The following is a 72,089-nucleotide window of genomic DNA, read 5'->3' as shown; positions in this document are numbered from 1 at the left end:
AAAAACATCACTCAGGTGATGTTTACGGACACGGAATTAATATTGTTATTTAGACAGAATGTGAAAAAGCTCACACAGCTAGGTGGCACTTGCATACCTCCCAACTGTCCCTCTTTTGACCACTCAACCCCCTGTCCCTCTTTTGTACTGGAAAGTCCCTCTTTTCTCTGCACTGAACAGCCAGAAAAAAAACAGTTTCTAACTTAATTAGCTTTTGGCAGAGAGCTCAGAACAGCTAACAGGTGCAAATAAGATACTTTGTAACAATTTTGACTCTGGTTGGTGCTGGTAGTGGTGAACTACTAGGAGGAGCAGCACACCAGTCCCTCTTTTCTCTGAACTGAACAGCCAGAAAAAAAACAGTTTCTAACTTAATTAGCTTTTGGCAGAGAGCTCAGAACAGCTAACAGGTGCAAATAAGATACTTTGTAACAATTTTGACTCTGGTTGGTGCTGGTAGTGGTGAACTACTAGGAGGAGCAGCACACCAGTCCCACTCCCCAACACAGCTAGACTAATAGCACTGGGCTCTTATAGTAGCAAAGTAAAAAAACAAAAAAGAAAATAAAAGCAGTCCTTACAAGGACTATTGGGTTACAGGCAGCAGTCAGCAGATGAGAGATCAGAAGCAGTGCCCACAGCAGCTACATACAGAGCACTGCAGTAGAAGGTAGATTACTAGCCAGCAAAGCTACCTAACCTAAAATGTCCCTCAAATCCCTGCAGAGTTCTGTCCCTACAATACAGAGCAGTATCAAGTAGATTACTAGCCAGCAAAGTTACTATCAACTGTCCCTCAAATCACTAACAGCTCTCTCCTTACACTAGCTCTTCCAAGCACACACAGGCAGAATGAAAAAACGCTGCAGGGCTTCAGTTTATGTATGGAAGGGGAGTGGTCCAGGGGGTATGGGGGTGGTCCAGGAGGGAGAGCTTCCTGATTGGCTGCCATGTATCTGCTGGTCTGGGATGAGAGGGCAAAAATAAGCGCCAGCTAAGGCGAACCCAAATTGCTCGCGTTGTTCGCGAACATTCGGCAGACGCGAACAGCCGATGTTCGCGCGAATTAGTTCGCGGGCGAACAGTCCGCGACATCCCTACTTCTTATGATGCCAGTCAGTTGTTGATGAAGGAGACAGAGTCCCCATACATAGTTCTATGGTTGCTTTCACTATGAAGCTTATGTACCTGTTCTCCATTCACGTCATGGTTGTCTGTATGATTTTGACCTGACAGTCTGACCTTCTGGGTATGGATGGCCACCTAATCAGGATGTTTATGCTACCAATTCACCAAACCTATCATTTTGGGATTTGGAAAATTATAATTCCTCTACAAAACACTGGATGTACATGAATTTTCCATATTCAGATCTGGCACAGTCTACAAGATTTCCACAAAAGTTCAGTTTAAGGGGTAAAAGGCTTTGGCACTGGCCTAGCCAAACGCCAGCAATTAATTAATCCAAATACAAAAAAACACCAATACCTTAGTATGCTGCAATAGGGGTGATCCCAATTTATTCCATGGTGCTACCAGACACTGCAGATCCAATCAAACGTTTCGGGAACACCTGTCCCTTCCTCAGTGATAGGGCAATTACGCTGCTATGCAGCTTTTATAGTATCTTGCATACAGTCTACAAGATTGCATTATTTAAGTGTATAAAGCATTCACATTGAGTCACATTGAGTTGGCTGGTGATTTGGCTGGTGATTTCTTGCTAAAAGCCCTTGACCCTTGATTTAGCTTGGAAAGCCATCTATCCCTTCAACTTGCACTTGGCCCGTCCAGATAAACTTTCCTCTGCTGATGACCCCCTTTGGCTCATGGATGGGGTATTAACATGAAAGTGAAAGGGGCTTCATGTTCCTCTGAGTCCCACTTACTTACACATGGACCAATCCTTTCAAAACATAGGCCTAAAAACAACAGATGAATGCCCTTTGACCATAAATGTCTCTCATTGAGCATTGGGCTGCTGGAGGTGTACAAAAGAGCTTTGAACAGGATATCAGGGGAGTTTTCAAGCTCTATCTGGTGGATGGAGCCTCTATGCAAGGATCATAAATGAAGGTCATATTAAGTAAATGAAATATAGGCACAAAATGTGTTTGGTGGCCTGCTCCATCTATCTAACAACTCTTAGAGGAGCAGAGGAAGCATCATCAGGTTGGTGAAACATGGTCCATCAGCCATTTTTCCAACTTGAAGTTGTATCTAGGAACACAGCTGTGTTCGAATGCCATTGGTTGGACTAGGAGTCAGCTGGTCTTTACTGTCACAACCTGGTGCTTTTGTGTCTTTCTCTGTTGCCCCAGAGGGTCATATCATTAACTATGAATGCAACACACAATTGGGACAGAGTTTCTCATGTGATACAGACAACCTATCATGGAGATAATATCATGGTGCCAACTGTCCAGAGGAGCATGGGCTTGAACCTTCCCTGTAAGATGGCTGCTGCAGGCACCAACTAGGATTAATTGCATCTTAGTTTGGATCAAGTGCAGAGAAAAAGTAAATCATTTTTGAAAATGTCGATGGCCTTTCCTTTATTTGGATCTTTCTGGATAATGGGGTTTCCAGATAACGGATCCCATAAGTTGTGAAAATATGTAAAATAAATAATGACGATTTAATTTTTTCTCCATGCATGGATTCACAGCGAAATTCAGCATTTCACCATCAGTTGATTTTTTTTCGTGAAACTGAGACGGAAATTTGCTGAAAAAAAACGAACACAGGTGTAAGAACTATTACACAATAGATTACATATGCTCAAGAAACTTGAGATGATGTGGATCCACAAGTTAGATACCATTTGGCCTCGGTGCCTTAATAGAGAATACACACCTGCCATGTTTATTTCTTAGGTAGAGGTATATGTCCCGTATTTAATATGAGACTGTGATTGTATACTAGTAAAATATTTTTTCCCCCTTCTTTTCTAAGGTTACTGATAACAGATACCCTGAGTGCCGACATCATTTCCAGGCATATCATTATGCATCTCGGGTGTGTACTGAGTGCGGTATGCGGAATGGATATGGAGTGTGCCTCAGGTGATAAAGATGATAAAGATTATACTCTTCGAATGTACTATGTATTCTTTGGGGTGTATTTTGCAAAATGAGCTGTTAATCACCTAAGATGCGCCTTTTATGTAAAGCAACAATTTTTCTCTTTTTATCAAAGATTTTTGTAATGTTCACTATTAAGAGTTTATCACAATTGGTCCTTTTTATCTCTTTTTTCAAATTTTAAACACAACTTTTTATCACTACATTTTTAAGTGTGTATAAAGTAAAGTTGAACACCAGGTGGAAGATGGACGTTTTATGGAGTTCACTGAAATGGACTGAAGTTTTTATATTTTTATATTTTTGACCATCATGGGTTAAGTAAATAACACTGATTTTGTATGGTGTCACAGGAAGAGGGAGTGGCCTTTTTTGCCACACCCCCTCCTCATACTTTAAATATGGATGTGGGAATTGTAACACTAGGCTTGATAAAGGGCCAGGGCGGCCCGAAACGTTGCCCTGTTTAAAATAATTTGATGCAATAAAATACACGTTTGTTCATATCCACGGTGTGCTGCTGATATCTGCTCTGATTGGATAATTTGGCCCTGTAACAGGCGTGGGTCCTTCAGTACAGCACCTGGTACCGCAAAGGTATGTGTTCAAGGTCTTAAGCTCTCCACCTCAGTTTCTAAATATAAATATAATGGCACTTCTTGGGTATCAGAAGGAAAAGTAATTATAGTCAATTAATGCTAAACATTTCCTTCTGCCTCTCATTAAATACAACTGGAAATAACACTGACACAGATTTGTAATAAGGAACATAATTATGCTGTATATCTGCCCAGGATATTTTTAATTCAAGCTGGGGGTGTGTAGGGCAGAGGAATTCATGACAATGAAGAACACAGAAAATAAAGTTCCTGTGCATAACATAAAGGGGTCTATTTATCATGCTGTGTAAAAAGTGGAGCAAAGCATTTCCCGTGATGTTGCTCATAACAACCAATCAGATCTTTGTTTTTGTTGTCTAATTGTAGAAATATAATGGCTGATACAAATCTAGGGGGAGATAAACTGACCCATAAATCTAGGGAGAGACAAACTAATAGTTACATGAAGTTATTTAGCAGGAGTTCATTTAATGTCAGCAATGGCCCTGGCACTGCACACATAATGATTTTGGGGCATAAAATCTCTGTCCTGGAATTGCTCCCCATTAAATTCTATGGATATCACATGGCCATTCTTGTCCATAAAATGTCAGTGGTTTCCAAACTGTGGGGCTGGCATACTTGGGGGGTGGTGTCTAAAGTAAATAGTGGATTTGGGGTTAGACTAAAGGCCATTTAGCATGAGATTTAGGGATAATACCTATTTGCGCTTCTATATACCTTAGGTAGATTTGAACTCTTATTTGCTCCCCTTGAAATTCTTGGTATATAAGGAGATGGAGAACATGGATCATCTTCTTTGGTACCCACAAAGTACTAGGGCTGGATGTGCTGGTAGCCAGGAGCATAAGGGCCCAATTTTGAATTTAGAGCCCTATGGTCACCAACCTCCATAGTGAGGCTGGGAAGCAGCGACTCTGAACAAAGTAAAGGAAATTTTACTGGTCATACCACTGGACTAAAGGAGAGGTCCCTGTGTGCTTGTGCTTTGAACTCTACTAAGCTCTACCTTGAAGGCTTCTACCCTGAACATGTAGATATATTCTAAAGGAGAATTCAACCATTAACTAAAAAAAACCCTACCCCCCTACCCTATGTAGACCCACCTCCCCCCAACCTAGCTCCCCCCCCAGGGAAATACCCCATACTTTTTACATACACTTCAGTGCAGATTCAGGGATGCAGTTCATGGCAGCCATCTTCCGGGTCTTCGTGTCTTCTTTCCGTCCATTTTGGCGCATGCGCAGTTGTCGCAAACAGGGAAATTGCTCCAACTGCACATGTGCCACTTCGACGGTCTCAGTCACAGACTACTGAAGACTAAGGAAGATGGCTGCCATGAACTGTGATCCCTGAATTTGCACTGAGGGGTAAGTAAGAAGTTAGGGGCATTTTCCCGGGTAGGGGCTGCTAGGTTGGGGGGGAGGAGGGTCTACGTAAGGTGGGGGTTAGAGTTTTTTCTAGTTAACGGTTGAATTAACCTAGAACAATGACCAGACCAGTAATGGCTACAGCAGCTCCATGCTTTTACTAAGCCAGTGTCAGGTTTTCTGGGCATATAATTGTACACCGGAACTTCCTGGCATTCTGTTGAGTGATCTTTTGTGGTTCATTTTAAGCCATTTGAATTGGATTGGGCAGTGTTACTTGTATGCTATATTCACAGGACAATATATGGTAAGTAAGGTCTGTTAGAAGCTGCGTTCACAACTTATTGGGGAGGAGCATAAATCACACAATAAAAAGAACGAATCTCCTCCAATCAATCATAAATAAAGAGGTTATGTTAAAGAAATAGAAAGAAAGACGGAAGACATGACTTAGCCAGAAGAAAAGAAGGCTCAGTGGAGGCCAGACTGATGAGTAATTATTTCCACAACAAGACATCTTCCTGAGGTTTTGGGGGACCCCAAAATGGCGACCACCTGTGACCAATTATCCAGGCAGACTTTGCCCAAGAATGTGCTGACATACACTGGCAGAGAAAACATGTGATTAAACGCTACTGAAGTGTGACAGTATAAATGTAGGCTAATCAATACACTAACACAACATACAATCTAAAGTCTGAGTTTTACTTTCACTGCCATTGTTCTATATAAGCAAGTCAAGTAAGACACCTGCCAACCAGAAAGGCAAGAAATATTTTTATTATTATCTCATTCTGTTGTACAACTTGGCTCTGATATTCACAGCAGGAGACTAGTTTAGTGAAGGGAGGACAAAGCTCACAGCGGGGTTGGGATTATCAAGATGAAGGCTGATCACGGGATCCATATCTTTCAAGGTGAGTTCAATTTCATGAACCTGCCTACACATGCAACATAGTTAATAAAACACAGTGAACAAACATTGAAAGGTTTATGGGTCCGCCTAGGCCCAAAGTGTATTCAAAGACATGGTAACCCTATTATTTTTGTAATATTTAGATTTCCAACAAACACTTCCTTCCCTTGCATTCTGCTGAAAATCATGCTCCCATGTTTCATTCCCTGAAGTCACCAGATGTGCTGCCATGCTCCAGCCTAAACTGATCTTCCTGAACTCACTATAACAGTTTTAGAACTGATATTTCTCTATTGTAGTGGCACTGGACCACGTGCTGGCAGGTAGGGAGGCAGCCACATAAAGAACAATTGTTGATCTCTGATGTAGAAATTGAATAACCTGCAGATAGGTGAAGTTCTTTATTTCGAGTAAGCTTGTCATCATGGCAATCAGAAATGAAGGTTGCTATTGGCTGCAGGGGGGCCATTGTGGATGTCTTTCTTGACGTCTACTCTGCTACAGGTTTAGTTCTGAGCATGTTACACTTCTCTGGGCCAGGAATCTGCACAGTTGTGTCAACTGTGCAGATTCCTGGTCATGCTCTTGCTCTTGTAGTCTCAAGGGAGATTGAGCAGACCCATGTCAGCATTTTATATTTAAACCTGGGGTAGCATGAAAATAACTGCAGTTCAAGGGGAATACAGAACACAGCTGAAGTTATTAAAGTAAGTCTTTTAATAAAGGGAAACAAATTCAGTGGGCTTACTTTGTCTTTAATAACAGTGACAAGTTTATGGGTAAGTCTCCACTAGGAGAGACTAGTAAGTATACTAATCACAGTGACATGCTTAGTCACCATCTCTCTACTTTACTTGCAATTCCACAGTCATGTCCCAGAGACTATTATCCCACTGCTACTATAGGCACCATCTCTCCCTACTATATCTACTATCCCACAGCCACAGTCCCTTCCCAGAGACTATTATCCCACTGCTACTATAGGCACCATCTCTCCCTACTATATCTACTATCCCACAGCCACAGTCCATTCCCAGAGACTATTATGCCACTGCTACTATAAGCACCATCTCTCCCTACTATACCTGCTATCCCACAGTCACAGTCTCTTCCCAGAGACTATTATCCCACTGCTACTATAGGCACCATCTCTCTCTACTATACCTGTTATCCCACAGCCACAGTCCCTTCCCAGAGACTATTGTCCCACTGCTACTATAGGCACCATCTCTCTCTACTATACCTGTTATCCCACAGCCACAGTCCCTTCCCAGAGACTATTATCCCACTGCTACTATAGGCACCATCTCTCCCTACTATACCTGCTATCCCACAGTCACAGTCTCTTCCCATGGCCTTTTATCCCACTGCTACTATAGGCACCATCTCTCTCTACTATACCTTTTATCCCACAGTCACAGTCCCTTCCCAGTGACTATTATCCCACTGTTGCTATAGGCACCATCTCTCCCTACTATACCTGCTATCCCACAGTCACACTCCCTTCCCAGAGACTATTATCTCACTGCTACTATAGGCACCATCTCTCCCTACTATACCTGCTATCCCACAGTCACAGTCTCTTCACAGAGACTATTATCCCACTGTTACTATAGGCACCATCTCTCCCTACTATACTTGTTATCCCATAGTCACAGTCCCTTCCCAGAGATTATTATCCTGACTGCTACTATAGGCACCATCTCTTCCTACTATACCTGCTATCCCACAGTCACAGTCCCTTCCCAGAGACTATTATCCTGACTGCTACTATAGGCACCATCTCTCCCTATTATACCTGCTATCCCACAGTCACAGTCCCTTCCCAGAGACTATTATCCCACTGTTACTATAGGCACCATCTCTCCCTACTATACCTGCTATCTCACAGTCACAGTCCCTTCCCAGAGACTATTATCCACTGTTACTATGGGCACCATCTCTCCCTACTATACCTGCTATCCCACAGTCACAGTCCCTTCCCAGAGACTATTATCCCACTGTTACTATAGGCACCATCTCTCCCTATTATACCTGCTATCCCACAGTCACAGTCCCTTCCCAGAGACTATTATCCCACTGTTACTATAGGCACCATCTCTCCCTACTATACCTACTATCCCACAGTCACACTCCCTTCACAGTGGCTATTATCCCACTGCTACTATAGGTAGAAAAATTGTTTTTTTCTGGCTGTTCAGTGCAGAGAAAAACTGGACTTTCCAGCTCAAACGATGGACTGTAGGTTGAGCTGTCAAAAGAGGGATTGTCCCTCTTAAAATGGTACAGTTGGGAGGTATGCGTATACCTGCTATCCCACAGCTACACTCCCTTCCCAGAGAATGTTATCTCACTGTTACTATAGGCACCAGTGTTGGACTGCTCCACTGGGATACCAGGAAAAGTCCTGGTGGGCCCTCATGCTGCTAGACATTTGGCATATTTCATGGCCATTCCCTATTTCAATGAGAACAAAGAGGCTAAATCGATGGAATAATAGATTATAGTATGTAAAGAAAAGAGACTAGGAGAAAAGAGGTTTAGTGAGGAGAAGAAGAATGATAGTATTGAGAGTGGGCCCCTGGTCTAAGATGACTTGTGTCGGACTGGTGTCCCAGTCCGACACTGATAGGCACCATCTCTCCCTACTATACCTGCTATCCCACAGTCACAGTCCCTTCCCAGAGACTATTATCCCACTGTTACTATATACACCATCTCTCCCTACTATACCTGCTATCCCACATTCACACTCCCTTCCTAGAGACTATTATTGCCACTGCTACTAAAGGCACCATCTCTCCCTACTATACCTGCTATCCCACAGTCACAGTCCCTTCCCAGAGACTATTATCCCACTGTTACTAAAGGCACCATCTCTCCCTACTATACCTGCTATCCCACAGTCACAGTCCCTTCCCAGAGACTATTATTCCACTGCTACTATAGGCACTATCTCTCCCTACTATACCTGCTATCCCACAGCCACAGTCTCTTCCCAGAGACTATTATCCCACTGTTACTATAGGCACCATCTCTCCCTACTATACCTGCTATCCCACAGTCACAGTCCCTTCCCAGAGACTATTATCCCACTGCTACTATAGGCACTTTGTCTCCCTACTATACCTGCTATGCCACAGCCCCTTCCCAGAGACTATTATTCCACTGCTACTATAGGCACTATCTCTCCCTACTATACCTGCTATCCCACAGCCACAGTCTCTTCCCAGAGACTATTATCCCACTGTTACTATAGGCACCATCTCTCCCTACTATACCTGCCATCCCACAACCACAGTCCCTTTCCAGAGTCTATTATCCCACTGTTACTATAGGCACCACCTCTACCTACTATACCTGCTATCCCTAGGCCACAGTCCCTCCCAGAGACTATTATCCCACTGTTACTATAGGCACCATCTCTCCCTACTATACCTGCTATCCCACAGTCACAGTCCCTTCCCAGAGACTATTATCCCACTGCTACTATAGGCACTTTGTCTCCCTACTATACCTGCTATGCCACAGCCCCTTCCCAGAGACTATTATTCCACTGCTACTATAGGCACTATCTCTCCCTACTATACCTGCTATCCCACAGCCACAGTCTCTTCCCAGAGACTATTATCCCACTGTTACTATAGGCACCATCTCTCCCTACTATACCTGCCATCCCACAACCACAGTCCCTTTCCAGAGTCTATTATCCCACTGTTACTATAGGCACCACCTCTACCTACTATACCTGCTATCCCTAGGCCACAGTCCCTCCCAGAGACTATTATCCCACTGTTACTATAGGCACCATCTCTCCCTACTATACCTGCTATCCCACAGTCACAGTCCCTTCCCAGAGACTATTATCCCACTGCTACTATAGGCACTTTGTCTCCCTACTATACCTGCTATGCCACAGCCCCTTCCCAGAGACTATTATTCCACTGCTACTATAGGCACTATCTCTCCCTACTATACCTGCTATCCCACAGCCACAGTCTCTTCCCAGAGACTATTATCCCACTGTTACTATAGGCACCATCTCTCCCTACTATACCTGCTATCCCACAGTCACAGTCCCTTCCCAGAGACTATTATCCCACTCCTACTATAGGCACCATCTCTCCCTACTATACCTGCTATCCCACAGTCACAGTCCCTTCCCAGAGACTATTATCCCACTGTTACTATAGGCACTATCTCTCACTACTATACCTGCTATCCCACAGCCACAGTCCCTTCCCAGAGACTATTATCCCACTGCTACTATAGGCACTTTGTCTCCCTACTCTACCTGCTATCCCACAGCAACAGTCACAGCGCCTTCCCTTGGATTACTATCCCCACAGTTACCATTGTTAGGAAATACCTAAGACAGCTCAGAACCAATCCTTATCTTAACAATAGCACAGTTCAAAAGAATCCACTAAAAGTAACATTTTGTTCTATGAAAATATCTGGATTAAATTTCATGTTTTAAGAATGAATAGAAATCAGTGAGGATTTGTCTGGGAAGAGTGCAGGCTGAAAAGTAAATTGGAAAGCAGTTCGAAAGCTGCAAGATATTGCTGGCAGTCAGTCAATTAAACATTCAGTGTAAACAGAGGTTTCTGCTCTGATCACTGAAAATGATATTAGTGAATGAATGAAAAAAACACCGGTGGGCTACACATCAGTGGACAGAACACACACTTTTCTCTCGCCACATATCTCATAATATGCTCACAGCCGACATCTTGCATTTGTGTTTCATTAGGTGCCTATATGTACAATGCTGTTGCACTGTGTATTTAGGCTGTATAGGATAAGGTGCCATTTAATGCGCAGCCATTACTTCTAGTTCTACACTTTACAGCTGATCTGACTAGGTACAATATGTACACAACTATTTCTGATTACTTTATAACTCCTTTCTCTTGCCAGGAAGTTCCCTACTACTAAAATTTTGGTTTTAAATAATCCCACCCCAGCAAATAATCCCACCCCAGCAACACTGTAAAAACCAAAAACATTCTGACTTTCCTTGGCTTATGCCCTCGACTGTTTTATTTAAGATCTGAATCAATTTCTAGCAAGATGTACTCCCCGGCTAATAAAACAATCAGCAGTCATCTCTGGGCAAGATTCCAAGTTTTTTATTAATTTGTTTTTATTGAATAATAAATGCTGGAAACTCCAAACTCAAGAACAGCAGGATGATGATTGGAGCTGTTTGGATTAATTACTGCTATCAAAACTTCATGTGTAGCTGTAGGTCATCAGGGGCAATTGTAATGTAACAACAGCTATAGAGCTGATATTTTAGGCTATAAGGCTATTAGAAGTCACTGAGGGGTTCTGTTAACATATTAAGGCACAAGGCTGCAGGCTGAGTTATACAGGGAACTCTGAGTATCACTCGTGTATTATTAGGTTTAATGTACCCTCTACTGTAAATCATAAGGATATTAGAAGTCACTGAGGGGTTTTGTGACCATATAAAGGCACAAGGCTGCAGGCTGAGTTATACAGGGAACTCTGAGTATCACTCGTGTATTATAAGGGATAATGTACCCCCTACTATAAATGATAAGGATATTAGAAGTCACTGAGGGTTTCTGTGACCATATAAAGGCAAAAGGCTGCAGGCTTAGTTATACAGGGAACAATGAGTATCACTCATGTATTATAAGGGTTAATGAACCCCTACTACAAATTATAAGGATATTAGAAGTCACTGAGGGGTTATGTGACCATATAAAGGCACAAGGCTGCAAGCTGAGTTATACATGGAACTCGGAGTATCACTCATGTATTAAAAGGATTATGTACCCCCTATTTTAAAATTATAAGGAAATTATAAGATAGTTGCATTCGAAAAAGATGTTTCTGAAGCTGTATCATTAAAATGGGGAGATTTTGTGCCATACAGCAATGCAGAAAAAAAAATACTTGGATTCCAAGATCCCAGCACCAGTTATATAATTGCTACTTTGAGCCCAATAAATTGGTTGCAGGTTTATACCTGCTGCTCTGTGAAATGTTACCATACATTGTGAAATGACTGGAAGCTGGCCATTGTAGAACTGAACTGCTTCTCTTGGAAGTGATGTGTATCAGTGCCACTCCAGCTTCCTATTTGAGCAGCAATGTAGCAAATTGGCCGTGGCAATTAGTTGCCTGTTTTCACTTGCCCACCTGACCCCTTTGGTTTGGGGTTGGCATGAAAGGCAGCCCACAGTGTTTGATGAGTAACTTAGATAAGTTGCAGTGGCATAACCAGATGTTACTGGGCCCAGCAACAAATTAGGGCACCCAACATATCCAGAGATTGTTCTGTTTTACCAATATGTGTTGACATTGCTCAGTATTTGGGCCTCATGTGCCCCCTATACCTACTAGGCCCCACTGCAGCTGCAGGGTCTGCTTTATCTGTAGTTACACCCCTGATGTCTGGTACAACTTTTTTTTAAAGGTGTTTCTTGGTAGGAATCTGCTTGGAATGGTTCTCTTTTGGATCTGGTTACTAATAATACTGAATTCATCTCTAGTATTGGCATGGGAGAGAAACAAACACAACATTTCAGATGTGCAAACTTTGGCAGTATAAGGGCATCTCTGCAATATATTTCACAGGGATAAATAACAAAGAGAAATGGGATGTCCTTAATATGCTTCTTGATAAATATATGTCTTGTGAGCAGGGAACAGAGTTGCAAAGAAAAAATTTTGTGGTTCAAGTACTGATGTTAAGGTTGGTAAGAAAAAAAATCGCTTTTAAGGCATTCACATTATCTGGGACTGCTCAAATGACAAGGAGGCCAATAGAGCATGCAAAAAAGCTATCAAGCAAGTTAAAACTGGGTCAAAAAAGTACAAATAATAATTAAGATAATGTTTCAAGTATTTTTTAAGTATATTAATATTAAAAATGAAGCAATGTTTTATGCAGGCCCGGATTTGTGGTGAGGCCACATAGGCCCGGGCTTAGGGCTGCAAAAATGTAGGGGCGGCATGCTGTCCAGCCACAACCCTGAGGAGCACTGGGGACTCAAAGCCCCCACAGTGCTCCTGTGATTGAAAGAGAACTCGATGGCGCTTCACACAGCCGGTGCTAGGACCATGCCGGGGGGGGATTGCGTAGCAGAAGGAGCAGGCGCTGGGACCATGTGGCCTTGGGGCGCCGCAACTCAAAATCCGGACCTGGTTCTATGCAGGATGCTGCCACTTTGCCTAGAGGTAAATGAGGTTCAATGTTGAAATTGAGCCTTGAAGAGCAAGGTTATGTCCTTTAGTAGAAATAACACAGGTATACACAGGTAGGCCCATTTATTAAAGGTAACATTTTAGTGGTTTTAGAGCTTTTCAAACCACAATTACACTCTATTTCTCTAAAATCACAAATGCCATGAAAGGAATTAAAAGATCAGATTATGAAAAGTACAAACGAGAAAAAATGCTGAATGATAAGCTAAAAAATACTAATATCTCTAAAACCTGTTTTTCAGATAACAAAAAATCCAAAACCTCTATAAGTCTGAATGGGTAACAATAAAAAGTCCAATAGTATCAGTGCAGCTCACAGTAACTTCTGTAGGACCTTGACTACTTTTACATGTAGAAGTTTTAGGGCCATTCTTGGTTTTTACACTTAATACATTTTAGAAAAAAAAAGGAAAAATACGGTTTGTGAAAATAAAGAGAAATCCAAATTTTAGTAAATCGGGTTCCTAAATGTTAATGTGTTGGGGTTTCCTTATTTGAGAAGAATTAGGTTTCTTTTAAGGTAGCAAGCTGTGTAATTCCAGACAGTGTAATTCAGTGGCCGCTAAAGCAAATACATTTATGTCTTGTATAATAAAGGGCACTAACTTGAGGGATGAAACATAATTTTGCCCCTTTATAGGTCCCTGGTAAGGCCTCACCTTTGGCTCCACTTCTTAAGATGAAGAATAATGAGCTCGAGAGGGTGCAGAGACTAGACTGGTAAGAAAAATGGAAGATTTAAACATGATGAAAGACCGTCAAGGTTGGGGTTTTCTCTGAAGAAAAGGCTCTTGTGAGCAGACAAGATTACTCTTTACAAGTACTATACAAGGACTATGAGGAGAATAAGCTGTATAACTGGCAAAGATTTATTTAAGGGGATGTAAAGTCAAACAATGTAATTCCTTAAATGGATCCACTGTCTAAAAATAAACCTATCTTCGATATACTTCCATAAAAAATTCTGTACCTTTTTCAAAAAATCATGATTTTCTGCGCTCCAGCTCCCCCTTCTCTCTATGTGCACGGACTTCAGCCTGCATGAATTCCTCAACACGGCGGGCCAGCCCGAGGCTGCTTTACTTCAAGATGATAAGAGATACTTCGGGTTAATTAATCTTTTCCTTCCTAAAGCTGACCTCCATGACAACTTCACACGCTTTCCCTGACAATACAGAACTTGGAGGAGGAGAAATTCTGTCGCCTCACAAGGAAAACAAATCGCACAGATTGCCATTCCGCCGGCGATTTACCTTTTAACCAGCAGGAGGCAGCTCGGGGAGACTAGTCGCCCAGAAGAAGAGGAGATTTGCCACTGGGCGACTAATCTCCCCGAATCTGAGTGTGTATCTCTGCCCTTGAAGGACATGGGGTTAATTGTTCAATAGGGGATACAAATGATCTAATCTGATCTTTTTTGGAAAACCAGATTAGTTTGCTCAGTAATTAAATCCAGGACCAAGACTCCTTCATGTTTGTTTACATAGAGTCTCCAGTTTATTCCCATAAAAAGGATAATATATAAAAAAAACCTTTTGATTCTTCAGAATGACCCTGTTCTTGAAAAGGGTTTTTTAAAATGTCTTTAGTACTTTGGTAGCAATCTTTCACCCAGCATGATCTCCTCCATGAGGCATTTAACGCCTCTACTTGGTTAATGTACAACAGAATGTATAAGTGTGTAGCTGTGTAGCTTTATATACACAGTGACTAGCAAGAGCTACTGTATAACACTAGTGATGGGCGAATTTATTCGCCAGGCGCGAATTTCGCAGCGAAAATTGGCGGCAAAAATTCGCCGGGGTCAAAAAAATTTTTTTCCGAAAAAACGGACGCCGGCACCAAAAACGGGAGCCGGTGTGGAAAAATGGGCGCCGGCGTCAAAAAAGGGCGCCGGCATCAAAAACGAGACGCCGGCGCCGTTTCGCGAATTTTTCGCCGTTTCGTGAATTTCGCGCGAAATTCGCTAATTTTTCGGCGAAGCAAGACGGCGCAAATTCGTCCATCACTATATAACACAACATATTCCTTGTAATTCCAGGAACGTGAATTATCTATTAACCTATATAAAATGAGGCAAACACTTTGTGGGTCAGACTTCTCGAATATTAATGGGTCACATGTTAACATATACTAGATACAGTATAAAATAGAATAAGGAACAGATATCTATGAACAACTGTCACTTTGCTCTGATGGAAATGTTCACCTCCTTTCCATAACATGTATAGTAAGGGTCATGCTGGGTTGCAGAGGGGGTAGACAGTCTACTCAATTAAACAGGAAGGAACCTTTGGATTTTAATTCAGGCTTGCTACTTTTGCTACTATGGATAACCTTTGTGCTAAACATGGTCAATTGTTGTATGTATTGTTTTGTGGGGACCCATAGGGTTAAGTTCCCCTATGGTCTGAAAATCCCACATGGTTGAAATCCCCTGCTGTGGACCTAAATTGGATCTGGAAGGAGAAGTGGATCCTTTGTCCCATGTACAGCGAGCCCTGGCAGATTGCAGATTTGTCCAGAAGGTGTCAACAAGCATAAAAAGATGAGCTGTCATGTGTTCGGTCCTTTCCCTTCCACCCCAGGATGGGGTTGGATGGGATTGCAGCAGAGAGAAGCCACATGGGTGGTGAAGCCCCTGGTCGGTTGGGGATACCGGCCCCGATAATTGTGAAAGACACTTGGGAGTGCTCACATTCCGGATGAGTGTTGGAGCCAACCTGGATATTGCAGGAATAGTAACAAGAATAGTAAAACCAACTTTTTTGAATACTTCATTCCCTCCAAAATAGCTATAATAGTAGTTAATGCTTACTTCCCTGGCTTTTTTCAAATCTTCAGCTTGCATTTGACATGCAAAGAGCTCCATTGCGAAAGGCGAGTCATTGTGCCCTCTGGCTCTTCCCTAGTAAAACTTGCACTATCCCAGCTTATTTTCTTTAATTGTTTTACTTTATGTCTTACTCTATTGTATTGAATGATTTAGCTACTGTTATTATCTCTTAATCTGCTAATGAAAGAAGAGCCAGTGAAACCACAACATAACTTCCCTCTTATTACAGTAAGCACAAGACTACAAGCAAGAGAAATGCATGCCTTGGGGCTTGGCTGCAAATAAAAATAAGCAATGGAATGTGGCAGTATCCAGGGCCGGAACTAGGTGTTGGCAGAAAATGCACATCTTGAGGGCAATGCTAGGTTATGCCTTTCCCTAGTTCAGGGTCCATGTGAATGTGTGTACCCATGCAGGGATCATGGTGCAAACAGTCCATTGCCATGTGCACTGGTGGTACAGGTGCCAGTGTATGGAACTTGGTTTGACAATCAAATTAAAATTACAACTTGCGCAAAGAAATCTTCAGAGGTGCCATCCCACTCTTCCACCCACATGTGTACTCCTCCCAGCACACAGGTATAGTGAGGCTAGAACTATAAAGGAAGCAACCCAGCAATCAAGGGCCCCCTACAACTGTGGGATCTGCTTCGTCTTCACCACTGAACTTAGGGTTCAACAACCCAATATTATATATATATATATATATATATATATATATATATATATATATATATATATATATATGTAGAAGGGCTGTGGCACACACTTACCGAAGCAAAGACCCAGGTGCTAGTCAGAAAAAATTGTATGCGATCCCAATCACCCCCCCCCCTAGCAGGTTCGGGAACTTAGTCATGCCCATGAATTTGAATGTTGGGAGATTGTGACCCATTTTTAAAAACATTATAACATGCCCATGTGGTTTGACCTATGTTGGGAAAACGCAGAATACCCTTCGTGAGAGGATGGGTAATCATAGGTCTTCTATTAAAAGAGCCCTAGAAACTGGAAAATCTGATTTACCACTACCACAACATTTTTTAAAAATGGGTCACAATCTCACAAGATTCAAATTCATGGGCATAGACTTAGTTCCCGAATCTGCTAGGGGGGGGTGATTGGGGTCGCATGCTACTGCAAAAGGAGGTATATTGGATTAAAATGCTAAACACCATTGCCCCTAAAGGACTTAATGAATATTGCTCTTTTTCTTGCTTCTTATGAGTAACTATAAAGTTTATACTATTTCTTGTATTGTTATTGACAGATAGTAACATATCTATATGCAAACAGCTTACGCTTTATGGATTTATTAGATATTGATTTTAGAGTATTTTATGACACTTTTAACACTATATTTACTATAATGTCACTTTAAGAGAAAAATCTCTTCACCAATTTTATTACAGTTTTTAAGTGGATTTATAATATGTGATTATGCATTTTTATATACTAAATTATATGGTTCTATGCACTTTGTTTTTCAGACCAAGTTAAAACCATCCATGTTCGCTGGACTTTTGGGTCTTCTAGGGTTAAAATATTCACTTGATATGTGGGCGTGTTCTGGTGAAGGTTCACTGGTGGGTGAGTCTATAAAATTGTCTGCACTTGCACTTTGTATCTACCTTGATAAAGGTCCGTGTGTGGACCGAAACGTTGATCCAATAAAACAAGTTTTATTTTGATAAATCCCAGTGTGCGTCAGCTTTCTACATGAATATATATATATATATATATATATTGAACAAAAGTAATGGAGCAAATAGAGCCCTGTTACATGTCTCCCCAACCAACCTATTCCTTGGAAGAGTCTGTCCATGCACAGTGGGTTTACCAAACCCCTAACTGGCCGTTTTAGCCATATTTAAATAACTAATATCAACCAGTCAGCAGTTAGATTTAATTGGTCAAGTGCCATTTTGACGAATGAAAGAAACATCTGACTGGTTGCTGTGAGTTATAGGGAAATCCCATTTTTTACCTGTTACTCAGAAGAAGATAGAGTGAACCCAATTTTGCAGTTAGGAATGTAGGGAGTCATAATTTAGGCCCACATGTAAAGAATGAGAGGGCCCCAGTCATCATTAGGCTAGCTGTTACCCCCTGAGTTGGACTGGCCTGCTTGGGTACAAGATGATCTTCCGGTTAGCGCAGACCTTGATGGATCCGATTTTGGGCAAATTCCAATTCCAAGTTATTTTCCCATCATTAGCCTACAAAACGTCTATATCATTTGCAACTGTGACCATCTAACTGACTAACAGATGTCAGCTTTTTTGGTGGGCCCTAGGAGGCCCAGTCTGACACTGGCTAGTAGCTATACCCAAGAACATTTATTGCAACACATTACTGTAACTCAGAAAAAGAACTAATAAAAGGAACATGACGCTCCCTCCTCCTGTGCATCAAGAATCCAAAGGTCCCATCAACCCAGCATGAGGAAGGAGTCATCAGAAAAGATATTCTTACTGGTTGAAAAAGTAATGACAACTCAGTAAATATATATAATAAATATAAGATAGAATGTGTTGCCTCTGATTACAAGGAAACAGAGCAGTATGGGTATTCCAGCAGGGAGACTTTGCCAAAACCCCGTAATCTGTTATAGAGCAATAATCCCTGTATAAAGATGCTGCATGTACCTTCCAGTAAAATCCAGGAGCAAAGCCAATAAAATTTAAAGGAGAACTATCGCACAAATGAAAATTTAATATAAGTTTCAACACACTGAAATAAGAAACTTTATAAATACAACCAATTAAACATTTGGTACCATTTCTGAAATAATCGAGTTTATCTTCACTATCCCTCTCTCAGCATCTGTTTCTCTTCATTCTGTCTTTATGCAGCAGTTGGGTGTCAGATAGTCATTGACAGTTAGATCCAATATATCTTATAGGGAGGCTCCTTTTGCCTAGAAGAGGTATTAGTGCTCACTCTATTAAAATCACCAGAAATCCTTCCTCTCTACATGCAGGATTTGTGCAAAAGGCAGTTATTTTGTTAGAGCTTTAATACATCTGTTTGGAAAGGAAGCCCCCCTAGAAGATATATTGGATCGAACTATCAATGACTATCTGACACCCAACTCCTGCATGAAGAGAAAATTAATAGAAACAGATTCTGAGAGACGACTAGTGAATATAAACGTGGTTATTTCAGAAACAGTACAGAATTTTTAATTGATTGTATTTACAAAGTTTCTTACTTCAGTATGAGGAAGCTTATATGAAATTTTCATTTTTGTGATAGTTCCCCGTTAAATACTTTGTGCTGAATAAAGAATTTAAGGCTAAATTGCACCTATAAAGAGATGGGAAAAGTCAAATGCTTCAAAGATACTATAAAAAGCTTTGTTATATATTAGATATTAATGGCACATGTCGGACTGGGCCACTGAGGTCCCACCAGAGTCTCAGGTATCCAGGGCCAACTCTCACATCAACTGTATAGTGCTAAAAGGGATAGACTTGTATATAGGGTTATGGTACAAATAAGAGAGGGAATATGCCCAGATTCTGGTATCCTGGCAGGCCAATTGAGCTCTGGGCTGACATCCCCCTCAATCCAACACTTTTCCCTTTGTGCAGTTGATGCACTCATGCATGCTGCTAGGGATATACAAAAAATAATATTCTTAGCTCGAGGGAACATAGATAAAACTAGAACTCTCTAACAACCACCCAAATTACTGTAAAAAGCACTACATTTCCAATATAGATCTTGGCTGGACAGGTATACAGCAGCAGTGATAGGCAAAGCTGCAGCCTTAAAGTGAGAGTATCACTGTTGTTTGTGCCCAGTCCAGTAGGAGGCCCAGTCCGACACTGGCTAGTGGCTATAAACAAGAACATTCATTGCAGGAAGCAATACATTAGTGTAACTCAGGCAAAGCTGCTGATTAGAAAAAGAACATCCATAATAAAAGGAACATGACACTCCCTCCTCCTGGACATCGAGAGTCCAAAGGTCTTATCAACCCAACATGAGGAAGGAGTCATCAGAAGAGATAGAAGGAGTCATCCATAGTGATGGGCGAATTTATTCGGCAGGCGCGAATTCGCGCGATTCGCCACCAGCGAATAAATTCGCGAAATGCCAGCGAAAATTCGGTGGCAAAAATTCGCCGGCGTCAAAAAATGTTTCTTTCGCCGGCGTAAAAAAAAATAGACGCCGGCGCCGTTTCGAGAATTTTTCGCCGTTTCGCGAATTTCGCGCAAAATTCGCGAATTTTCCGGCGAACCGAAATGGCGCAAATTCGCCCATCACTAGCCATCCAGTAAGATGTTTTGACTGTTTGGAATATAAACTAGAAGGCATTAAATAGACATGTCCTTCTATTGTACATTGCTGTGGAATTTGACAACGCTTCAAATAAATTCAAGTTAAGTACATGGTGACTTCTAGTGGTCAGTTGCAGTTATTACATGTCAAATGTATAAGAAGGACTCACAGCACTGGTATGGAGACGTCCCCATATAAAGGTGTAAATCTAAAAAACACACAGTAAAGTTTTAATTGGAATGAGAAACAATGTAAAGCACATAATTAAAACTTTATATCAGCTGAGAGTGAGTTGAAGGACAGGAGTGAATGGCACATTAGCATGTAGCCTTTTATTGTGCAGCTCTCTGGTTGCTTTTGGTCCTGCCATCCACACACACACATCTTATTGACAGTCTCTTCTGATGGGGTATAGAGAAAGAATTTGCTGCCACTAAAGGTGCAGTCACAGCAAAACCATACATTTGAAAAATAAATAGGAACAATAAAAAATCGGCTATGCTCCGCTTTCTGGCCATGACCCTAAATACCACAACCGTTTAACCAAAATATGTGCCAATATAAGTACAACAGATAATAGATAATGAGCATATCAAACCTCATTAAAGGGGCAATGGGTAAATTAACCATATACACACACACTGGTATAATTATTGCAGAACATGAATACTGGGCATATTAACCGTAAATGTGCCAGTAAAATGAACAACAGACATATTAACTTTAGACATGCCAATGTAATTACTACAGAAATTGGATAACAAGTATATTAACCCCAGGCATACCAGTATAATAACTAAAATTATACAGATAATCAGCATATTAACCCCAAATAAGACAGTAAGTTCAAAAATGGATGGACTAAAATAATAACCTTATCTACACTTGCACAAACAGAATGCAGACACCAAAGTTTTCTTGTTTTCTTGTTGCTTCTGTGAAAAAATCCAAGATGGCTGTTCGTTCCACAGTGGAATGCATGGACATCTTGGATTCTTTTCTGAGGAGCATGGAGCAGAAAAAAACAGAAGAGGAATGGAACAAAGACATTCTGGGGCAACGGGCTGTGGACTGTGACTGTTCCCATAAAAGAGTGTAACAGTTGGGAGGTATGCAAAACAACAATCATATTTGCCTTATTAGGGCCCCCCTAACAACAATTTCCAAATGATGACAAACCCCCAGAACAAACCCTATGAGGCAGCATAGGGCAGGCAGAGTATGGCACACACAGGGAGCATATGGACAACTTTTTTTTCTAATTTTGGTTCTGTACATTACCACAATGAATTTTAAATGAAACAACTCAGATGCAGTTGAACTGCAGACTTTCAGCTTTAATTCAGTGGGTTGAACAAAAAGATTGCATAAAAATATGAGGAACTACCGCCTTTTTTTAACACAATCACTTCATTTCAGGGGCTCAAAAGTAATTGAATCAAAGGCTATTTCATGGGTAGGTGTGGGCAATTCCTTCATTATCAATTATCAATTAAGCAGATAAAAGCCCCGGAGTTGATTTGAGGGGGGGGGGGTGCTTGTATGTGGAAGATTTTGCTGTGAACAGACAACATGTGGTCAAAGGAGCTCTCCATGCAGGTGAAACAAGCCATCCTTTAGCTGCAAAAACAGAAAAAAACCATCAGAGAATATTGCTACAATAGCACAACCGGAGAAAGAAAGCACCTGGATGTCCACGGAAGACAACAGTGGTGGATGATTCAGAGTCATTTCCATGGTGAAGAGAAACCCCTTCACAACAGCCAAACAAGTGAACACCACTCTCCAGGAGGTAGGCGTATTGATATCCAAGTCTACCAGAAAGAGAAGACTGCATGAAAGTAAATACAGAGGGTGCACTGCAAGGTGCAAGCCACTCATAAGCATCAAGGATAGAAAGACTAGATTGGACTTTGCTAAAAAAAATCTAAAAAAGCCAGCACAGTTCTGGAAAAACATTATTTGGACAGATGAAACCAAGATCAACCTCTACCAGAATGATGACAAGAAAAAAGTATGGAGATGGCGTGGAACAGCTCTTGATCCAAAGCATATCACATCATCTATAAAACATGGTGGAGGCAGTGTGATGGCTTGGGCGTGCATGGCTGCCAGTGGCACTGGGACACTAGTGTTTATCCATGATGTGACACAGGACAGAAGCAGCCGAATGAATTCTGAGGTGTTCAGAGACACTGTCTGCTCAAATCCAGATAAATGCAGTCAAAATGATTGGGAGGCGTTTTTATAATGACCCAAAACATACAGTCAAAGCAACCCAGGAGTTTATTAAAGCAAATAAGTGGAATATTCTTGAATGGCCAAGTCAGTCACCTGATCTGAACCCAATTGAGCTGCATTTCACTTGTTGAAGACTAAACTTCGGGCAGAAAGGCCCACAAACAAACATCAACTGAAAGCCGCTGCAGTAAAGGCCTGGCAGAGCATTAAAAAGGAGGGAACTCAGAATCCGATGATGACCATGAGTTCAAGACTTCAGGCTGTCATTGCCAGCAAAGGGTTTTCAACCAAATATTAGAAATGAACATTTTATTTTCAGTTTTTTAATTTGTCCAGTTACTTTGGCGCCCCTGAAATGAAGTGATTGTGTTAAAAAAAGGCTTTAATTCCTCACATTTTTATTCAATCTTTTTGTTCAACTCACTGAATTAAAGCTGAAGGTCTGCAGTTCAACTGCACCTGAGTTGTTTCATTTAAAATTCATTGTGGTAATGTACAGAACCAAAATTAGAAAAAAAAATTGTATCTGTTCGAAGACTTATGGACCTAACTGTAGATTGTTAACTCAATGATTTAATGGATATTTCTAAAAAGCTATTACCTGGCAGCTGTACTGGTGGCACTAAGGAAGCTGAATAAGGAGGAAATACAGAAATAAGAAAGCACATTTTATACTACTGGAAGTGTCCCAAGTGAGTAAACAGTAAAGGAATAAGGAAAATAAACCGTGACTAAACTACAGCATATGAGCCCTTTGCCCTTGAACAAAACAGCTATAAGTAAATGTTCCTTATAGTATAAAAAGTGAAGAGAATGAAACTCCTAAATATTGTCACTATTATAAACATAGCTGGGGCACAGAAACACAGACCTCTTGCCTACATCCACAGATTGCTGTCATAACCACAACTGACACGATAGAGTCTCAGGGGTCACTGGTTGTAGTGTTTGGAGACGAGAACCAGGAGGAGGATTACTGGTAAACACGCAGACAGGAGATCAACAGAAAGTAGCAAACAAGCACAGGTATAGGAAGGGTTAACTGGACGTAGGTACTGGCACACGAGGGGTTAACTGTATTGGCACTGGGCTGGCAGAGTTTAGGCTGGAAAGCAGGAGAATAACTATAGAGGGAACAGGCCTTGTAACTTCTGAGGGGGGGAGGCAGGAACTATAAGGGAGGCTGATAAGCAGCTGCAAAACATGTTCATGTAAAATGTCTCATCATTGCCAAAATTTAGGGTCCCGATGATATTACTGTGGGGTTCAATAACCATTTAAAAAGTAAATATAATTATAATTAATTAATTTTTTAATAAGTCAGTTGGTTTATTGGTGGGGGCAGTGGATTTAACTTTAAGTTTAATTCATTGGGGGGGGGGTCAGTGGCGTTTGTCCTAAGTTAAACCTACCCACCGCCTCTCCCTGTCTTGCTGCTCTGCCCTGTTATTGCTTCAGGGGCGGAACTACCGGGGGAGCAGGGGGTGCGAGCGGGCCAGGGGGGGCCCGGCTGCGCGTCCTGCGCCAGGGCCCGCCCCCCTCTAGTTCCGTTTCTATATTGCTTGATATGTAAATAGCACAAGTTTATAGTATTCTTTTATTTTTCTCCAGTTTCAGAGCTATATAAGTTTTTATTCGTGGCCATTATAATTAATTTTCGTAACAACAGCACCACCTGCTGGTCAGTGTTGGCTACTGTACAATCAAAGATATCCAGTATATACTGTACACTCAACGCTTTTGATGGAAAGAGATCAGAAGCCCTTTCCCAGCTCTTTCCTGAGCAGAGAAACACCAAGACACTTGTCTGTTATATCATATACAACTTAAATAGAGGTGAAAGTGAATAAAATAAATATTTAATGTACATTTCAAAAGTGTTTCAGACAAGCACCCCCGAACAATTTTACTTCCAGTTGTTTTTAAGGTTTACTTATTCTTTGAATAAAAGATAATTGCATAACAGCACTTCCCAGTGTTTATAACGTAGCCATATGAGTGCTGCAAATTTTTACAAGCAGCCCAGACTCCTTTTTGTTAGACTGAAACATCACACAGTTGGCAGAAGTTCAGACATTAAATATCTGGCACTGGCATTTGATATAACTAATAGGGAAGCACAGTGTTCTCTTTTCTGGTAGTAGCCTGTGATTTCTTGCTCCATAGCCATAACTCCCAGTATGATGGTAATGTTGTAACTAGTGATGGGCGAATTTATTCGCCGGCGTCAAATTTTTTTTTTCCGGAAAAACGGGCGCCCGCGTCAAAAATGAGAACGTTTCTCGAATTTCGCGCGAAATTCGCGAATTTTCCTGTGAACGAAATGGCGCAAATTCGCCCATCACTAGTTGTAACTTATTCTATTGGATACATGAATATTAGGATAATACAAGTCTCTGTAACACACACACATATTTTCCTGCTCACATACATCTGCTGCACTCCCTGTCATTAGAGCAGGGATCCCCAACCTTTTGAACCTGTGAGCAACATTCAGAAGTAAAAGGAGTTGGGGAGCAACACAAGCATGAAACATGTTACTGAGGTGCCAAATAAGGGATGTGATTGGCCATTTTTAGCCTCTATGTGAATTGTCAACTTACATTGAGGCTCTGTGTGGCTGTACACCTGTTTTTTTTACAACCAAAACTTGCCCCCAAGCCTGGAATTCAAAAATAGGCTCCTGCTTTGAGGCCACTGGGAGCAACATCCAAGGGGTTGGAGAGCAACATGTTGCTCACGAGCTACTGGTTGGGGATCACTGCATTAGAGGCACTCACATGCAGTGCCTTCAACCCCTCACGTATGTAATGTCTACCAGGAACCTTGAAAGCAGTGGGTACAGTCAGATGCACAGGGCCCCCTGTGGATTCCGGTGTTCACCGATGCTCCTTTTGGGGCCCCAGGCTTTCTGCTGCGGAACTGACAAGGAACAAGTGAGTATGAACGTAACAAGTCCGTAAAAGAGGTACCAGCAAGGATTAGGCAAAGCGTTGTCAAAAACGGGAAAAATGATTGAGGCAGGCGGCATGAATCATAGTCAAAAACAGATAGGAGTCAAAAACCAGGATATTCCAAACAGTAATAACGCTTTGGCAAGATCTGTAAACAGAAGCCAGCTTGGGCACTGTTAAAATCTAGACAGGGACTTTTAAAGAGAAATTGGTGCCAAAAATTGTAACCTGGCACAGAAAAATGACGCCATAACAATCAGCATCAAAACGCGAGCGGCATGACACTCAGCGTGAACCACTGCCGAAGCAATGCCAGCGTCACTTGCGCCTGGCCGGCACGGATGACGTCAGTGGAGGCGCCCGCCTCAGAAGCGGGAGAGATGCGCTGCGAGGTGAGACACCGGAAAAATCTCCCGGCGTGTCTTGCAATGTGCTAAAAAGACATCCGACCCTTTCTTAAACCAATCAACTGTATATGCTATTACTGCTGCTTTAAGGAAAGAAACTCCTCCAACATCCTCAACAATTCTTGCTTCTCTTTCAGCTGGGAAAAAGCTTCTCTAAAAAAAAAAGAGTTGTTCTGCAGGATATAGAGAAAAAAAATCTCTTGTGGCGGAATTTAGATAATATAATTTTGATAATATGTAAAAATGAACTGCGTACACATACATAACTGCACCCATGCCAGTTATTAGGGATGTAGCGAACGGCGGAAAAAATGTTCGCGAACATATTCGCGAACTTGCGTCAAAAATGCGAACGGTTCGCGAACGTCGCGAACCCCATAGACTTCAATTGGAAGGCGAATTTTAAAAGCTAGAAAAGACATTTCTGGCCAGAAAAATGATTTTAAAGTTGTTTAAAGGGTGCAACGACCTGGACAGTGGCATGCCAGAGGGGGATCAAGGGCAAAAATGTATCTGAAAAATACATTGTTGACACAGCGCTGCGTTTTGTGCTGTAAAGGGCAGAAATCACACTACGTCACTCAGGTGATGTTTCTGGACACGGAATGTGAAAAAGCTCACACAGCGAGGTGGCACTTGGTTAAAGACTGGGCAAACAATGCCTGCAAGGGCAACGTATACAGTAGTGGATACGGAATATATTATTGCTGCTGTATCACTCAGGTGATGTTTACGGACACAGAATTATTATTGTTATTTAGACAGAATGTGAAAAAGCTCACACAGCTAGGTGGCACTTGCATACCTCCCAACTGTCCCTCTTTTGACCACTCAACCCCCTGTCCCTCTTTTGTACTGGAAAGTCCCTCTTTTCTCTGAACTGAACAGCTAACTTAATTAGCTTTTGGCAAAGAGCTCAGAACAGCTAACAGGTGCAAATAAGATACTTTGTAACAATTTTGACTCTGGTTGGTGCTGGTAGTGGTGAACTACTAGGAGGAGCAGCACACCAGTCCCACTCCCCAACACAGCTAGACTAATAGCACTGGGCTCTTATAGTAGCAAAGTAAAAAAACAAAAAAGAAAATAAAAGCAGTCCTTACAAGGACTATTGGGTTACAGGCAGCAGTCAGCAGATGAGAGATCAGCAGCAGGACAGCTGCCCACAGCAGCTACATACAGAGCACTGCAGTAGAAGGTAGATTACTAGCCAGCAAAGCTACCTAACCTAAAATGTCCCTCAAATCCCTGCAGAGTTCTGTCCCTACAATACAGAGCAGTATCAAGTAGATTACTAGCCAGCAAAGTTACTATCAACTGTCCCTCAAATCACTAACCAGCTCTCTCCCTACACTAGCTCTTGCAAGCACACACAGGCAGAATGAAAAAACGCTGCAGGGCTTCAGTTTATATATGGAAGGAGAGTGGTCCAGGGGGTGTGGGGGTGGTCCAGGAGGGAGAGCTTCCTGATTGGCTGCCATGTATCTGCTGGTCTGGGGTGAGAGGTCAAAAATAAACGCCAGCTAAGGTGAACCCAAATTGGCGAACGTTGCGCGACGTTCGCGAACATTCGGCGGACGCGAACAGTCGATGTTCGCGCGAATTAGTTCGCAGGCGAACAGTCCGCGACATCCCTACCAGTTATATACAGACCACGCCACAGGATGGCAGCGTTGTGCCACAGAAAAGGACCGGATGCATTCAGCTGATTTTAGAAAAGAAATTGGTAATAACCTGCTCAGGAAATAATTGCAAGGAAATAAAGGAGCCGTACATACAATTTGTACAGAGTCGTTTCCAGCTAATCCTGCAACAGGGGTGGAAGGTCAGGTTTGATGAGCATCATTAGGCTGTTTATATATACAGTATATATTATCCCTGTCACATTAGACCAGGAGTGTCCATACTTTACTAATGCGAGGTCTACTTTTAATGATGTTGACCCATTATCATCTACATCCATAAAAGCATTGTTAGCATTCTGCTGCATGGATAATACTAAAATGTTTTTTTGTTATATTTAACAAACATCTATTTCTTATGTAACCTTAACATAATAAATATGTGAATGAAAAGAATAAAACAGAAGGGTAATTTAGACAAGCTGTTTGTTGACAGTGTCTTGAGATCTACTGATCTAAAGGTCTACTGGTAAATCCTGATCTACCTTTTGGGCACCCCTGCATTAGACCATGCCCACAACATTCCAACCAGCCAGTGCAACTTATCCACAGAACTAAATCTAACCACTGACTGGACGTGCCCAGAATGTTCATGGCTAACTAGGCTTGGACTTATTCTTGAGTCATGTAAGCAAAGCTGAGAGGTATGAGTGCATTTGGGTATGTGAAAAAGAATTCTAGTGCGTAAGTACGGTAGAAACATTGCATTTATACTCTAATAACTATATGGAATATCAGGGATGGGTAGTGCTGGTATGGCTAATTAGTATATTACTACTTTACTGCAGGGGAAATGAAAACACAGCAGGCAGTAACCCTTCCAGTAATTTCCCCCTGACTCTGTCACCATATACTGTATATTTGGCACCGTCCCCTGACTGTTTCTAGCTACAACTTGTTGCTCCACAGAGCTTAAGGTGTTCATGGCTATTTGTACCCTCTGCAGACAGTTTTGTCCCCCTTTGACCCCCTCCCCACACAAACACAGAACTGAAGTGGATAATCAGAGTATTTGCTGCAGTTCCAGAGCTGAGAATAGCTGCACTGTGCTCACATCTAGGGAACAATCCTTGTTCATTGGCGCGAGACCTACAGCCCAGCTCATTTATCACACACAGCAGCACCTGGAATCTCAGAGAACTATGGGGTGCCGTTTGTCCCAAATACATTCTGTATACAAAACTATCCCTAATACACACAATGAATGTCTCTCATGTTATATAAGAATTTGTGACCATACACAGAGAAAAAAAATATACAAAAGACCTATTTCTATTAAAGAATGAAAACAAAATCTGGTTAGTGCACAAAAGGATGTCATTATATCACAAACACCATTCTGTACAGTTTAACAAGCAATCTGTCTCACAAATGTATAACCTCCATGTAACGGACACACTTATGTGCAAAGTTACTTACAGAATGAATTATGTAAAAGCAAAGTTGGACATAATATATAATAGTGTAACTAACTAGTGCTTGTCAAGCTAGATTTGAATGACAAAATAGATATCTGTGACAGAAAGCAAGATTTTATAGCACAGGATTCATTCTTTCCACAAAATGACAGTTTTGTTCACAAAACAGATAAAATAACCATTCTGTGAAGCAACACTGTCAGTCACATTCCTGAACCAATAAGAACAAAGCTTATTGCCATATACAAACAAGATGAGAAGTGGCCAGCTCTGCTCCACATGGCAAAGTATCTGACCTGCTATAGAGTGTGCCCTCTAATGTCCCCTCTGCTGCATAGTAATAAACATGAACAAACCTTTCCTAAAAGAGCTGCTGTTAAACACTACAGGTTCATAAATGGAAGTTTTTACAAACGGCTGAGAAATATAATGCTGTACTTATGATTGTAGAAAATAAAAGTATGCAAAACATAAATATGATCATTTTAGGTGATATGGCTATTCTTATTGTAGTAACCTGCTTGTGTGGCCATTTTGGTTAAGGGCATTCCTGCTGTTTTGCCATTATCTTATGACTCACTCCTGTTCCTGTTCCTGTCTAAACTGAGAGCAATAATGGGACAGGCCACACCCACCTGCCATCTTCTATTAAATGTACCAGAAGTTACTGTGCTTGTCTGGCTGCTTTGCCTGACTCTCAGAGTCAGTTATAAGTTTTGTATATGATAGTTAGACTCCAATGTCTCCTCCTAGCTGTAATCTTGCACCAATTAGCTTGTAGTAGTCTCTTAATAATGTGCTTACCTATAGTTTAACTACTACATAATAGCTTTAGCCAGAGACTTGGGACTGATCATGTGCACACATACCTCCCAACTGTCCCTTTTTCAGAGGGACAGTCCCTCTTTTGACAGCTCAACCTGAGGTCCCTCATTTGTACTGGAAAGTCCCTCTTTTCTCTGCACTGAACAGCCAGAAAAAGAAACAAAATTTCTAACTTACAAGAAGTCATCTGTATTGTATTTCAATGTGGTAAACAAATTACTCACCACGTAAGGGAAGTGGCCCAGGTGCACTGCCCTGAGCCCTCAGCATAGGGGGCGGACAAACCGAAATGTAAAAAGGAGCAGGCACTCAATGTATGCAGACTTCCAGCAGGCACCAATTCAAATTGTAAAGATCTTTATTGTGTCCAAAATTTCTAACTTAATTGGCTTTTGGCAGAGAGGCCAGTAGAGCTAACAGGTGCAACTAAGATACTTTGTAACAATTTTGAGATAAAAAAATAAGTAATTTTAACAGTTTAGATAAGGAGAAATATTTTCAAACTTTTATAACCTGCCAAACTTTGTAAAATGAACATGGTAATTATGGGGTGTGGCCACAAAAATGGGTGTGGTCAAAAAAAATTGCCGCGCTACATGACAAAAATTTTTTTGTCCCTCTTTTTACTTATTACCAAAATGTTGGGAGGTATGACCACGCATTCTGTATAGTATGATGTGTAGGTTATATGAGCAGCCACTCCTGAGTACTGTGTGTAAACAAAAGGGGGTCATTTAGGCAGGGGCAATTTTAGGGGATCATAATCTATTTATATAGAAGCAAGAAGCTATACAATGCTTTATATTTATTTATAACAAAAGACTCTAATGATGCCGTCCCCTTACCTGCCCAGTGCTTAACCCTTTCACATCAGAGTGGGTCAAGGGGGGCACAACACTAGAGCAGAGAGCACAACTGCGCCCATGTCACATGCATGTCCAGGGCCGCCAGCAGGGGGGGACAAGTGTTCCAGGCCTGAAGGGGGGCCCATAAGTGCTGCATTTTTCAAAGAGCCGGGTCCCCTTTAAGAGCGCCCAAGCCGTGCGGCCATTGCACATATTACCGAATGCGGAAGTGCCGAAAAGACGAAGCTGAAGTCCCGAAGCGGTGAAAAGACCCGAATTCACGAAAGGAGGTGAAGTTGAAGTCCTGAAGCCTTTTGTTTACACACAATACTCAGGAGTGGATGTTCATATAACCTACACATCATACTATACACAATGTGCGATGCACATGATCAGTCCCAAGTCGCTGGCTAAATCTATTATGTAGTAGTTGAACTATAGCTAAGCACATTATTAAGAGACTACTACAAGCTAATTGGTGCAAGATTACAGCTAGGAGGAGACATTGGAGTCTAACTATCATATACAAAACTTATAACTGACTCTGAGAGGCAGGCAAAGCAGCCAGACAAGCACAGTAACTTCTGGTACATTTAATAGAAGATGGCAGGTGGGTGTGGCCTGTCCCATTATTGCTCTCAGCTTAGACAGGAAGAGGAACAGGAGTGAGTCATAAAATAATGGCAAAACAGCAGGAATGCCCTTAACCAAAATGGCCACACAAACAGGTTACTACAATAAGAATAGCCATATCACTTAAAATGATCATATTTATGTTTTGCATACTTTTCTTTCTCTACAATCATTATAAGTGCAGCATTATATTTCTCAGCCATTTGTAAAAACTTCCATTTATGAACCTGTAGTGTTTAACAGCAGCTCTTTTAGGAAAGGTTTGTTCATGTTTATTACTATGCAGCACAGGGGACATTAGAGGGCGCCCTCTATAGCAGGTCAGATACTTTGCCTTAGCCATGTGGAGCAGAGCTGGCCACTTCTCATCTTGTTTGTATATGGCAATGTGGGAAAGAGGCCCTTTAGTGGGGCCGAATGAAGTTAGGCTGGGGCCCCCTCCCCCTGGTTTGTACGGTTTGAGGCACTCCTCACTCCTACCCCTCCCACCCCCCTTTTGGCTAGAACAATGGGCTAGTAAGTCTCGGCGGGAAAAAGGGGGGCGGGAGGAGGGAGCTGAGGGGAGTGCCGTGGGGGTGGTTTAGGGGTTAAAAGGGGAAGCAGAGCAGGCGAGCGGGCATTAACTGTTGTTTTTCCGGGAAGATACAGGAGTAGCAGGGGAGCCGTTGAGAGGAGAAGAGAGCGGTGGAAGAGCGTCCATTTCCCAGCCGAAGAGGAGACGTCTGATCGCCAGCGGGGAAGATGCGGAAGTGATCGGTTCGGCCGAGACATCGCGAGATTGGGAGCGGGATTTCGACGACGGAAGCGACGGTGAGGAAGATTCGGCTGGCATTCGGCGGCAAGTCAGCGAGGAGGCAGGAGTTCCCGGTGAGAGTTCGGTCGAAGGTCGGGTGAGTGTTGAAGAGGGTTCAGGGGGGGGGGAATGGGAGGGGGGGACCTGGCAGCGGGGGGGGGGGTGGAAAGAACGGGGAACGGGAGGGGCGGAGCAGCGGGAAATGGAGGGGGGGAGGAACCGGGTAAGCCCAGAACAAAGCCCCTCAGCAGGCACAAGCCGTTAGGCAGAACCAACCTACCGGGTAAGCCCAAACCCCTAGGCAGGCCCAAACCCCTAGGCGGGCCCAAACCCCTAGGCGGGCCCAAACCCCTAGGCGGGCCCAAACCCCCAGGTGGGCCCAAATCACCCAGCGGGCCCAAACCGACCAGGGGGCCCAAGCCATCCAGCAGGCCCAACTTGCATAGTAGGCCAAAAAAGCCCATTCGGTCCATACCTACCAACAGGCCCTCGGCCCTCAGCAGTACCACGGCCACTAGTAGTACCCTGGCTACCAGCAGGCCCACAAACCCCAGCAGGCAAACGGCCCCCAGCAGGATGGTGTGCTCCAGCAGGACCACGGCCCATAGCAGGCACAAGGCACCCAGTAGGCCTAAGGGTTTAAAGGGTTGGTCAGGACCCAACATAAGGGAGACTGAGTTCGGCAACACCGTCTCACATAGGGAGGGGGCAGCATTTGAGGAAGGGGATTGCGAGTGGGAGGAGGAGGGGGAGGGATGCAGCTGGGGAGGGTACATTAGGGACGAGGGGGAATGGGGGATGGAGGCAGCAACCACCAGCAGCAGCATTGCCCACAGTAGGATGGGGCCAGCAGCTAGAGGGGGGGGGAGCTCCAGGCTCAGGGGGAGCAGACTGGGGGGCAACGGGGGTTTCGGGGGGGGGCCAGTCCCAATGTTCCGCGAAATGGCCCCAGCCAGGGATGGTTATGGCTTTGGGGGGTGGGAAAGGGAGTATGATTTTTATGGTGGGCATGATGAACAGGCATATGCTAATAACATGCAATTTTTTCCCATAAGCAGGCAATGGGTGAGGGGGGGGAGGTCTAGTCAGTGGGAGGATTATAGGCACAATGGTAATGGGATGCCGAGTTTCTATTTCAGAAATAGAGAAGAGGAGGAGAGCTGGCGGCAATGGAGGAAGGAAAAAGAAATGAGGATGGAAGAAGCCGGACCTTCTCAGAGACATAGAAGTGGAACGGGGCAAGCGGCACAGAAGGAGGTGGCGGTTTCACAGGAAGTAAGAGCGGCAGGAGGGGTCAGAGATGCATCTGTTGGTGAGTTGAATGAGCAAAATGTTTTTGATTCTGAAACAGATTCAGATGACTCAGAGAATGGGACAGAGAGTGAGAAATTTTTAGCAGTCATGAAGCGGTATTTTAGAAAGACTATGGGGGGGAAGATAGTACAAGAAAGCGGAGTAGTAGGTTCGGTTATGGGGGCAGCAGACACTTATGCTTGTGCTTTAACGGACACATCTGCTCATTTGCCAAGAAAGGTAGTGAGAAATATAGAAGCAGGGAAATTTGTGGATATATATGATATAACGAGGGAGGCAGTACAGTCCAAAGAAGAAGGCGAAAAAACAGTTGAAAAGGGCAGAAAGAAGTCTATTTTTGATTGGTTGAAAGGGTTTTTCGTTTTTTCTAGTGTGTATTTAAAGAAGCAACCAGAGCAGTGCTTGAACGTGATAAAATATATGGATATGATAGTGGATACATATTTGTTTTACAAGGGGTCATCCTGGTTTGATTATGACAGAGCTTTTAGGAAGAAAATGGTCAGTTGTAAGATGTTGTCTTTTGGGCAGAAGGATATTGATTTGTGGACTAGATGGGTGTCCAGGGAAGGTAACGCAGTTGGCAGTGTCAAAGTGGGATCCGCAGTTAAACAGAGGAATGTATGTTTTGCGTACAATGAGAGGAGATGTAGTAGGGGATTTGCGTGCAAATTTAAGCATGCATGTTTATCATGTGGAGCTTCGCATGTGGTAGGTGATTGTTTGAAGAAGGGGGATAATCAGGGATTTAGGCAGCCTTTTCGAGCAGCTACACAGAAGAGCGGAAACGCCAATTCAGACGGAAAGGCTAAGTGAGGCTTTGGCAAATTATCCAGACAGGAAGACAGCAGAATTTTTGGAAAAAGGTTTTATAGAAGGTTTTAGGATACCAGTGTTAACCCCCCCCCCCCGCCAAACGAGAAAGTAAAAAATGTGAAATCAGCTAGTAATCATCCAGAGGCACTGAAACAAAAGATAGAGAAGGAAGTGGGCTTGGGTAGGATGGCAGGCCCATTTAGGGAGAAGCCTATTGCAGATTTGGTGGTGTCACCATTGGGAATAGTACCGAAAAAGGAGACAGGGAAGTTCAGAATGATACAACATTTGTCATACCCAGAAGGGGGATCGGTTAATGATGCTTTGGATAAGGAACAGTGTAGGGTACAATATCAATCATTTGATGAGGCATTGGAGGAAGTGAAGAAGTTAGGGGGAGGGGCATTGTTAGCAAAAGTGGATATTGAATCTGCATTCAGGTTGTTACCTTTGCATCCAGACAGCTTTAAATTAACCGGTTGTTGTTTTCAAGGAGAATTTTATGTTGACCTTTGCTTGCCAATGGGTTGTGCCATTTCTTGCTCTTATTTTGAGATGTTTAGCACGTACTTGCATTGGGAATTGGATAGAAGGACAAGGAAAGGAGCTACAGCACATTATTTGGATGATTTCTTGATTATGGGACCTAGCAAATCTGATATCTGTAAGAATAATTTGAGGATATTTTTGCAGTTGCTAAGGGAGCTGGGAGTGCCTGTGGCGGAGGAAAAAACAGTAGAGCCAACCACAAGACTGATGTATTTGGGAATTGAAATAGACACAGAGGCTAAAGTGTGCAGGTTGCCTAAGGACAAGGTTGAAAAGATGAGACAGGAGGTCAGGAAGGTGTTATCGGCAAATAAGGTAGCCTTGAGGGACATGCAGAAGGTCCTGGGCTTGTTGAACTTCGCCTGTAGGATCATACCAATGGGTCGTGTTTTTAATAGGAGGCTAGAGAAATCTACAGCAGGAGTTAAGAAGCCTTTTCACAAAATAAGGGTTACAAAGGAGTTGAGGGAAGATTTGGTCGTATGGGATAGTTTCTTAGAGAAATTTAATGGAATTCGTTTTTGGAGAAAGGAGGTTCAGGCTAATCAGGAAATAAAGTTGCTTACGGATGCGGCAGGCAGTATTGGATTTGGTGCTTACTTGGCAGGGCAATGGTGTGCGGCAAGGTGGCCGCGGGCTTGGCAGGAGAGCGGTTTGACAAAAAACGTAACTTTGCTGGAATTATTCCCCATTTTGGTAGCGTTAGAATTATGGTCGAAAGAGTTGGAAAATAAGGCAATTAAGTTTCTTTCTGATAATATGGGAGTAGTTTATGCGGTAAACAACTTGTCGTCAGATTCCATGCCTGTTATTCGCTTATTGAGGCATTTGGTGCTGGTGTGCATGAAATTTAATATATCTTTTAGAGCACAGCATGTCCCAGGGGTGCAAAATACATTAGCAGATGCACTGTCAAGGGAAAAGTGGGATATTTTCTTTAAACTGGCACCGAATGCGTCAAAAATAGCTCATGCATGCCCTGATAATCTGTGGCAGTTGGTGACCCAATCCTAGAAGATCTATTTGAAAGGTCGGTATCAGAAAAAACTGTTTCTACCTACAAAAGGGAATGGGAAAGATGGCAGCTATTCTGCAAGGATGGTAAGAACGACGAAAATGTGAATGTATTGTTAGCATTTCTAACAGAGTTAAGAAAAGAAGGAAGGTCAAAAGCGGGGGCAAGTACAGCATTAGCAGCAATTGCTCATTTTTCTATAGCGCACGGGAAGATAGACATAACGCATTCCCCAGTAGTAAGAAAAATAATGAAAGGATGGGCAAGGATGGAAGGAACAAGAGTAGATAAAAGGGAACCAATAATAGAGAGTAGGTTACAGCTGATATTGAGGTCATTAGAAACAGTTTGTTTGAACAAATTTGAGTGTATATTGTTTAGAGCAACTTTTGCGTTAGCATTTGGGGGGGCATTTAGGATAAGTGAACTAGTGCCTCCTTCTAAGAAGACACTGGGGAAGGGGTTAATGCTTAAGCATGTTTTGGTACAGGAGGAAGGGGTTTTAGTATACATTGCTAAGTCAAAAACGGATCAGTTGGGCAGGGGAAAATGGGTTAGGATTGAAAAAACAGAAGGGGTAGCGTGCCCAGTGAGAGCAGTAAAAGAGTACATGAGAGTAAGGCCAGCGGGATTTCAGTGGTTTTTGATACACGAGGATTTATCTCCTATTTCAGCTTTTCAGTTTTGCCAAGTGTTAAAGAAGGCAGTGGTGGCCAATGGGTGGGACCCAAGTAAGTTCGGGTCGCATTCTTTCAGGATAGGGGCGGCAACGGAGGCCGCAATGAGAGGAGATAAGGAGGAAAGAATAAAAGAACTAGGGAGATGGAGGTCGAGAGTGTTTAAGAAATATATTCGACAGGTAAAAGGGAAGGAGTAGGAGTATAACTGGTTGATGTCTGTTATTTCGTGTTTTTCAGCAGGGGGTACAACTCCTTGCAGAATCGTGATCATAGGCCATTCATTTGTTTATTGGGCAAGCAGACATGCAGCAGGGCAAGAATGGGGGTTACCGGAGGAAAACATGAAGACTGCATGGTTGGGCTGGAGAGGTATGAGGTGGGAACAATTGAAAGGTAGGTTGGTCTCTACCCTCCGGCAATGTGAATTTGTTGATCTGCTAGTGATACATGCAGGAGGAAATGACTTGACAGTAGGAAAGACTCCAGCACTGATAGAGGCCATGAGAAAAGATATGGAGGAGGTGATAGGAAACCCGAAGGTGGGGAAGATAGCATGGTCGGACATTATACAAAGGGGAGAATGGAGAGGAGCAATTGACCCTAAAGGTGTGGAGAAAGCAAGGAAGAAAGTAAACAGAGCCATGCACAAAATCATGTATTCCTCCGGTAACGGGATAATAAGGCATGAGAATATAAAATACAAGCAAAAAGGTCTTTATAGATACGATAGAGTGCATTTATCGCGAGAGGGTTTGGATTTGTTTTTGAAAAACATTGGTAATTTTGTGGAGGAATGGTGGAGGTCACGGGCCAGATAGGTGGGCCATGGAAAAAGGATAGTAGGCACCCTTCCCTATTTTTTCCAGTGGGTGGCGTCAGCACGGCTCCGGAAATGGTGAGATTTACAGTGCAGGCCTACCCTTGGAGAGTCACTAGCGTGGATCAGACTGAGACTGCACGGTCTTGTCTGAGTTCAGCTGAGAGGCTGGGTTAGCGCCACTATTGCACATGATAGGGAGCAAGAGGATGGGTAACCGTAGGTCACAGAGTGCGTTTTGCCCTGAATCTCTGCTCCCTGTAAGTCGGTAAAGGTATGGGCGGAGGCCCAGAGGAAATGATAGGAGCCGCAGCTGTGGGTCAGGGGTGCCTAGTCCTTTTGTGAATTTGTAAATAAAGAACGTGACCTCCACAGATTTTGCCACTATTCATGTGTTTGTGTTTTTATTTAATTGAAATGTTATGATCCAGTTAAGGTAAAGTTAAAAGAAGGGAGTAGGGGGATCCTTAGCCTAAAGCTTTGTTCTTATTGGTTCAGGAATGTGACTGACAGTGTTGCTTCACAGAATGGTTATTTTATCTGTTTTGTGAAACAAAACTGTCATTTTGTGGAAAGAATGAATCCTGTGCTATAAAATCTTGCTTTCTGTCACAGATATCTATTTTGTCATTCAAATCTAGCTTGACAAGCACTAGTTAGTTACACTATTATATATTATGTCCAACTTTGTTTTTACATAATTCATTCTATAAGTAACTTTGCACATAAGTGTGTCCGTTACATGGAGGTTATACATTTGTGAGACAGATTGCTTGTTAAACTGTACAGAATGGAGTTTGTGATATAATGACATCCTTTTGTGCACTAACCAGATTTTGTTTTCATTCTTTAATAGAAATAAGTCTTTTGTATATTATATTTATCTGTGTATGGTCATAAATACTTATATACCACGAGAGACATTCATTCTGTGTATTAGAGATAGTTTTGTATACAGAATGTATTTGGGACAAACGGCACCCCATAAGTCTCTGTATCTGTCTGTCTGTATCTGTTCCATTTAATCACATGACCTTACATTTTGGGGAAATATATTTTCTGAGGTGAAGGCTTCCACTAGATTCACAAAATGTATTTCTGACATACTAAGTTATTATACTTGATGTTTACTCTGCATTTATTTTGCTGTGTTTGTCAGGGATGTTATACACTATACATGACACTATTTTATCTCGGCTCTTACTGGATTGTATAATGTATAAAAGTTGGTATACAAAACACACACACACATATATATATATATATATATATATATATATATATATATATATATATATATATATATATATATATATATATATATATATATATATATATATATATATATATATATATATATACTGTTCAAGAGGGTATTCAAAAAAATTTATTGCAGCATCACTGTGCTTTTGTGGAAGCACAGTGATGTTGCAATAAATATTTGGTGAATTTAAAAAGATCGGTGTGCTGGTCCCTCTTCAACAATTATATACATTTACTTGGCCAAGCACCCGTAAAGTGGAAGTCAGAGACAGAGTGCGGGTACCTTCCGTATTAATATATAATACACAAAAGCCATTAATATCTTGTAAATGATATCCTTATAAATGATGAGTTCTGATATCATCAGTTATAAATGGTGAGTTCTGATGTCATTTCTGTCACATGACTCAAACTGAAACGGAGAGAGAGTAAGAGAATTCATGCAGGGATACTATTGACCATAGCTTTGGTTTAAAGGATGCCTATAATCTAAAAAATGTTTCACCAACTATAGATACATTCCAGATGGGGCACACAATAATAATTGTTTTAAAGGAGAACTAACACTTAACTAAAGAAGTTGGGCAGAAATTTTGTACATTATATTTTGGGCTTCTGTACCAGCCGAAGGCAACCACAGCCCTTTAATGGGGAAGATCTGTGTCTTCAAAGATGCCCCAGTTCCCCGTCATCTTTGTTTATTCACTGCACATGCTTTGGGCTTAGGGAAAGACACACAATATACTATAATTATATGTAATATATATATATATTTATATTACAATATAAGGCTGATTAGTACGTAATTCGGATTATTGGTACATAGCAGCACAGAAACCAGCACAATTAGCATCATAATTTATTCACCAGCTTCGTAATATCAGTTAACAGTCTTACCTATTTTCTGATTTGTGAAAACTCCTACGTTTAGCTTCTAAACAGCTGCTCAAAGCTCACTGAGCATGTGCGTGTAAAAGACTTTTAACAAAATCAAAGATAGGGAGTTCCTGTGACAAGTTTGAAATCACTGCTATAGAGATGCTGAACTTTTAGGCTGGTTCAATAAGTTCAGCATATAAAATATGGCATTTTTAGCCATATTTTGTTTTAGGGTTCAGTTCTCTTTTAAGAAATCTATCAAGCACTGTGGCTTGTTCACTGGGAGGGACCTCCTGGTATGGAAGGCCTCATTGGGGCACACACATTTTCTTAATAAGGTGACTATAGCACTCTATAGGGGACTTTGCTTTAAAAAATGCTATTGTTTCCCCCCAACTGCTCTGAAGGCCTGCACCTCCGGTAGGTGAAATTTTTTTTGCTGATCTTTGTTTAGCCTTCCCAAACTCAAAAGTCACCCTCCGCCTATGATCCACTTGTCTCTTTTCTAAAAGTTTGGGTTTAAATAGGACCCTGTAATGTGGCGTACGAGTGGCTTTGATAACAGGCACCTCCTCTTCCTCGAGCTCCCTCTGGTGGCCATGCAGGCAATAAGGTGCGGGAGTTCTTTTGGAGAAAGATATAACCTTTTCAGCACTGGATTCCAAAGCCTCCTCACGCTTTCGTTTTTTTCCCTGTGACAGGTTGAAGGGTTTTGGGATTGTGTATCCTCGTTTAGGAATCTGAACCTGTGGGTACAGCCCAAGTAAATTACATTTGTGCTCCCACACAACAAATCCAATGATAACCCCCACACTGCTAAACTCACCGATAGCGATTGGTGTCTCCTTAGTGATGCAACAAATTTCACCATGTTACAGTCATTTCTCTCAGGTTGATTGGAACCATGCTCAAGTTGATCATTGGTTTTACAGAGAAAATCCACTGGTTTTGTGACTGGAGGGTCACCATTATTCAAAGACTGACCTGAGACACAGAAGGGGGGGGGGTGAAGCCATGCAATAGACACAGAGCCAATTAGTTATACCCTCATATTGTACTGTCTAAAACACTGTGGTACAGAGGCCCTAAGTTTTACCAGTGTTTAATCCATATCCACTTTAAATCACACCCATGTTACCACAAGAATTTTTAAGACCATATCCAAGTTCAGGGTGGTAGCACATCAAAGAACAAAAAAACAAACGATTGGTGCTCACTGCAGGGATATCACTCATCACGAATATGTGAAACATTAAAGTCATTTTAAGACATACCCTTAAATCCATATGCCTCCTCCCCTGTGGATAACACAGTACATGATTAAATACCTTAGGGGCCCTTAATAACTTCCAAATGCTAACAAACCCCCAGAACAAATGCTACCAGGCTCATGTCCCACAAGTAGCATAGGGCAGGCAGAGTATGGCACACACAGGCAGCATAGGGCAGGCAGAGTATGGCACACACAGGGAGCATGGGGCAGGCAGAGTATGGCACACACAGGGAACATAGGGCAGGCAGAGTATGGCACACACAAGGATCATAGAGCATGAAGAGTATGGCCGACACAGGGAGCATGGGGAAGGCAGAATACTGCAGGAGACAGAAACCTATCAGGACCACTTTAAAATGAACAGTTAATACAGTGCTTCACAGTACTGGAGGCCCTCCAGCAGTTTGAATGAGATGTGAACAGTGCAGGGCTTTACAGGTGTGAACAGTACCGGACTGTGAACAAAAGAGGTGTTACAGATGTGAACAATACAGGGGGATTACACCAGTTAGACAGCATTGGTCAAATGAGAAAAAATATGGCTCCTGCCTACCATATGTACAAATACAAAAGGAATGTTCTGAGTACAGTATGAGGGTATATCTTATTTTGTACACAGTCAGGAAAATATATATAGTCACTCCCACCAACAGGTACACACCTGCTCTAGTTATGGCAGCTTTCATGGAATGCTAATTTTTCTTGAGATTCTTTTGAAGTTCTTGTATCTTCTCAAGCTCTTGCTGTTCTGCAATTTTAGGCTTCACCAGCACATTCCTACTCCTGAAAAGAAACTTGTATGACATATGTAAATAGGCAATGACACATATCTACTGGGAACCAATCCATTAGGCTCCAGCACTGTACAACTTGGTGGTTATTTTACAGTAATAATCATGTAGTCAGGAGCAGTGCTGAACTAATGTTCCCCTCAACTTGGATGGAGACAGCTGTAATATATTCTCCACAAAGGTATAATAGGATCAGAGAAGATATATGGATGTATTTAGGGTAATATAGATAGACAAGGCTGTGACTCACATGAGCCTTTCAAAAGGGCGATTCTTTATTTGCATCCAAGTTAACAGCCCAGCAGCCTTTTCCCATAAAAGGGCAATATGGATCTTGATATCAGTGGTTTGTAGCTTTGCTGAGCATTAAACCCCCACCGCACCATACATGCATGAGACAGATATTCTTTCCTGAGCAGGTTGAGTTACTGGGCCCCAGCAGAGAATGGTAACAAATCATTTCTACAGACTTCAGCAGGAAGGAAAGTGGTCAGTCACTGGGGCTGATGAAGTTTCAGTAGCCATACATACCCCTTTAGTTTGCACAGCTTCCTGGACATGAGCCTGGTTGATCTGTTGGAGGGAGAAATGAGGATAGGTGAGAAAAGCAAGATAACATGGCATAGCAGAAATCGGATTTCACTGTATTGAAAGGAAACAACCCCTTAAACATTACAGGTTTCAAAACATAAAACAAAATATATGTAAAAACGCTGCTTTATCTAAAGGAAAAAAAATAGGGTACAGATGGATAAATAATGGCATAGCAGAACCTATATGAAGAGGGAGTGTGTTAAAAAACATGGGACAGAAAGAGGAAAGAAAAAATCAAAAGCAGAGAAAACGCCAAAGGAAAATTAGTCCTTTAAAAGAGAAGTAAACAACAGAAGGAGCAGCAAAATGAGAAGTGCTTGTGTGCCAGTACCCACTGCTTCTCATTGTATAATCTTTTTAGTGCAGGAACACTTTTGGGGGCTGATTCACTAAGCTCGAGTGAAGGATTCGAATGAAAAATACTTCGAATTTCGAAGTATTTTTTTGGTACTTCGACCATCGAATTGGTTAAATTAGTTCGAATTCGAACGAAATCGAACGAATCGAACGAAAAATCGTTCGACTATTCGACCATTCGATAGTCGAAGTACTTCCCCTTTAAAAAAAACTTCGACCCCCTACTTCGGCAGGTAAAACCTACCGAAGTCAATGTTAGCCTATGGGGAAGGTCCCCATAGGTTTGCTAATCTTTTTTTGATCGAAGGATTTTCCTTCGATCGTTGAATTAAAATCGTTCGAATCGTTCGATTCGAACGATTTAATCGTTCGATCGAACGAAAAATCCTTCGATCGTGCGATCGAAGGATTAGCGCTAAATCCTTCGACTTCGATATTCGAAGTCGAAGGATTTCAATTCGAGGGTCGAATTTCGAAGTATTTTTAACTTCGAAATTCGACCCTTAGTGAATCTGCCCCTAAGTGTTTGAAATGTAGGCCTTTAAGTAACACCAAAAAATTTAAGTGTTTTAAAGTAATGAAAATATCGTGTACTGTTGCCCTGCACTGGTAAAACTGATCTGTTTGCTTCAGAAACACTACTACTTTATATAAACTAACTGCTGGGGTGGAGATTGAAAAAAGGCTATATGGCACAGGTTAAATAGTGGATAACAGATAACACCATTATGTTCTACAGCAGGGGTAGGCAACCCCAGGCTCCGGAGCCTCATGCGGCTCTTTATCCTGCGGCTTTGCTTGACATGTCATCTATACAGCCCTCACACCTGCTGGCGGCTTCTTGAGTGTGCGACCGCGGTAAGCTAGCGGTCAGCTTACCGCGGTAGCACACTCAGGAAGCCGCCAGCAGGTGCGAGGGCTGTACAGACGTCCCTGGAGTGACAGGCAAGACCGAGCCGCAGCAATATGATTCATCATGGTCCTTACCACGGTCACACACTCAAGACAAGACACGCAAGACAACAGAGGGAAAATCATCATGGAGCTTCAGAAACCGAAGTCACATTAAACAGATGAGAACAGTAGCATTTAATAGGGCTATTCAGTGTTTAATTTATTTCAAAGTAGGCCTACACATACACACTGCACTTCTGTTTGTTGTATTCTGTTGTTGTAACAGTTAACATTAAAAAAAGGTTACAACTTTTAAAAGTTTATAAACTGTGTTATGTTTTGCGGCTCCAGACTATTTTTCTTTAGTGGAAGAGGGGGCAAAATGGCTCTTTTGATAAAGGTTGCTGACCCCTGTTCTACAGAGTATATTTGCTATCTGTTGTGTAACCTGAGCCTTTTCTCAGGTTACTCCCCCATTGCTACACAGCAGCTTATTTGTATTAGGGATGCACCGAATACACTATTTTGGATTCGGCCGAACCCCCAAATCCTTCGCGATAGATTCGGCCGAATACGAATCCTGCTGAAAAAGGCCGAATCCCAAACTCAATCCTGGATTTGGTGCCTCCCTAATTTATATAAACTATAGTAGTGGTTCTGAAGCAAACACAGCAGTGTTACCAGTGCAGGGCAACACTGCATTATATTTGTATTACTTTTTTGATGTTACTGTTCCTTTAAACAGGTGTAGTCTTATAATCTTAATCAAGATCAAAAACATCTGCTGCTTATTCTATTCATCCAGTGTCTAGTGTTTCTAATGAATCTGTAAAATATGACAGATAAAGCAAACTACTGTGACACAGGTACACAGCATTGTCCCCAAGCCCAAAAAAAACAAAAAACAACTTACCGCATTGACGGAGATTTCACATCACAAAAATGTATAGTACTCTTGGAGACTGCCTCCTTTGAAAGGGTTGTCAACACCTTGCGCTTGTGTTCTGTTAAAGGAAACAGACTTGTTTAACTGGAGCAGCCTAATGCCCCCTGCCAATTGTAAGGCTGCTTCTTTAGAACATGCTAATATATTCATGCTGCACTGTATCAGCATTGGGGTCCCTTACACTCCCAGCAGAAACACATTTATTTGTCACTTACCAGAATTCACAGCAGAAGTTTCAAAGCGTGGCCTCTGGTTTGGGGGAGTATTAAGTGCATTGGTCACTCTGTCTGCAGAACAAAAATTGGCAACAGATTACATATGTGGTATAAACTGGTCCTCAGGCCAAGTCCACCAAGCCACTTGGATAGATGTCCAGTTAGGGGGTGAATGCCCATTTGATTTTATGCTTCCAGGAATATCTAGAAGATCAGAGAGTGGGGTCTGGAAGTGAGCACTTATGTTGCTGGAACTATGGGCGAATTCCCAATTCACCAATGTTTTATATATCAAATCTTATGTCCAAAGGGCCCTGACCTCCAAGTGGGGCTTGAACCTAAAAGTCAGACAACTACTATTAGCGAAGTAGCCCAGGAGCCCATGCCACTGACACTCAATTACATCATGCATTTGGAGCTAGGTTACAATAAAGACATTAGGGGTGACCCTTATATCCTTGGTAACCAATCAGAATGGGCAGACTATAGAGTAGATGTTCCCATGCTGTAGGACATGGAAACAACCTTGGAAGGCATCATCAATTGAATGAAGATAATTTCTCAGTGGCTGTGTCAGTTTTTTTTAACTTAATTTCTTGGTTCAGGGCTATTTTTGTATTGGTAGCTCTTCCTACACAAGTAAGTCCTATATGCAGGCAGCAGTACTGTAAAGAGAAGACATGGAAAGAGCATAAGGATTGGAGAGTAGGGTAGAGCAAGTGGGGATTATTAGAGAAAACCAACAGAGATCAAGAGGGCCTAAATGTACAAATGAAAATGGCAGAAGAGGGGAAGCTCCAGAATGAGATGAGGGGCCCAGATGTGTTTAGGTAGAGAGAGAGGTACAGCTATGCACCTAGCAATGCTCCTATTAGAAAATAAAGGGCACACGTGGGCACTGGAAATCAGAAACAAAGGACATGGCACACACAGGAGTTAACAGCTAAAAGGATCTACAATACAGGGGCGCATAGAGTCCCTCCTTACAACATATAAGTATGTTGGTGTAGGGAGCCTGCCCAAATGTTAAGCAACTCAGGGAGTCTGAGCAAAGAAAATCTGAGCTATGCAAATGTGAGGGAGGAGTCAAGGCACTAGAGAGGCTGCCACACGGAGAGTTCTAACCCAAAGAATGAAACAAGGGTGCACTCAAACAGCCAGGGGAAGGCTCACCCAGGGGATAGTCTGCACCTCCAGCAGCACTCATGCTAAACACTTCATCACATTCAATATACAGATCCCCCCAACCCAATTCCCAGCCAATACTTGACTCTACGCCCCTCCCATTCTAGATCCCCAAGGAATCTCACCTAACCAGGAGTCAGCATTGTGATCCTCATGGAAAGAACTAAAGTTAATGTATGTAGAAGGGGCATCAAAGGTGTAGGGATCCAGCATGTCTGCCATAGCAACTGGGCCACTTACAGGAAACTGTCTCACCATTGCACTGTACCTGTGAGAAGATGATGCCAAACCGGGCATTACTGGGACTGACAGGGGATTATACCAGCAATTCTACTATTCCCTCCGCACATCCCTGAAATAGCCCTCGTACGTGTTTACTCTAAATATCCCACCCAGAATACCATATCCCTGTATTATCCAGTCGGCACCCGATATTTATGTATATGCCAGTAAGCAGCCCATATGCTTGTATATTCCAGTCAGCATCCCATTTGCTTATATAACCCAGTCAGCACCCCATATCATTATATATATCCTAGTCAGAACCCCATATCCGTACGGAACACAGTCTGCATCCCATATCCTTATATAACCAAGTCAGTACTATCCTTATATAACCCAGTCAGCACCCTTTATCATTATATGTCCCAAGCAGCAACCCATATCCTTAAATAACCCAGTCAGCACCACATATCCTTAAATAACCCAGTCTGCATCCCATATTCTTACAGAACCAAGTCAGCACCCCCTATCCTTATATTACCCATTCAACACTATCCTTATGTAACCCAGTCAGCAGCCCCTATCCTTCTATAACCCACTCTGCACCCCATATCCTTATATAAGCCAGTCTGCATCCCATATGCTTACAGAACCCAGTCAGCAGCCCGTATCCTTATATAACCCAGTCAACACCCCATATCCTTAAATATATACTAGTCAGAACCCCCTTATCCTTACAGAATCCAGGCTGCATCCCATATCCTTAGATAACCGAGTCAGCAACCCATATCATTAAATGTCCCAATCAGCAACCCATATCCTTAAATAACCCAGTCAGTACCCCATATACTTATATAACCCAGTCTGTATCCCATATGCTTACAGGACCCAGTCAGCACCCCATATACTTATATGTATATCCTAGTCAGAACCCTATATCTTAACAGAACCCAGTCTGCATCCCCTATCCTTATATAACCCAGTCAGCAACCCATACCCTTAAATAACCCAGTCAGTACCCCATATACTTATATAACCCAGTCTGCATCTCATATGCTTACAGAACCCAGTCAGCACCCTCTATCCTTATATATATCCTAGTCACAACACCATATCCTTATAGTACTCAGTCTGCATCCCCTATCCTTATATAACCCAGTCAGCAACCCATATCATTAAATGTCCCAATCAGCACCCCCTATCCTTATATAAGCCAGTCAGCACCCCATATCATTATATATATCCTAGTCAGAACCCCATATCTTTACAGAACCCAGGCTGCATCCCATATCCTTAGATAACCCATTCAACACTGTCCTTCTATAACCCAGTCTGCATCCTATATCCTTACAGGACCCAGTCAGCACCCACTATCCCCTGCACCCCACATCCTTCTATAGTCAGCATCCCGGACGAGGAAACAAACCCAACCCACGCAGCATAACACAAACACTCCATACCTTCGTTACCAGGTTAAATAGAGAACGCCGTCAAACAGACCAATCGCCCCACTTGACGTCACCGAACGCTCCGATTGGATGCAATTGGACGAATTGGAGGGCACGCACACAGGTTGCTAGGAAATGTAAAACAACTAGATAGCCGGATAAACATCTCTCGTGGTTCATTATAAGATTGTGGTCGTTAGCTATATTGTATATAGAGCTATATTACATTAAAATTACTTGTGGAGGATGGGAAAATGTAGTAAGGAAGTTTCCGCAACCCTAAAAGATTGTTTTTGTTTTTTTTCCTTTTGATCCTGATCATGATAAAAGTTGGGATCTTGGATTTTGTTAGAAGTGTCAGTGGCCCAGCACATGCTCCCTGTGCTTTGGGCAACTGTAGGGAAGACAGTGTTGGACTGGGATGCCAGAGGACCACCAGAAAGCCTTAGACCTTGGGCTCACCGAAAAACCTAAGACAGTGGACCGTTCCAAACTATTATTCCTCCTCTCCTCACTCAACCTCTTTATTTTCCTACTTTTTTATATATACTTACAATATTGTCCCATTATTAAGCATTTTCCCCCAAAAAGAAATAGGGAATGACCATGAAATAGGCCAAATGTTTAGAAACAAGAGGGCCCACTAACACCTGGACCCCCCGGGAGTTTTCCTGGTATCCCGGTGGGCCAGTTCGACACTGGCTGAGGCAGTTGTACATAAAAAAAAGTGTTCAGTGGGTATCATTTGTGAATCTGCCACTATGCCATTCTACTATTAATTCTGGGGGGTATTATACATGGAATTGACTCTGTGCCATTTTACTATGAATTCTGAGGGTATTATACATGGAATTGCCTCTTTTTCATTCCAATATGAATTCTGGGGGGTATTATACATGGAATTGCCTCTGTGCCATTCTAATATTAATTCTGGGGGGTATTATACATAGGATTGCCTCTGTGCCATTCTAATATGAATTCTGGGGGTATTATACATGGAATTGCCTCTGTGCCATTCTAATATGAATTCTGGGGGTATTATACATGGAATTGCCTCTGTGCCATTCTAATATGAATTCTGGGGGGTATTATACATAGAATTGCCTCTGTGCCATTCTAATATGAATTCTGGGGGTATTATACATGGAATTGCCTCTGTGCCATTCTAATATGAATTCTGGGGGTATTATACATGGAATTGCCTCTGTGCCATTCTAATATGAATTCTGGGGGTATTATACATGGAATTGCCTCTGTGCCATTCTAATATGAATTCTGGGGGTATTATACATGGAATTGCCTCTGTGCCATTCTACTATGAATTCTGGGGCTATTATACATGAAATTGCCTCTTTGCCATTCTAATGTGAATTCTGGGGTATTATACATGGAATTGCCTCAGTGCCATTCTACTATGAATTCTGGGCTATTATACATGGAATTGCCACTGTGCCATTCTAATATTAATTCTGGGGTATAATACATGGAATTGCCTCAGTGCCATTCTACTATGAATTCTGGGCTATTATACATGGAATTGCCACTGTGCCATTTTAATATGAATTCTGGGGGTATTATACATATAATTGTCTCTGTGCCATTTTAACATGAATTCTGGGGGTTTTATACATAAAATTGCCTATGTGCCATGATTCTTCTATGAATTCTGGGGGTATTATACATGGAGTTGCCTCCGTGCCATTCTAATGTGAATTCTGGGGGTATTATACATGGAATTGTCTCTTTAACAAACAAGGGAAAGTTGTGCTCACCACTATTTTTTAAAACCATTAGGCGGGGGTGCAATGAGGCTGTGACCACAAAATACATATAGAAAAATACAAGAGTCCTCTGCACTCAACCCATTATCAATATATTTAAGACAGAGACATTTTGTACATACTGCTACTGAAAAATGCCTTACCCTTTAAACAAAACAGGGATTGTTTGTCCTTATATTGCAATATATTTAAGCTGGCCAACTACGTCAAAGTCATCCCATCTCAGGCCAGTCCTGTGCTCAATTTTATCTGATTCATTAAGAATTCTATTGCTTCATTATACATTTTACAAAGGGACTAAGTTTTACCTGCAACTTACTTGCTGCTTTCAAAGTAAAACTCCCAAACTTGGCTGCCCTTTTATTAGACACCAGTGGGATCACCTGACTATAGCTGGGAAGGGTGGGAGCTACAACATGGAGCTGGTCACTGCTCCGGTATAACTATAACAAACAAGGGAAAGTTGTGCTCACCACTATTTTTTAAAACCATTAGGCGGGGGGGCAATGAGGCTGTGACCACAAAATACATATAGACAAATACAAGAGTCCTCTGCACTCAACCCATTATCAATATATTTAAGACAAGAGACATTTTGTGCATACTGCTACTGAAAAATGCCTTACCCTTTAGACAAAACAGCTCCCACCCTTCCCAGCTATAGTCAGGTGATTCCACTGGTGTCTAATAAAAGGGCAGCCAAGTATGGGAGTTTTACTTTGAAAGCAGCTAGTAAGTAAAAACTTCACTTTGTAAAATGAAGCAATAGAATTCTTAATGAATCAGATAAAATTGAGCGTAGGACTGGCCAGATATGGGATGACTTTGACGTAGTTGGCCAGCTTAAATATATTGCAATATATGGACAAACAATCCTTGTTTTGTTTAAAGGGTAAGGCATTTTTCAGTAGCAGAATGCACAAAATGTCTCTTGTCTTAAATATATTGATAATGGGTTGAGTGCAGAGGACTCTTGTATTTGTGGAATTGTCTCTTTGCCATTCTACCATGAATTCTGGGGGTATTATACATGGAATTGCCTCTGTGCCATTCTAAAATGAATTATGGGGGTTATTATACATGGAATTGCCTCTGTGCCATTCTACTATGAATTCTGGGGTATTATACATGGAATTGCCTCTGTGCCATTCAACTATGAATTCTGGGGTATTATACATGGAATTGCCTCTGTGCCATTCTAATATGAATTCTGGGGGGTATTATACTTAGAATTGTCTCTGTGCCATTCTACCATGAATTCTGGTGGTATTATACATGAAATTGCCTTTGTGCCATTCTTCTATGAATTCTGGGGGTATTATACATGGAATTGCCTCTTTGCCATTCTACCATGAATTCTGGGGTATTATACATGGAATTGCCTTTGTGCCATTCTACCATGAATTCTGGGGTATTATACATGGAATTGCCTTGTTGCCATTCTACCATGACGATGATCATCAGGCCCTAATCTGGGATATTCAGCAGATGCCAAGATCCATTGAGGGTCCCATATTGGCATACACAGCAGAGAAAGAAATCAATGTGCAGTGGACAAGCACCCAGCTTGACTGGATTGCTGTTTATTACAAAGGGTCTGGAGATCCTGCATGTGTGACTCTATTTATTCCTTACTCTTTTAGCCCACTCCGCCTGCCCCTTTCCTACAGGATCTTCCGCTTCTCAAGGCCTACAGTTTTTATACATCCAGACTTTCCCATCTTTGGTCTAAGCCAGAAGATCCTCATTCTACTCCCAGAGCCTTTCACTACTAAACATTATTGTCCAGATAAACCAAGTCCTTCTGTCTGGTTTGACAGTATATGACACAACTCTGTTACATGGAGGAATTAGTGCTACTTAGTAAATCAGGCCCTGTTTTTTAACCTGCAACATTAAAAGGGATTCCTTTCCCTGGTCAGTCCCCTGTACTTAGCCTTGAGTGTATTTCAGTTGTGGATTATGTGGGTGGGATGGTAACTATTGTACTGTAAAATGACTTGTGCCTACTATCCACATATTTGTGTGTATTTGTAGTGCTAACATGTTATTTCTATTTATTGTCTGACGTTAAATGAGTATCAGGTTCCCTCCATTGATTAGCAGCAATGATTTCACATATTGCTTTTTTAGATATGGACTCTGTACTACTGGTTGCTCTTTGGATGCTTCTCTCCTGTGTCTCACTTGCAGCTTGTATTTTGGGCAAGACATATCCCTAATGAATGATAGACCCTATGAAAACCAGGAGAAAAGATTAAAGGGGAACTATTGCAAGTGGGAGAAAAGGGGGCCTGCATTTAGTAGTCTGATATGCAGATTTTCTCTTTATCCAGGGTCCATGGTCCCATTTTCTTATTGGTTGCTAAAAAGTAGCTAAAGGGCTGTATGGACATATACATTAGATGTTCCCCCACATTAGGGATCCCTCCATCTCTATTCCTACTGCAGCTTCCCAGATAAGTACTGCAGTATTTTTGCACTTGGCTTTCATTGAAGTACAGTAACAACTACAAATTGTATTGCATTAAAGATGTAGTGAGAAGCATGTTAGATGGGAACCGGGGCCTCTAGAGGAACAGAAATCGTCGCCTTCATTTTGGCTGAAAGAGCTTTGGTGACTTGTCAATCAACTAAGCAATCCGAGAAAGGGAGGCACCCAAGCTACAAAGAAGAGTGAGGGGTTTGGCAGAGAACTTAAAGGACCAGTAACATCAAAAAAAATTTTTCTAAAATTCGTTAGTACATAACGAAAAAATAACACCAACACAAATTAAAATTTAAAATAGCAAAGCCTTTATTAAGAAATAACCTTACAGAAACTCCACTTCCTGTCCTCTTCAGAAAAGGCGACCATCCTTCCTGCAGCGCTCGATTTGTCCTCCCTGGCTAGCTCCAATATTCTACTGACAGCGTGTGAAGTGAGGTGAAGAGAGTTGAAGCTGCGGATCAAGACCCTGCGGGACCGACACATGAAGACCTTTCTGCTGTGACACGACGGGGAACTTGTAGAGGAGACGCGTATAGAGCCAGTTGAAGTGTTTTTGTAGCGGCGGTGAACCTGTAGCCCCGTGTGACTGGGGAGGAGTCGGTACGAGATGTATCTCTTTATGCCCTTGAACTTGGTCTGCTTCGTGGGCTTGTCTATGTTACAGCGTAACGGGTAGGGATTCTCCTGCCACTCAGGCCCGTCCGGCCCCTGCACCAGACACAGCTTGTCCCCGTCATGCACGAACCCCGCCGCCTCCCCCAGTACGAAAGCCTCCCTGCCGCTCTTCACGAAGGCCGAGAAGCGGTTGAGGTTGCGGCTGACCGTGGCTGAGCCTTTGCCGGGGCTTGTGAGGAGGCGATGGAGGCGGAGGTGGAGTAAGGGCTGGGCGGCAGGTCGGAGCGGGTGGATAAGCGGAATCTGCTGCTGCCGGAGCCTTCGTAGTCATGGTAACCGCCCGAGTAACTGCCACACGTCGGACCAGCTGGTTCCTCGGCCGCAGTGGAGCTACTGTCGTCCCATTCATCGTCCCATACTGGGATCAACTGTGTGCAACCGGGAGGGCATGGGGACAGAGATCCGGAATCAGGACTGCGTCTCTCAACCGGAACCTGAGTTTTTCCTGAAGTCGCTCTGCCAGGTTCTCTTCTCAGTCAGCCGGGTGACACCTCAGCGATCCGCTGCCTGTGGAGGGTGAACCGCTTGCTCCCAGGAAACTGTCTGCATCTTTGGCTGCCTGCACCAGTTGGTTTTCTTGCACTCGTACAGCAGAAAGGTCTTCATGTGTCGGTGCCACAGGGTCTTGATCCGCAGCTTCAACTCTCTTCACCTCACTTCACACGCTGTCAGTAGAATATTGGAGCTAGCCAGGGAGGACAAATCGAGCGCTGCAGGAAGGATGGTCGCCTTTTCGCCGTTTCTGAAGAGGACAGGAAGTGGAGTTTCTGTAAGTTATTTCTCAATAAAGGCTTTGCTATTTTAAATTTTAATTTGTGTTGGTGTTATTTTTTCGTTATGTACTAACGAATTTTTGAAAAAAAAAATTTGATGTTACTGGTCCTTTAAAAAAGACTCTTGCCTGAGAACTGGAAATCCAGCTCTGTTTAATCAGTGCCTGTGATAAAAATGACCAATCACAATTTTTTTTGTTACATTTCAAAACACCAATGCTAAACGCAGTTACAATAGGAACCAGATGAAGGCTCCCTAAGTGCTACATGATCCAGAAGGAGGTTAAAACCAAATGTCCAGAGCCATTTTTATTTCCAGTCGAGAGAGAATTAAATTCCTTCTTGGTTCCAATGGGGTTATGTAATAAAAGGCATTACGTTTGCCCAGGGCAGTAACCCATAGCAACCAATCAGCAGGTAGAGTTTACTGCTCCTGGGAAAACTTAGTGAATTTTTACATATGGGGGCAATCGGACCAGTCCCTGGATCAACCTGTACTGAGCTAATGTCAGTAACCTTACATTTTCTCACTTGCTAAAAAGTCATCCCACCCTTTCTCAAAGCTATCTGATAAATCTGCCATTACAACTGATTCTGGGAGAGAATTCCACAACTTCACAGCTCTCACAGTAACAAACCCTTCCCAAATGTTAAGATGGAATCTCCTTTCATCTAATCTCAGTGGGTCCCTTGTGTCTGCTGGAAGGATATACTGGTGAATAAAGCATCAGAGAGTTTATTGTATGGTCCCCCTAGTATATTTATACATAGTTATCATGTAACTATGAACAACCCCAATTTGGCCACACCGGATACCATCCATTCTCTTCATCAGCTTAGTTCTAGTTCTACTGCAATAATATCCCTTTAGGAGCTCTAAAACTGTCACTAGGTGGCACAGTGTGGCCCCTGTCCCATTGTTCCTGTTACAAGACTCTGCATGATATATTTTATTGCTGCTATATTAATATTTGCTTTGTTACTATAAGCTGTTATAGATGGCCTGGGCAAGGAGTTCTTACTCCCAGCAACTCCCTAATCCTAAACTCTGCCTAATCTTAAACCTAACCTTTCAGTTCCCCTCTGGGAAAAAAGGTCCTACTCTGGGGAAAAAAGGACCCAGCCTAGCTGGCCAACTCAATCCCTGGGGTTTAGAAAAACCTCACCTACATATGCATACCTCCAAAATGTCCCATTTTTAGAGGGATAGTCCCTCTTTTGACAGCTCAACCTGCAGTCCCTCATTTGTACTGGAAAGACCCGTTTTTCTCTGCACTGAACAGCCAGAAAAATAAACAAAGATTCTACCTTAATCGGCTTTTGGCAGAGAGCCCAGAACAACCACAGCAGAAGATAAGATACTTTTGTAACAATTTCTAGATAAGCAAATAAGCAATTGTAATATAAGATAACAGGTCCCTTGGGAAAAGTTAGACTCACAGCTTAAAGGTCAATTCACCTTCATTAGCAAAACTATAATAACTGTAAAAATTGAAAACTTTCGTAACCTGGCAAATTTTGTAAAATGAACATGGTAATTAGGGGCGTGGCCACAAAAACAGGCGTGGTCAAACACAATTTTGCCATGTTACATGCGCCAACTTTTTTGTCCCTCCTTTTTATTTCCAAAATGTTGGGAGGTATGCATATGTCTAAGTATCGGCTATGAGCAAACCTAGAAAATAGCTGCTTCTATACCAGTATGTAGCTCATCTAGCTGGGGTATATCTTGCTTGTGAGCTTAACCCTGTCCCCTGACATCATGAATCAGAAATGAATACAGTGTATATGAGGAGCACTGCTGCCCTGCAGAACTGGGGTTGAAGGCTCAATTCCATCCAGAAAATGATCTGCAACCCCCTGTTCTAGACTTCTAACCTCAACCTGGGTAAACCAATCAGTTTATACCTATACCACTTTTATATTTCCTATTCTCTGTATTTAGTTCATGCATTTCAAAAGGTTTTCTGCCATTGATGCTTTTAACTGTGCTTCTGATTGGGGCTCCTAGTGGGCGGGACTGTTACTGTTGGCAACCCCATCTTTTCACTGTGAGCAGTGAGAGTTGGGAGATTGGGAGAGACAGATCAGCTAGTGATTTAGTTTTCAGGAGATTTTTCAGTGACCCAGGCAGCCATTTATTGGAGTAAGTTAAGGGTATATCATGTGGGGCAATCTTATTAATATTCCATTAACACAGCTATCTAAATTAATAGGTTTCCATCCACTGCTTGTTTTAACTGTCCCTCTGAGTTCTTAACCAATAATCTGCTTGGGGCTCCTAGTGGGCGGGACTGTTACTATTAGCAACCTCAGCATTTCACTTCCTGAGGATCAGACATCAGTGACAGTTTGGAGATTTGGAGAGACAGAGCAGCTAGTGATTTAGAGAGAGAGAGTTTGCAGGAGATTTTTCAGTGACCCAGGCAGCTATTTATTGGAGTAAGTTGGGGGTATATCATGGGGGGGCTTTTCTATGAGATATTAAAGGGGACAATGTTATTAATGTTATCAGGGGACTTTATTTACAAAGTGTAGGTACCAAGCACAGACATACAGACTAACTGCAACATCTGCCCATGGATAGAGATATGAGTTGGCATGAATAACACACAATACAGAGGTTGGCAGCTACATGCTTCAGCTTGTGGGAGCCAGAGATAGAATGAATGCCGGGGAGAAGTAGACAGTTTCATATTTGTGTGTGTGTGTGTGGGGGGGGGATAAAAGTTCCAAAAGTATGTTGCAGATTCTCTTTATTCCATTAATTGAACACACTTATCTAAATGTATTAAGTTTCAATACACTGCTTCTTTTAACTGCGTTCTGATATATTTGGGGCTCCTAGTGAGTGGGACTGTTACTGTTGGCAACCCCAGCATTTCACTCCCTGAGTAACAGACAGCAGTGACAGTTGGGACAGTTGACTGTTGGAGAGACAGAGAGTAGCTACAAGTTTAGAGAGAGAGAATTTTTAGCTGACCCAGGCAGGAATTTATTGGAGTAAGTTAGGGGTATATCATGGGGGGCTTTTCTATTGGATATTAAAGGGGACAAAGTTATTAACATTCCATTAATTGAACAAAGCTATCTAAATTTATTAGGTTTCCATCCACTGCTTTTTTTAACTGTCCCTCTGAGTTCTTAACCAATAATATGCTTGGGGCTCCTAGTGGGCGGGACTGTTACTATTAGTAACCCCAGCATTTCACTCCCTGAGGATCAGACAGCAGTGACAGTTGGGAGATTTGGAGAGACAGAGGAGCTAGTGATTTAGAGAGAGAGTTTGCAGGAGATTTTTCAGTGACCCAGGCAACTATTTATTGGAGTAAGTTGGGGGTATATCATGGGGGGGCTTTTCTATGGGATATTAGGGGACAATTTTATTAATGTTATCAGGGGATACTTACAAAGTGTAGGTACCAAGCACAGACATACAGACTACATCTGCCCATGGATAGAGATATGAGTTGGCATGTATATCACACAATACAGAGGTTGGCAGCCTCATGTTTCAGCTTGATGGGAGCTAGGGTTGCCACCTGGCCAGTAAAAATGATGATCGATCTCAATGTTATTAATAGGGAAAAAAGATAAATATGTAGGAAGGCTCGTAATTTTTTCCAGAAAAGGTGGCAACCCTAATGGGAGCCAGAGATAGTATGAATGCCGGGGAAAAGTAGACAGTTTTACATTTGGGTGTGTGTGCGGGGGGATAAAAGTTCCAAAAGTATGTTGTAGATTCTCTTTATTCCATTAATTGAACACACTTATCTAAATGTATTAAGTTTCAATACACTGTTCTGATATATTTGGGGCTCCTAGTGGGCGGGACTGTTACTGTTGGCAACCCCAGCATTTCACTCCCTGAGGAGCAGACAGCAGTGACAGTTGGGACAGTTGACTGTTGGAGAGACAGAGAGTAGCTACAAGTTTAGAGAAAGATTTTGTAAGAGATTTTTCAGTGACCCAGACAGGAATTTATTGGAGTAAGTTGGGGGTATATCATGGAGGACTTTTTATGGGATATTAAAGGGGACAATGTTATTAATATTGTCATCAGGGGACTTTATTTACAATGTGCAGGTACCAAGTGCAGACATACAGATTATCAGCAACATCTGTCCATCAATAGAGATATGCATCTTGTATCAGTTTTTGGTAACTTTGTATCTAAACCTGTATCAATCTGTTGGTGCTTTATAAAAGGGGTGGTTTACCGTTAAAGTAACTTTTATTATGTCATAGAATGGTGAATTCTAAGCAACTTTTCAATTGGTTTTCAATATTTATTTTTTATAGTTTTAGAATTATTTGGCTTTTTCTTCCCCCTCTTTGCAGCTTTCAAATGGGGGTCGCTGACTCCCTTCTAAAAAACCAATGCTCTGTAAGGTTACTAATTTATTGTTATTGTTACTTTTTATTACTGATCCTTCTATTCAGACCCTCTCCTATTCATATTCCAGTCTCTTATTCAAATAAAGGCAGGTTGCTAGGGTAATTTGGACCCTAGTTACCAGATTGCTTAAGATGCAAATTGAGCTGCTGAATAAAATGCTAAATAAATCAAAAACCTTCAATAATAAAAAATGACTAAAAGTTACAGTAGAAGTAATTCCACCTTCTTCCTTTCTCTTTCTAGGAGAGCCAACCTTGCTTGTATATATTCCATCTGTACAGGCTGTGCTGGTAAGTAGGAATAGTGGGAGAGAAGGGGCGAGGAGAGTGGGGGAGTGGTTTGTGGAGAGTAGATAGTGTAGTGTAGAGAGTAGGTGAGTGGGGAGTAGGGAGTGGAGTGTAGAGAGTGGGGAGTTGAGATGGCCCTCCATAAGGTGGACAGGGTAGAGGACATGGATGTAGACGTAGTGGATGAGGTGGAGGACATGGAGGTGGATGTAGTGGATGAGGTGGAGGACATGGAGGTGGATGTAGTAGATGAGGTAGAGGACATGGATGTGACGTAGTGGATGAGGTGGAGGACATGGAGGTGGATGTAGTGGATGAGATAGAAGACACGGAGGTAGAGGAGATAGTGGACATTGATTTTGTAACATGGTTTCATGGATTAAAATTGTTAGCATGTATTGTTGCCCTTCTTCTAAACCCCCCTTACCCATGCATCCTCCCTCACTGCCACCCCACAGCTTACCCTTGCTCTTACCCCTCCTCTCACCCACCTACCCCTAACTTTCACCACTCTCCTCTCACCCCTTATACTTGCTCTCAGCCCTCCTCTTACCCCCCACCTCTTATCCTTGCTCCCACCTTTTTACACCAACTCACCCCTTACCTTTGCTTTCACCATCCTCCCCTGACCTCCCCACTCCTTACCCTCGCTCTCACACCTTCTCTCAAACCTGTACCTCTTTCGCTTGCTCTCTCACCCCCCCTTAGCCTGGCTCTCATCTCCCTCCTCTCACGTCCCCCACCACTTACCCTCACTCTCACCTACTCCTCTCACCCCTCCACCCCTTTCCCTCGCTTTCAACCGCCCGATTCTTACCCCCCCTTTGCTTTCACCCCCTCCCCATACTCTCTCTTTCACCCCCACCCTTACCCTCGCTTTCACCCCCTCCCCTCCAAATACCCTCTCTTTCACCCCTCCTCTAACCCACTACCCCTTACCCTCGCTTTCACTCCCCTACTTTTACCCCCTTTCCCTCGCTTTCACCCCTCCTCTCACCCTCCACCCCTTGCCCTGGCTTTCACCCCTCCACCCCTTACCCTCACTTTCTCCCCCCCTCCTCTCACCCCCACCCCTTACTCTTACTTTAACCCGTCTCCTCTCACCCCCTCACCTTACCCTTGCTTACACCCCCTACTCTCACCCCCAACCCTTACCCTCACTTTAACCCACCCTCCTCTCACCCCCTCCTCCCCTTACCCTCACTTTCACCACCTCCTCTCACCCCCACCCCTTACTCTTACTTTAACCCGTCTCCTCTCACCCTCTCACCTTACCCTTGCTTTCACCCCCTACTCTCACCCCCAACCCTTACCCTCACTTTAACACACCCTCCTCTCACCCCCCACCCCTTACCCTTGCTTTAACCCGATCCTCTCACCCCCCCACCCCTTACCCTCACTTTCACCCCCCTCCTCTTACCCCCACCCCTTACCCTCACTTGAACTCCCTCTTCTCACCCCCCACCCTCGCTTGAACTCCCTCTTCTCACCCCCCACCCCTTACCCTTGCTTTCACCCACCCTCTTCTTACCCCCACCCCTTGCCCTCACTCTCACCCCCCCTTACCCTTGCACCCACCCCTACCCGCTTATCATGCACCCACATTAGTACTCACATATGCACTCACACATGCACATACATGCACCCTCCCTCTCAAACATACATATAAAGCCATGATCCAGGGAGCAATACCGATTGCCATTTGGAGTCAGGAAGGAATTTTTCCCTTTAGTGCAGATTGCCGAAGCACTCTATGGTTTTTGCCTTCTTCTGGATCATCAGCTGTTAAGGATGCCCGAACCCAATTGACTTTTAATTTGAATAAATCCTGTTCCCACGAACTGGTTTCCCCATAAATATGTCTCTGTGTTTTTCTTGAATCTCTATGGCAAATATTGAGGGAGGGAAGGTGCTCCTGTGCCTCATTCTGATCAAGGTAACGGACCAATAGTGTGATTTAATACTGCGGAGGGGCTGCTGAAATGTGCAGGTGCAGGGCAGGGTGGGATATAACTCAGCAGTGGTATTGATAGAGTCTTAAAGATCTGTATGGTTTTATATCTATGCAGGTTTTTTAGAATAGGTACTGCTCTGGGAATTCATTGGTTAATATGAACATCATGGGGCTGAAATACACGGGGTCAATATTTGTGCAGGGGGTTTGTTAGAATGGGTAATGATATGCAATTTCATTGGTTAATAATTAAGTGATGGGGCTGATAGACACAGGGTCAATATCTTTTCAGGGTTTCTATGCAATATAATAGAAGGGGTGATGTTCACCTCTTTCTTCTTTCTGTGCCACCCCCAGAGCTCTGGGCATCAAGCATGATTGTACCACGAAAGTCACAGGACAAGCTCATGTTATCTATTAAGGTGAAAGGCCCATCCTAAAGCTTGACATGGGTAAGAAAGCCCAGGATGGAAAAAACAAACAAAATTAATCCTAGCACCCACACAGTGCCCTCGAAATATACCACAGGCAAAACACCGTGCCCCTATACCCATCACTGACAAAACAAATCATATATAGCGAAGTTACCCTTAAAGCTTCACCTACACTAAATATCTGATTTAGTGGATCTGATAGGGGATATTTTCCAGGCAGCGTCTCTCCAACTGTTGTTTGACTACCACTCCCAGCATCCCCAGGCACACAGCTACAGGGCTGCACACTGGATATCTCTGCTATACCTGCAATAGAGATATAATAAAGATCCGTTATCCAATAAAACCCCAGGTCCCGAGCATTCTGGATAACAGGTCCCATACCTGTATTTCCATTAGGTAACCACAAAGGATAAAGAGAGGGATTACAAAAGAAAACATTCAGTTTCAGCGGAGCCCAATATTAATACTATAAGCCCCTCCCCTATTTATTGTTCAGAAGGGGCCCAAATACCCTGGGAAATGAAAAGATCAAGGGTTTGTATGATCCAGATTTGGTAAAAAAACACCAGCATTATAATGGAGTAGAGGCGCCCTCTAGTTTGTGGTAAAAATGCCTACATCTCAGAGCTCACAACAGACAAGCAGATTATTATAGATACTAACAATGTCTAAGGATACAGTGTCCCTGCAAAAGGGTGGGTCACCTTTAAGTATGTTATAGAATACCTAATTCTAAGCCAACTTTTCAATTGGTTGTCATTATTTATTTTTGCATAGCTTTTGAAATATTCACTCACTGTCGTTCATAGCATTATTTAGGCCCTGGTGGGGTGCCAGGCTGGCTGCAGTAGGAACATCCTGGGTGCCATCTGTGAGACCTCATGGCTTTTCGTGATCTCTGAAGGTGCCACTGGCTGGATTTCCTTGGCTTGGAGGGGGCTTGGGGCACAGGAGAATCCCCATCCCCACAGACATCCCCATTCATCATAGTAACATAGTAAGTAAGGTTGAAAAAAGACACATGCCCATCGAGTTCAACCTTTTTTTTAATTTTTTTATTAACTACCTATCTGCCAGTTGATCCAGAGGAAGGCAAAAAAAACCCATCTGAAGCCTCTCCAATTTGCCTTAGAGGGGGAAAAATTCCTTCCTGACTCCAAAATGGCAATCGGACTAGTCCCTGGATCAACTTGGACAATGAGCTATTTTCCATAACTGTGTATTCCCTTACTTGCTAAAAAGCCATCCAACCCCTTCTTAAAGCTATCTAATGTATCAGCCTGTACAACTGATTCAGGGAGAGAATTCCATATCTTCACAGCTCTCAGCGGAAGGGTTTGCATGGGAGGAGCCTTGAGTTTGGGATTCCCCTGGTGACAAAGCTGCAAATAAAACACAAATATAATGATTAGCAACTCTAATAGGTTATATTTGCCAGAATTCTAATCTCCGGGCTCTGATTGGCTGCAAGTTGATCTAGCTCTATTGCTCTAATTGAAAGTAGATATGAATAGAGAATGGGCCAGGCACAAGTAATACCTACCTTTCTCTCCTGGAACAGCTATATGCGTTCTATCCAAGGCAAGGGGTTGGTAAATGTCTTCCCCCATTTGTTGTTCCAGGTGCCCCAGGAGGTGGATAGGGTGTGGGCCCTAGAGGTGAGGGGTAAGCAGAGCTTGGAGGACCAGCAAGGGATGAAAGTCTCTGCATGGCTACCATCTCCAGACTGTCCATCATGGAGCCAAACATATCCTCCCATTGTACACTGAGTCTGGTGGTCTCACCATGCGAGGGTCCATAGGCAGTGCAAAGTGTCGGGGCCTTGGAGGATGGCTGCTCAAATTTAAATGGGAAAGAGAAAGTTTCCGGAGGGATAATCCTACCATCTGGGAGGCCAGGTCTCATCTGGGGCATGTACCCCATGGGGTATTGTCCTTGGGGGTACAGACACTCACCCTCCTGTGATGGGGTGCTCATTCTGGCAAAGTGGGGTGGGATATGGGGACCCTGGGAATGTCTGAAATTGGCTGGGTTACTGTTCGATGCTTCAGGAACACAGCACCGGGGATGGTAAGTGGGGCATCTTTACCTCAGCTCTCCAACCATATAACATCAACGTCTGTATAGTAAAGAGGAGGTTCCCGGTTCTGCTCTATCTGAGTTCTGTAGCTTTGGGTTTGCTGTACAGGATCTCCAAGTTGCAGTTCTGGAAATCGAAGTGCTCCATAACCAAGACCAGGCTACGAACTCCTCAGAGGCACATGCCTCCCTGGGGCCGACCCTACCCTACATAGACCCCCGTCCCTTGTCCCCCCCCAGCCTAGCTGCTACCCCAGGGCAAATGCCCCTAACTTTTTACTTACCCCTTAGTGCAGATTCACAGCATCGGAGTTCATGGCAGCCATCTTCTTCTCTTCGGTATTCATCGGGAAGCAAGTTCCGTATCGGCGCATGCGCAGTTTCCCTTTCAGTCATTAACATAATAGGTTGGACTAATCAGTTGCTTGAGGCTACACAGTTGCTAGAGGGGGGGGGCACAGCCCCTCTCCCCCCTCCCCGTGTGCACTGAGAGAACTGACCGTAAGTGAGCCTGCCCAGATATGCAGGCAGGGTTAGAACGCTGTTATTTAAGCTTTTTATTTTCCAGTAAATGGACTGTCCCTAAGCCTTTACCGTGAGTAAGGATGGTAGCCCTTAAAGAGTTGGCAATTAGCCTGCGAGACATTGCTTACCATAGCCCTTGGATGTAGATATTGCCGGGGCATGCCCCCATAGTGCAGCTGGTGAGGGTATGATGATGCCATAGCAGAAGGATCATAATGCCTCTCCAGCGCAGATTCTAATTAATGCACCGCCTGAGGCGCCCCCCCCTCGCTGGCAGGACCACTATTGAGACAAGCGCAATTGCGCTCTTTCACAATAGTAATGCCGAATTTCTGGTTTAAAAACTGGAAATTCGGCTCTTAAAGGTACAAGGAGCGGCTTTTTGCCGCACCTGGATACCTCTCCTGCGTTGCCGCCTGTGCCTCTCACTCTCCTCTGGTTTCGGTATGGAAGGACTGTCCCTGCTGCTTTCGCTTGATTGCCTTTTCCTCCCACTATCCTCTCTGCTTTTCCACCAGCCCCCCACCTTTGAGCAGCCCTCTCCTCTTTTATGTGAATACTGGTTTCTCTGTCAGATTCCCCTCATCCTCAGGAAGGTACATAATGAGTCATGTGTATAGGGAACCCAATGTGTACTGTGTCTAAGGGAAACAATATGGCAGTTCCCAGAGAAGGAATGTTCTGTGCGTTCTTTTGAAAATTGGTCTCCTAAGATAATATTCGGAAGAAATATTTCCCTTAAGGAAAAAAAACTGGTTACAATATATTTGATGTGAGCTGGAATTCTGGTCTAATCCTCTTGTCTTACCACCTCTTCCATCTTCCTTCTGTTCTAAGGGGCCGTGGGTTTGTGGCTTTTTAGGGCTATTTAGCCTCTTTTAATTGATAGGGCAAGTTAAGTTACAAGGCCACAGCTCCGGTTACCCTGTCCTGCCTTTACTTTGTGGTGTCCCAGGCCTTAAAAACAAAAATAGGCAGTTAGATTTTGGGACAACTCCACCCTCTATATTTTCAATTTTCTATGAACTCTATCTATGGATTGTGAACGGATGACTTTTAACCCATATGGAATTTTTGGTCAATTTTTAATTACTCCTTTTTAACTAGTTAATTAATTAACCAAGTCTCATTTTTTAGCCTATTTATTGCACTGCACTTTACTGGTGGAACTTAATTGCAATATTAATTTGCTAATTCTATTTGAATAATTGCCCCTTACTAATTAATTAATGAATGAATTTATTGATTAAGGGGTGGTATTGGAATCTATTGGTGGGTTAATATACCCTTTTGATTTAGCAGTAATCAATTATTTTTATCATCAGTCTTTGTGGCTGATTGATTTCACACTATTTATTTGCACTAGCACTTTACTTAAGTTATTAGACAGCACCTCTTTATTAATTATTATTATCAATATTAATTACCTGAGTTTTGCAATTTAAGGTTTTAGTTAACTTGGTATAGATACAGTATTAACTATTTGGTGGGGTTTCTTTCTCTTAGAAAACTGGATTCTATCCCTTGTTAGGATCCAGACTTACCTTGAGGGTTTTTTTATTGGACAGTGTTTAGCTTTATCTTTAGAGATTGGACTCATTTCTATCTTTTCCTTGTACTTCATCAAACACCACTAGAGGTTACTAGGTCATTTCCTTAGAAACCAGCTCACTACCAAATTATCATTTTTTTTCCACTACAGAGACGGTCCTTTCAGAGGATAGGAACTGTCTTGCATTACACCATAATGCCTCTCCAGCGCAGTGAGCACCAACCATTTGGATTTTTGGTGCTACCAACGTTAATGTGGATATGATCTTAAACGTTCTTGTGGTAACATGGGTGTGGTTTACTGTGGGTGTGGTTTAAAAGGGGAGTGGCCAACACTGACATATTATCAGCCCTCCACCACATACGCCAGTAACATTTTTGACCTCGGTACCACAGAAGGTGGGGGGGGGGCACCTTGCAGGGTGAAGTAAAGCAAGGCGCTTGTTGGGGGAAGGGGTTATAGGAGAACATTTGGAGTTTGCACACACAAAGCACCGTGAAGTGTCAAAAAAAGCATCTAATTCAATCCAGGTGAAAACAGAACTGAGCAGACTGCTGCCTAATGTAGAGGAATTGCCAGTGGATGGATATCAGTTTTGCCTGCCATCTAGAATTCTGAGTACATTTTGGAATATTCTGCAACTGTATTATTGAACCCTGGTGCAGTCCGATGTACAGAGATCTGCTATATTCTGTAATCTCCTGCTGGTTCCTCCAATCTCTGCGTCCAGTGTAACCCCGGCACATCTCCATGTATAGTGATTTAATAGATTCTAAATTTGAACTCCTGGTTCCCCAACTGTAGGGTCTACTTTAACCGTGCAAGCTTAATGAACAGAGCTAAACTTGTTGTATCCTGTGACCCCACTGCTGCCGTACCCAAATGTTCAATGAGTGTGACCCTGATAGTTTCTGTTCTGCAGCTGCAAGAAAGTCTCCAGCTGAGCACGGGTTCTCTGCTTGTGGGGTCTGCAATTGTGTCACTTCTAAATTGGTACCCCCAGCTAGCAGAAATATACTGCAAGAAAATAAATTTGCTCAGAGACTTCTGGGATATATTTAGATAAGAACCCAATTTGTGCAAAGGTGCAGAATTAGATTGAGCTTTATAAATCGTTAGCAGTTGTAGTAATGTGTAGTCTGTGCTGTTATTGTAAGGCCGACTAATTCACAGGCACTTTAGGGGTGATCAGTATGGGGGTTCCCATTGGGATAGTCGGGCCTCTCTCTCACCCTCCGGCACAGTTTCCTTCCTGGGAGAGACAGACTGATACATCCCTGATTCCCTCGTATCACTTGTCTGGTCCCAATTCTACTAAATGGACATTCGCACACAATTCTGATGGGGGGGTGCACTTTTTTCCTATACGCTGCAATATTGATTCTCATAACATATACTGATATGAACGTTTTTAGTAACTAGACAGTGGCTGTGTTGGCCTTTGTGCTCTCTACATTACCAATAAAGATTTACACTTTCCTCTTTATGCTGTGGGGCATTTCCTGAGGGCAAATAAATAATTTATATCCATACCTGCTGTATTAGACAAACAACTTCCCTATGAAGCCTATTAATACGCAGAGGTGGAGTTGCACTGGGAAATCCGAGTATCACTGATAGGGATAATGTAACACCCTACTGTAAATTATAAAGATATTCGAGGGGTTCTGTGACAATATAAAGGCACAAGGCTGCAGTTCAGTTGCCTTAATGTGATATTTGTACCCTGAACCCATCATTCGGCCCATAGGATAAATACTACGGATAGGGTTGCCACCTTTTCTGGAAAAAAAAATACCGCCCTTCCTATTTTTTCTCGTTTTTTCCTATAAATAACATTGGCATCAAGCATCATTTTTACCGGCCAGGTGGCAACCCTAACTACGGAGCATTTCATGGCAAACACAATGGAGCCATTTTGATGATTTGGCTATTTTTTTTCTAGTAAACAGGTCTTGTTCCACTCTCCTTATCCACCCCTCACCAATATAGTGCAACTGATTGCCTGTCACTGTTGTTTAAACTGGAGCAGAGATAAGACCACAAGTAGTTTGTGTGGGGACTAACTAACCAGTACAAGTGCCCAGGAAAAGGGGCAATGGATTGAACTCAGGGCTTGGGCAGGCTAAAAGAGGTTGCATCAGAAATGACAAGCAGCTGGAATGTGTGTGGGACCCTGATTGGAGTCCATCATCTGGGAATGTACAGTTGCCCATCACCCCGAGATTTATTTACAGATTAGTTCCCCGTGGGATTAAAGACTGCACACAAGTGAAGCACAATGGAGGCTAGGATAATATTGGCGTCTTACTGGGAGCTCTTATACTTTGATTTGAAACCACTTGAGATATTTCAGCTGTCCATAGAGAAGATATGCATTCCCTACTTGAATAATCCTCGGTAGCCTCAGCTCCTCAAGCAGTTGCGGGGGACTCGTCATTATAATATATAGTGTATTCATACAGGAGCAGACTCCCATTTGTCTGCAAGGGCTCTGCATAACTAGTAGCAGCTCCCATCAGGATCTGTGTAACCAGTCTCTTATTAACAGGGAAATACTGAAATTGTACATACATCTCGAAGGGTGACGGACGACTGTTCTGTCCCAGACGATTGCCCCAATCAGGGGTCCCACACACCTTCCAGCTGCTTTGGACTTAGGATGCAGCCTCTGCAGCTTTTTGCCCATGCCCTGTTCTATCCATTGCCTCTATTTTGCTGGACACTGTGCTGGTTATTTAGTCATTCCATAAACTACTGTTGCTCTGACCTCAGCAGTGACAGGTGATTGTGCCATATAATAACAATTTACATGGAAACGTAGCAGAATTGCCAAAACAGCCTCAGTGTAATGACATGAAATCCTCAGTACACAATTGTACAAATAAACAGTTCAGGGTCAGTATTACATAGCAACCAAGGATTGGGAGTGGTTGAAAAAAAACCTTTGCCCGAGTGACACCTGACTGCTAGCCAATTTGGAGAAAAATCTGCATCCAAATTCTCTTCAATGTGCCGTTTTGGAGTCAAGTCTAGAAATCCAAACTCTTTGGCTCTTACTGGATGAAACACTGCCCATCACTATAAGATGACAGTGGAGAAGATGGTTGACCTCTTGCTGCAGCGGAACATACAAGCCCCCTTGGACGTTGCATGACTAACATGGCAACATGTGCAATAGCCTGATGGAAGGTACCAGACAGAATCAAGAAAATAGTTCACTTAAATTTTATTACAAGGTATATTTATCTTCTTTACCGTTTTTACAAGGCATAATAGGCCATTAATTAGGGATGCAGCGAATCCAGGATTCGGTTCAGGATTTGACCAGGATTTTCAGCAGGACTCGGCCGAATCCTTGTGCCTGGCCGAACCCAAATCCTAATTTGCATATATAAATTAAGGACGGGTAGGGAAATCGTCACAAAAGATGATCTGTTTTCCTCTTTTTCCTTCCCTGATTCTAATTTGCATATGCAAATTAGGATTTGGTTCGGTATTTTGTCAAATCTTTCACCAGGCATTGGGCAGAATCCCAAATAGTGGATTTGGTGCATCCCTGCCATTAATATTTAGTATTTACATAACACCCCTCCAGGGCAAAAACTATGGGGTGCCGTTTGTCCCAAATACATATATACAAAACTATCCCTAATACACACAATGAATGTCTCTCATGTTATATAAGAATTTGTGACCATACACAGAGAAAAAAAATATACAAAAGACCTATTTCTATTAAAGAATGAAAACAAAATCTGGTTAGTGCACAAAAGGATGTCATTATATCACAAACACCATTCTGTACAGTTTAAAAAGCAATCTGTCTCACAAATGTATAACCTCCATGTAACGGACACACTTATGTGCAAAGTTACTTACAGAATGAATTATGTAAAGCAAAGTTGGACATAATATATAATAATGTAACTAACTAGTGCTTGTCAAGCTAGATTTGAATGACAAAATAGATATCTGTGACAGAAAGCAAGATTTTATAGCACAGGATTCATTCTTTCCACAAAATGACAGTTTTGTTCACAAAACAGATAAAATAACCATTCTGTGAAGCAACACTGTCAGTCACATTCCTGAACCAATAAGAACAAAGCTTATTGCCATATACAAACAAGATGAGAAGTGGCCAGCTCTGCTCCACATGGCAAAGTATCTGACCTGCTATAGAGTGTGCCCTCTAATGTCCCCTCTGCTGCATAGTAATAAACATGAACAAACCTTTCCTAAAAGAGCTGCTGTTAAACACTACAGGTTCATAAATGGAAGTTTTTACAAACGGCTGAGAAATATAATGCTGTACTTATGATTGTAGAAAATAAAAGTATGCAAAACATAAATATGATCATTTTAGGTGATATGGCTATTCTTATTGTAGTAACCTGCTTGTGTGGCCATTTTGGTTAAGGGCATTCCTGCTGTTTTGCCATTATCTTATGACTCACTCCTGTTCCTGTTCCTGTCTAAACTGAGAGCAATAATGGGACAGGCCACACCCACCTGCCATCTTCTATTAAATGTACCAGAAGTTACTGTGCTTGTCTGGCTGCTTTGCCTGACTCTCAGAGTCAGTTATAAGTTTTGTATATGATAGTTAGACTCCAATGTCTCCTCCTAGCTGTAATCTTGCACCAATTAGCTTGTAGTAGTCTCTTAATAATGTGCTTACCTATAGTTTAACTACTACATAATAGCTTTAGCCAGAGACTTGGGACTGATCATGTGCACACATACCTCCCAACTGTCCCTTTTTCAGAGGGACAGTCCCTCTTTTGACAGCTCAACCTGAGGTCCCTCATTTGTACTGGAAAGTCCCTCTTTTCTCTGCACTGAACAGCCAGAAAAAGAAACAAAATTTCTAACTTACAAGAAGTCATCTGTATTGTATTTCAATGTGGTAAACAAATTACTCACCACGTAAGGGAAGTGGCCCAGGTGCACTGCCCTGAGCCCTCAGCATAGGGGGCGGACAAACCGAAATGTAAAAAGGAGCAGGCACTCCAATGTATGCAGACTTCCAGCAGGCACCAATTCAAATTGTAAAGATCTTTATTGTGTCCAAAATTTCTAACTTAATTGGCTTTTGGCAGAGAGGCCAGTAGAGCTAACAGGTGCAACTAAGATACTTTGTAACAATTTTGAGATAAAAAAATAAGTAATTTTAACAGTTTAGATAAGGAGAAATATTTTCAAACTTTTATAACCTGCCAAACTTTGTAAAATGAACATGGTAATTATGGGGTGTGGCCACAAAAATGGGTGTGGTCAAAAAAATTGCCGCGCTACATGACAAAAAATTTTTTGTCCCTCTTTTTACTTATTACCAAAATGTTGGGAGGTATGACCACGCATTCTGTATAGTATGATGTGTAGGTTATATGAGCAGCCACTCCTGAGTACTGTGTGTAAACAAAAGGGGGTCATTTAGGCAGGGGCAATTTTAGGGGATCATAATCTATTTATATAGAAGCAAGAAGCTATACAATGCTTTATATTTATTTATAACAAAAGACTCTAATGATGCCGTCCCCTTACCTGCCCAGTGCTTAACCCTTTCACATCAGAGTGGGTCAAGGGGGGCACAACACTAGAGCAGAGAGCACAACTGCGCCCATGTCACATGCATGTCCAGGGCCGCCAGCAGGGGGGGACAAGTGTTCCAGGCCTGAAGGGGGGCCCATAAGTGCTGCATTTTTCAAAGAGCCGGGTCCCCTTTAAGAGCGCCCAAGCCGTGCGGCCATTGCACATATTACCGAATGCGGAAGTGCCGAAAAGACGAAGCTGAAGTCCCGAAGCGGTGAAAAGACCCGAATTCACGAAAGGAGGTGAAGTTGAAGTCCTGAAGCCTTTTGTTTACACACAATACTCAGGAGTGGATGTTCATATAACCTACACATCATACTATACACAATGTGCGATGCACATGATCAGTCCCAAGTCGCTGGCTAAATCTATTATGTAGTAGTTGAACTATAGCTAAGCACATTATTAAGAGACTACTACAAGCTAATTGGTGCAAGATTACAGCTAGGAGGAGACATTGGAGTCTAACTATCATATACAAAACTTATAACTGACTCTGAGAGTCAGGCAAAGCAGCCAGACAAGCACAGTAACTTCTGGTACATTTAATAGAAGATGGCAGGTGGGTGTGGCATGTCCCATTATTGCTCTCAGCTTAGACAGGAAGAGGAACAGGAGTGAGTCATAAAATAATGGCAAAACAGCAGGAATGCCCTTAACCAAAATGGCCACACAAACAGGTTACTACAATAAGAATAGCCATATCACTTAAAATGATCATATTTATGTTTTGCATACTTTTCTTTCTCTACAATCATTATAAGTGCAGCATTATATTTCTCAGCCATTTGTAAAAACTTCCATTTATGAACCTGTAGTGTTTAACAGCAGCTCTTTTAGGAAAGGTTTGTTCATGTTTATTACTATGCAGCACAGGGGACATTAGAGGGCGCCCTCTATAGCAGGTCAGATACTTTGCCTTAGCCATGTGGAGCAGAGCTGGCCACTTCTCATCTTGTTTGTATATGGCAATAAGCTTTGTTCTTATTGGTTCAGGAATGTGACTGACAGTGTTGCTTCACAGAATGGTTATTTTATCTGTTTTGTGAAACAAAACTGTCATTTTGTGGAAAGAATGAATCCTGTGCTATAAAATCTTGCTTTCTGTCACAGATATCTATTTTGTCATTCAAATCTAGCTTGACAAGCACTAGTTAGTTACACTATTATATATTATGTCCAACTTTGTTTTTACATAATTCATTCTATAAGTAACTTTGCACATAAGTGTGTCCGTTACATGGAGGTTATACATTTGTGAGACAGATTGCTTGTTAAACTGTACAGAATGGAGTTTGTGATATAATGACATCCTTTTGTGCACTAACCAGATTTTGTTTTCATTCTTTAATAGAAATAAGTCTTTTGTATATTATATTTATCTGTGTATGGTCATAAATACTTATATACCACGAGAGACATTCATTCTGTGTATTAGAGATAGTTTTGTATACAGAATGTATTTGGGACAAACGGCACCCCATAGAGAACTGCAGGGAATGTATCACAGCACTGAACCCAGTGTCTCAGAGTATCCCAAATGCTAGGGCTGCAATGACTAAGGTGCGCTATAATAATGCTCCCTGTGCTTTTGTTATAGCCAGTAAAGGGAGAGAATGGAGCCGTCCTGGATAAAGTGCAGGGAATGAGGCTGAGAGTACCGGGAGGGAATGGAAAGAGATAGAAATTGGGCCTGAGTCAATTGGGTTTACCGGGCCTGATAATAATAACTAGAGCCAATAGAGGTGCCAGTTACCTGTGTTCCACTCAGACTATTCCCAGGGATAGGAAGCAGCACGGTACCACTTTGGCTGTTGGCGAGTGACTTGCAGACCTGCAAAAAGCTGTTCTCTTTCTTAATATATAGGAGAAGCTTTGTTAACGAGGAAGAAAAGAAGGGGTTTATGTAATTAAAGACATTATGTTTGTCCAGGGACAGTAACCCATAGCAGCCATTCAGCAGGTAGCATTTACTGGTTACCTAATTAAAATAAATCTTATTATTGGTTGCTATGGGTTATTGCTTCTGGAAATTTCTGTGCCTTGTATTACATATGGGGCTAAGTCTCTTACCCACTGAGCTTAGAGTCTAGGGCCTTACACACACTGGCAATTTGATGCA

General features: G+C 42.5%; 2 protein-coding genes across 5 annotated transcripts; one reads left to right on the top strand and one right to left on the bottom strand.

Moving 5' to 3' along the window:
* The first annotated feature begins 33,071 nt into the window (after window positions 1–33,071).
* Window positions 33,072–37,736, top strand: LOC121398827. 3 transcript variants are annotated; one of them, XR_005964532.1, is made up of 2 exons: window positions 33,073–35,938; window positions 36,770–37,736. XR_005964532.1 is itself a non-coding variant. In XM_041578175.1 (2 exons), the coding sequence occupies exons 1-2, from the start codon at window positions 33,089–33,091 to the stop codon at window positions 37,348–37,350; spliced, it is 963 nt and encodes a 320-aa protein (XP_041434109.1). In that variant the 5' UTR covers window positions 33,072–33,088; the 3' UTR covers window positions 37,351–37,736. The 3 variants fall into 2 exon arrangements, 1 of the variants encoding a protein (XP_041434109.1); XM_041578175.1 differs by having other exon boundaries at window positions 33,072–33,470.
* Window positions 37,737–39,458: 1,722 nt separating this feature from the next.
* LOC121398944 (targeting protein for Xklp2-B-like) lies at window positions 39,459–49,548 on the bottom strand. Of its 2 annotated transcripts, XM_041578576.1 has the most exons (9): window positions 49,506–49,527; window positions 47,429–47,544; window positions 45,872–46,014; window positions 44,562–44,633; window positions 44,314–44,404; window positions 42,087–42,128; window positions 41,426–41,547; window positions 40,318–40,475; window positions 39,459–40,237 (listed from the first exon to the last, which is right to left on the bottom strand). In XM_041578576.1, the coding sequence occupies exons 3-7, from the start codon at window positions 46,002–46,004 to the stop codon at window positions 41,457–41,459; spliced, it is 429 nt and encodes a 142-aa protein (XP_041434510.1). In that variant the 5' UTR covers window positions 46,005–46,014; window positions 47,429–47,544; window positions 49,506–49,527; the 3' UTR covers window positions 39,459–40,237; window positions 40,318–40,475; window positions 41,426–41,456. The 2 variants fall into 2 exon arrangements, 1 of the variants encoding a protein (XP_041434510.1); XR_005964632.1 differs by lacking the exon at window positions 42,087–42,128 and having other exon boundaries at window positions 49,506–49,548.
* Window positions 49,549–72,089: the final 22,541 nt, after the last annotated feature.

This window comes from Xenopus laevis, chromosome 9_10S (genome assembly GCF_017654675.1).
Source record: "Xenopus laevis strain J_2021 chromosome 9_10S, Xenopus_laevis_v10.1, whole genome shotgun sequence".
NCBI lineage: Eukaryota > Metazoa > Chordata > Amphibia > Anura > Pipidae > Xenopus > Xenopus laevis.
This window is presented reverse-complemented; position numbering and strand designations above follow the sequence as displayed.

Bases quoted from the DNA above. Each gene is read 5' to 3' on its own strand.
- LOC121398827 (XM_041578175.1), top strand. From the start codon at position 33,089: ATGTTCCGCGAAATGGCCCCAGCCAGGGATGGTTATGGCTTTGGGGGG. The intron at 33,471-36,769 runs GTGAGTTGAATG...CGTGTTTTTCAG, and splicing joins GGTCAGAGATGCATCTGTTG to CAGGGGGTACAACTCCTTGC.
- LOC121398944 (XM_041578576.1), bottom strand. From the start codon at position 46,004: ATGGTGAGACAGTTTCCTGTAAGTGGCCCAGTTGCTATGGCAGACATG. The intron at 44,634-45,871 runs GTGAGATTCCTT...TTTGTTCTGCAG, and splicing joins CAATGCTGACTCCTGGTTAG to ACAGAGTGACCAATGCACTT. The intron at 42,129-44,313 runs GTAAGTTGTTTT...TCCCTCCAACAG, and splicing joins GTGAAATCTCCGTCAATGCG to ATCAACCAGGCTCATGTCCA.